Genomic DNA, 72,089 nt, shown 5'->3' with positions numbered 1-72,089 from the left:
GGAAGAAGACAACGATGCCCTCTTTCACTATTTCTATTCAATATAGCACCTGAAACTACCCAGAGCAGTTAGACAGACAAAAGAAATTAAAGGGATACGAATAGGAAAAAAGAACTTACACTGTCATAACTTGCTGATGACATGATCCTATACTTAGAGGATCCAAAAGATTCCACCAGAAAACTTCTAGAATTAATAAATGAATTCAGCAATGTAGCAGGATATAAAATCAGCATTCATAAATCAAATGCATTTCTATACATCACTAATGAATCCTCTGAAAGAGAAATTAAGAAAATTACTACATTCACAATAGCTCTCCCCCCAAAAAAGGTGGGAAATCAACAAAAGAGATAAAAGACCTCTACAATGAAAACTACAGATACTAAAGAAAAAAACTGAAGAAGACCTTAGAAAATGGAAAAATCTCTCATGCTCTTAGATAGGAAAAATAAATATTGTCAAAATGGTCATACTACCTAAATTGCAATACAGTTTTAATGCTATTCCAATTGAAATTCCATCATCATTTCTTATAGAAATAGAAAAAGAAATCATGAAATTCATTCAAAATATAAGAGACCCAGAATAGCCAAAACAATCCTTAGCAAGAAGAGTGAAGCAGGAGGCATCAGAATACTAGGTATAATAATACTTCAAATACTAGGTATAACAATATATAAAGCTATAGTAACAAAACAGCATGGTATTGGCACCAAAATAGACATGTAGACGAATGGTACAGAATAGAAGACATAGAGACAAACCCACATAAATACATTTATCTCACACTAGACAAAGACACCAAAAACATACATTGGAGACAGGATAGCCTTTTCAACAAATGGTGCTGGGAGAACTGGAAATCTATATGCAGCAAAATGAAACTAAACCCCTCTCACCAGGCACAAAACTCAACTTAAAGTGGATCAAGGACCTAAGAATTAGACCAGACACCCTGGGCCAAATAGTGGAAAAGTAGGCCCAAATCTTTATCATATCAGATTAGGCTCTGACTTCCTTAACAAGACTCCCAAATTGCAAGAAATAAAATCAAGAATTAATAAATGGGATGGACTCAAACTAAAAAGCTTCTTCTTAGCAAAGGAACCAGTCAATGAGGTGAAGAGAGAGCCTATATTTTGGAACAAATTTTTGCCATATGCATGTCAGATAGAGCAGTAATCTCCAGGATATATAAAGAACTCAAAAAACTTAACACCAAAAGATCAAATAATCCAATCAATAAATAGGTTAAGGAGCTGAACAGACAGTTCTCAGATGATACACATTGGATCAATAAATATATGAAAAAATGTTCAACATCTCTAGTAATTAGAGAAATACAAATCAAAACTACTCTAGTCAGAATGGCAGTTATCAAGAATACAGACAACAATAAATGTTGGCAAGAATGGGGGGGGGAAGGCACACTCATTCATTGCTTGTGAGACTGCAAATTGGTGCAACAATCAACAGACTATAGTACTGCATCCACATCAATGCACATAGCAGCTCAATTCATAATAACTAAACTGTGTAAGCAACCTTTATGCCCTTAAATAATAGATGAATGGATAAAAAGAATTGTGGTCTACATACACAATTGAATATTACTCAGCATTAAAAGAGAATAAGATCATGGCATTTGCAGGTAAATGGATGAAGCTGGAGAATATCATGCTAAGTGAAGTAAGCCAATGTCAAAAAAACACAGGCCAAATGTTCTCTCTCATAAGTGGATGTGGATCCATAATGGATGGGGATAGGGCATAGGAAAACTGGAGGAAATTTGAGCTAAGGACAGGGAGAGGTGGGGAAGGGGCATGTGGGCAGGAAAGATAGTTCAACACTACATTGTGTACAACCAGAGAAATGAAAATCTGTGGTGTAATTGTGTACAAGAAATAAAATTTCATTATGCTGTCATACATACCTAATTAAAATAAATTAATAAAAAAGAAGAAAACAAAGCCAAAATATTTGTTTTGGATGATATATTTTGGCACTGGAATGGGTAATTATGAAAATATTTTATTTGCTAAGTTTGTTCATTTCACTATTGGGCTTGCTTATTGCAAATAACTTATTCTAAATTCTGATTGGTATGGAATTATTTTCTTATTGTCGATGGCATAGAGCGGATGGGAGGATCAGAAATGTTCACTCCAGAAGGAAGGGATATTTTATCAATGGTAGTATTTAAAATGCCTGCACATGGTGATGATAACTAGTAGGCTGACTTCTAGTCAATTTTGCTTTTACTTAAAATTCTGTACAGAGAATTCACCACTCTTATTATGTACACCTACAAGCAGACTTCTCTCAGGATGCTTCCTCTACTTCTACTGCTAAGGTAGTTGTTTAAATGCCAAACATATATACAATCCCTCTTATATATAAAGTATACTAATTATATAAACATATATAGTATATTGTTTTAAATTTGGATGTAAATACATGTGTACTTATCAATTAATTTCTGTGTACATTTCCCACATAGAATTCCTTATATAAAGCAAGAGAAAAATACATGAGAAATAATGACCAGAAATCATTAATGATACTTTTAAATTAACTTTTCTTTATTTTTTAAAAAAATTTTAGTAATTTTCAAATTAATAAATCAAGACAAGAACTTGCCTTCGTGATTATGTAGGGGAGGCACAGTGAGTATGTCTCTGTGTTTGTGGGTGTGTACACACACAAAATTCTTTTGATATATAATTTATACCTGCATATTTATATTGCATATTACACCTTTATTTTATATTTACATAATATATTGCATCACATCATTTTTTTCATAATTCTATCAATTTATCATACTGACTTATCACATACTTTGTTTTTTATATACAAGAATATATTTTGGTACATTTTATAGTACATTTTTATTAGCTATAATGTACTTTAATATATGGATATACTATAATTTGATTTATGTTAATAGTTGCCCATAATAGAATATGGATAGTTTTCAGTCTTCTTAATTACAAAATTACTCCCAATGAATAATCCTTTACATGAGTCATTTTAGGTGTGGCAGTGTAATTCTAGAGAAAGTTCCCAGGGAAATGAATAAGGCTATGTTTATATGTTTTTTTTTTCTTTCAAAATTTAAAATCAAGATATAACATGTGAGTATAAATAAAAATCAGAAAAGTTTTAACCTTTTTATTCTTAAAATATTTTTTGTCAACATTCTTCACATGAAATACAGTTGGTCTCATTTTTTTTTGTCAGATGTCATAATCAACTATTGAGCTTGTAAAGAGTTTCCTTTATAGAATCTCCACTTTAGAAATCCTTAGATGCCTCTCATGCATTGTCTCTTTGTGTTCTACAGGTTATTATGAAGCATAGTTTTGTGGATCATTGCTCTTAAATATATGAGAATTTAAATAGTAGTAATACATAAAATCTGCATTATAGTTATTAGATAATGTTCTCATTTTTTCATTTGTCTCTTGTCCTTTATGCACAATCTTAACAAGATAATTGAAAGTCTATTTGGAATAGCTTGGAGGACATAATAACCTTAGAATGTATGTGCTGCAGCTCTAATTAACATTATCATTATCACACACAACATGCAAGGTATTATTCAAAAGTTTGAATTCTGGAATTCATACTAACTTTTTTTTCCTGATAAATCATCTCACATCTGTTACATTGCAATTAGGAAGCAAAATAGTTTGCTAGTGACGAAAAGTAAATAATACTATTCCTCAGAGTCTATGTTTGTACAGACTGAATAAGTCAAGACATGGTCTTACTCTTCTCATTTGAAGGACAGATTAGACCACAACATAATATCAAAAGGTCTGATGAATTCCTTAATTGGGTGTCCCTAGAATTGAAACAAAATAATGATAATTTCTAACAAAGATCAACAGCAAAAAGAAGTTGACAATTAACAACACAAATGTCAAGCAAAAGTCACTAAAAGAAAAATACATGAACTTCTAAATTTCCAGCTAACCTAATCATAACATCATCATCTAATGATCTCACCTCATGAGAATGAACTTCGACTTGTGATAGATTTGAACTAAATATTTATTTTATATCATCAATGTATATAAAAGATTCTGAAATAGAATTAACATTGAAAACACATCTCTAGCAGTAAAATAAAGCAGTAACATTAGAAAATAAACAACAACTTGTGAAGCTACTTTATTGTTCTCTGAGAAGAACAGGTCAATACCTTCGTTTTAATCTCTAGCTCACATTGCCAGAGGCATAGATCTAATAATTTGTTTTGAGTGGCATATTCTATAAGAAGTAAAGAGACTTGAATCACTTTCAGTGCTTGTGGATACAAGTATCGACCATCTATTCCCCAAGGTTATGTATCTTATGTCAGAAGTGATGGTAACCATGCTCTGGATGCTCTTTTCTTCCCCCCTTCTCTATCCTTTTCTCTCTTTCCCTCATCATTTTATCAACTCAAATGTTGCTAACATCTACAGAAATTCATTTTTTTGAGGATGAAATATGATAATTCAATGTTGATACTGTCTTTTTGACATTGAATTAGCCAATATTTTTATAGTTTCAAAATACTATTTCAGCTCTATCATTTTATTGACACAATGCAGGGCATAGGACTCTATGTTTAAAAAATGTAATAAAAATTTGAATATGAACAGGAGATATGATGATGTAATGACAAGAAAATTGTATAAATCAAATATGATTGAGTATTTTTAAATAATTTGGATTGGGGAACAAGTTTTAAATCACAGTAATTTCAATTTTTATATTTTCTTGAATATTTTTACTTGAAGTCACATTGATGGGGATTTTCATTGCTATCAGTATAATGATAAAATTGAAGACTTGAGTGAAACCTTGGACAATGAACACAATCTCTTATTTGGTAACTTTGAGAACTTGATCTAAACACAAAGACAACTATGAATAAAATGCTCTTGACTTTTCACAAAAGTAACTTGGCTCTCCCTTTTCTTGTCATTTACTTATCTTTTTTCGGAGCTATAAGTATTTTTAAGAAAGAAACTAGTTTCTACACACACAAAAAAAGATTAAATATTGACTAACAAGAATTTTATTTATCATGTCTAAGTCACTACAAATGTTTTAGGATGATTGAGAGAAAAAAAATCTATATGCAAATTGCTATGTTTTTAGTAAAACACTCATAAGTAAATTTTGTGCCAAATGCCTTGGGAGCATTAGTTAATAACACCCCATTAGTGTTCATTCCTCAGGGCCATTCAGTACAAGGAAAGAAAAAAAAAACAATGAACAAAAATTACATTTCTTCAAGAAAAATATGTCAACCTATTGAGTGTGAAAGGCAAGCTACTCTCTGAGATAATAATTGGTGGTAATAAAACACCTAAGCAATTGATTAGCAAAAATAATAGAATAATTGTATATACTTGGCAATTTATGAAGTATATTCTCTTGTATTAATCATTTTGAATTTTTACTTATCTTGAAATGTGCCTCTTTCTTTTCACTATTCCTTCCAGCTCAGCAAGTGATGGAAAAGTAGCCTACAATGGTGCAAGGAAGACATTTTAATCCTGGTTCTGCCACTTGGTGATGGAATTAGGCAGAGTTTACCTTTTCTATATGACTCTTAAAATAAAGCTCAAAGTGAAATCCAGTTTCCTTTATTTTGTAATGTCTTGATTCTTAAATATTAGTTATATAGTTTTAAGATAAAATTATGTGTATCTCTTGATGGCATCTTTTAGTAACCTGTATCATTAACTAGGATTTTTTATATCTTCTAGAGCAGAGGTTGACAATTTTTTCTCTGGAGGGCCAGACAGTAAATTTGTTCTACATTTTGGGCCATATAGTCTTTGTCACTAGCACCAACTGTGCTGTATTACCAGGAAAGCATTTGGGAACAGTTCCTAAACAAATGTGTGTGGCTGTACTCAAGTATCAGCTGGATAGGGGTTGCTATCTCTGTTCTGGAGGAAAATAATAAGAATAGTAGAAGATATTTTTTCAGATTATTTTTTAGAGGTTTGGTTGAAGGTTAGCAGATGTAGTTACTGATAAAAGCCATACTTTGGATAATTATTGCATATTCTTGTCACTGAATTTTGTTAAATTATTAATAATTTGTGAAACATAAAGGAAAATTATGTTATCTAATCAAATATGATATAAATTGTGTATTTGCATTAACTGAAGTTGAATAAATATAGATTTCAGACTAGCTTAATCTCTTCTTCTCTGAGCATTTTTTTTTCCATATATCTATGACCCTCCAATTCTGTGGGTGTGGGAAGGGTCCACAGTATAAGCCTCCATATTTGGGGGGGAAATGGGATAGTGGTGTCATACATGAGTTAGACAATATGACTCTGGGCTCACTGTATTCTTTCTGCTTTCACCACCACAACTAGTTTCATTGGAATTTCCAAGTGAGGCCATCTTTGAGGATCATGGCTACCATCTTCTGTGGGTGTGGGGAATGGGAGTGACCTTAGCAGATGGTGCACTTATCACCTGCAAGTGTTGGTGAGATCCACCATCTACAATGTTTTTGGCACAATGAAACCAAATGCCAGTTTCAAATCAATATTATTGAAAATTATATATATCTAAATAATCTTTTTCTCTAATAGTTATAACTTTATGCTGACTATTGATAGTTAAAATTGCTATTTTCACAAATATACATTTTTTTTCAAAGTTGTAGTTGATTTGCTTTGTGTTTCACTAATAAATAAACTCTGTTCATTTATGTCACTAAAGTATTTGTGAGTCTAGATAAAATGCAAGTATTTTAGGATTCAACTTTTATTTTTAAGATCTTTTGATGCAACTAATATAAATGATTTAACAAAATACTTTTTCTTAACTATGAATTAATTTTATTTATGAGTGATTTCTACCTTAATGTTTTTATGCCCTTTTCAGTATTTGCCAAATCTGTATAGTTTACAACCATAAAGGCTTATAAACTTATGAGTCTATTAAAAATAGTAGCTATAAAATTCTGACAATAGCATAAAAACAAGGAAAATTAACAACCTTTTGAGATGTTGCATTTTTTAAAATTTCGGTAGGAAGATTTTAACATACATATGGAGATAAATAAGAAAGTTGTTCAAAAATTATGGCAGTTATTTTGGCACCCTTGAAAAAGTCATATTAAATATAAAGGTGTATTTGAACAGATTTTGTGTTTTGTTTATCAGAGATAAAAATCAAACACTGAGAAGCAGCACAGTTTTCTGGTAAGGACCTATATTGCCCTCTATTTATTAAGTGGTAATTATCATCATTATACATTTATTGAAAATTATTTTAAAATAATATTTCATGAAATGAACATAAGCATTCAGAATTCAATGAATGCCATCTTGTAATTTCCAATAAAGCAATTTTCATAGCTTCATTTTTTAAATAGCAAACTTTGCTCTTATAATACATTACTAGTTCTGGCTGGGCACGGTGGCACAGACCTGTAATTCCAGTGGCTCTGCAGTCAGAGACAGGTGGATTGTGTGTTCAAAGCCAGCCTCAGCAAAAGTGAGGCACCAGGCAACTCAGTGAGACCCTTTGTCTAAATAAAATAAAAAATAGGGCTGAGAATGTGAAGTGTCCTAGAGTTCAATCCCTGGTACACCCGCCACCAAAAAAAATGCATTGCCAGTCTGGTAATATAAGCTATGAGAGCATTTATTATATATATTTTCCCCTCATTTTCCGCATATCATAGTTGTTTCTATACAATTTTAGCTGAATTTTTTGCCTAGATTATTTTTGATTAATTAAATTTCATAAGAAAATCTGTGTTTAATACTAAGAGAATTTTCTGCTTTTCACCATTGATTATTTCAAAGTATGTTGGCAGTTTTAGGTAAGGTAATGATAAATTAAAATTTCTAATCAACACAGACCTTTTAAAATTTTAACTTTTATGACATGCTATTAAAATATCAATTGTCAGGGCACTTGAACATCAGTCATATAAATCACATTAAAGTTGCTATTTAGTCTATCATCTATTTTAAACAGCATTAAATTAGCATTAAATCTTATCAACATTCTAGTTACATATTTTACTATTAATTATTATGTGTATTTGTGGGATACCCTGTCAACTTTAAAGTCATTAGGTGATAAATGGCACATCTTGTATCAAATGTTTCTCTGGTTGTGTAGGTTTAAAGTCTCTTTGAGAAAGGTAAAATAGAGAAACTGACATTAACTGCCCCCCCCCAAAAAAAACATTAATTGAACTTATATTAGAAGAAATCTTTTTGTTTTAGAGAGAGAGAGAGAGAGAGAGAATATGAATCTTTTAATATTTATTTTTTTTAGTTTTCGGTGGATACAACATTTTATTTTATTTTTATGTGGTGCTGATGGAACCTCAAGCAAGCGCACTACCGCTTGAGCCACATCCCCAGGCCAAGAAGAAAACTTTTTACTTAGAATTTGGTATCCAAATTTAAGTACCATATAGCTTCAGTGATGATATGGAAAAATAAATTATGCAATTACATTTTTATTTTTTGTATTATATTATTCTTAGTATATATTCACTATGATTTATTATGTGATTATATAGATTACACTTAACAAGGCAGTAACATTGTACAGCTATGAAGGTGACCTTCATATCCATGGTGTTGCTTAAGAGTTGTTTTTGAAGCACAAATGTTTAAGACTCTCATTTGTAGCATCAGAATCACTTATATTTATAAAATACATTTATAAAAACTTAAAATAGTTTTTTGTCTAAAACATTACATTTTGAAACAATTGTAAGATTAAAAGTTAGTTTCTTCCTTCTAACTATATTATATTAATGCCAATGATGTTTTGAGAATTATTTGCTGTTATTTTAGTAAAGAGAATCCAGAGGATTGTTTCTGAATATATGACCATAGCTTATTCAATTTTTCTTTAGGTAACTGTTTTTTTTTCTCATTGTTATTTCTGTTTCTCTGTATACATACATATATGTTAAACATATGCATATAAAGAAATAAGCATGCATGTATATATAAATAAGAAATAAATATAAATAAATATATATGTACATACTTATGCATATGTATATTTATTTCTCTTTATTTACCTAATACACTCCAATCTTTTAAGGAAACTATTGTAAATGTTAATCTTTCCTTTAAACTTTTGTCTTATAACATTCTCTCTGACTCTACTTCCAGGAGCCCTGTATTCTAAACCCCAAAGAATTCTAACACTGTAATAAGTATAACATGCTTCTCTGTTCCTCTGGGCCTTTGTTTATCTTGTTCTCTCTACCTGAAATAACTATATACATATATGTATTTTTATTAAAATGAGGAAATGCACTAAAGTTTCTGTATCAAAAATTCCAGCAAATTTTTCCTACTTTTCAAATTTTCTGCTGCTATTCCTCTTTCATAGAATGTCTTCTTAATCCTCTCTTCCCTTTTCTAGTTCTCACCTCCTCCATATTGTGTTTTCTATGACTATTACAGCATCCATTATAATTGCTCTGAAATATCACTTCAATTTTGTCTGCATAATTTAAAAAATTATTTAGTTATTCTAATTTATTTATACTAATTAGTTCTAAATGGCAGCAGAATGAATTTTGATTCACTGTACACAATTGCAACACAACTTTTTATTTCTCTGGTTGTCCATGATGTTTTTGTCTGCATTATTAATTTTAGCCCTTTATTTTTACAGTATTCAGCACATAATCGCTTTTAATGCATATTTGTTATATTAATTGGGATATTTCAGCATAGCTTTTGGATGGATTATAAACTCTGTAAAGAGGAAACAGATATAATACTATTTTTACATCCCTCATAATAATCCTAATTTCAAGTTCCAGTACCTGCCTTTCAGCTCTTATTTTATTTTATTCAATGTAGGGTTTTACAATTTTCAACTACCCTGTAGTCTTTGTGTTCTTTGACTTCCTGAATTTGACCATATCACCCTTTAGGCTATTTTGTTAGTGTTTCTCTGGAAGTATCTTATGTTTTGAATTCTCAGCTTCTTTAATTTGTTATTTGTTTGGGTTTCTTTTTCTACATTTTTTTTCCTGACCAGTCTTATCTTCTTCCTCTATTTAAACTACTGTCCATTCCTTGATGAGTAGTTTATAAGTAATTAGTAATTTATCAAATAATTTCCTGGTTCAAGGAAACTAATTTGTATTCTCTCCTCTAATAATCATCAGACCTAATGCTACTGGATCTCTTTTTATTTTCTTATCACAAATAAGAAAAATAAAAATCAAGTTACATGCTGGTGGTTATTGTGTTAGTGTCAGTTTACACATACAAGTTGCCAACGTGTACACCATGAGCTTCTGAGAACTTAGAATACTCTCTAATGATGTTAGATTATATCTTTCGAGTTCTCAAATTTATCCTGACCTATATTCTGACTATTAAGCATATCCATTTTGCCCACAAATAAAACAAAACTTTTGAAAAATAAACATCATTTACAGTTGCATTATGCTTGCTGGCCATTAAAAACCAGTGCTACCCATTCAGCTATCCAAGTTAGAAATATCAGAAATATATTTAATAAAACTTTTCACTTTTTTTCCTTGCAATTGTCTTTCAGGTTTTTCAGTTCTAACTCTGATTCATTAATGCTCCTGACATGACTTGTTTTCACATCGCTGATCAAAACTGCTATTGTTCCTTTCTTAATTATGCATCCACCATGATACTGATAGATGTATTTTGTGAAAATACAGATTTCTATTTATTTCTATGTCAATACTTCATTTCTTACTCTTTATTTACTAAAACACCCCAATCTTTTAAGGAAAATATTGAAAACGTTAATCTTTCCTTTAAACTTTTGTCTTATTACGTTCTCCCTGACTCTACTTCCAGGAGCCCTGTATTCTAGACCCCAAAGAATTCTAACACTGTAATAAGTATGCCATGCTTCTCTGTTCCTCTGGGCCTTTGTTCATCTTGTTCTCTCTACCTGAAATTTTATTTCCTTCTTTTCAACCCAGTGGAATTCACCTATCCTTCAAGGTACGACTCAAATTACATCTGCTCTCTGAGGCCTTTCTGTTAAAAACTCCACTCTTCCATCTTGGGCAGAATCCATTACTCTTTCCTTAGGGCTCCAAAAATCTCTTTGTACTCATCTTTACCATAGAACTTATTACAGAGTATTTCATTTGTTTTTTTGTGCTCTGAGGCATGGCGGTACTATCCCTTGACATTTAAAAAGGTTTGCTGCAATCGGTTTTCTGTTTTAATCCTGAATATGAGTACAAAAAGGTCAATATAAAATAAGGAATAAAAATGTTTTCTACATATTGCCAATAAAAATGTTGAAAATGCATACATTCATACTTCAATTTCTTATATTTCGCTTACTAAATTTAGACAATTTGGGGCAATATCATAATTGATGACAATTTAAATAAATATTAATTTTGTCTAATATTATATATACTGTTGATTATTTTTATTTGATCACTAGTTATTGGTAATCAATGTCATGAATTTTAGTTATTTTTGTGCGCGGTTTATTTATACAAAATAAAATAATTTTGGCATTTTCTTAAAGACCATGGTTTGGACAATTTCATATCCATCCCCCCGTCCCCTAATATTTGCTGTGAGTCATACAGTGTCCAATTAGATTAATAATTGTCCCTAAGAGTTTATTTGTTCAAGAGTTAAAATTTATTTACTAATTATTATTTGGAGCTATACTATGAAAGGAAGTTTGACATAGGTTAGGGAATTAAGACTATGAAAAGATAGACTTGAACTCTAATTTCAGTTTCACTAATCTTATGGTTTAGATATGAGGTATCCCCCAAAAGCTCATGTGTGACCATTCAAGAATTTTCAGAGGTGAAATGATTAGATTATGAGCATCTTAACCTATTTGGTGGATTATTCCATGGACAGGGCAGGAATTACCTGGGCAATAACTGTACGCAAATAGGGTTTGACTTCAGGAAGTAGGTCATTGGAATGTGTCTTTGTGGTTGGTATTGTTAGGTCGGTGGTGGCAACTAGGTGTTGGTCAGGAGGTCTGGCTGATTGACAGGCGTTTCCACTGGCATCTGATTGATGTTCTTTTCCTGCATGGGCTGCTTTGTTCTAAGTCGCCACCACCAACCTAACAGGTATTGTCTATGGTGAGCAGGGATTTCTCTTTGGGATTTACATTTTGTCCGTGATTAGCAGAGCTGTTGCTCCAGTTCCTGGTTGTCCTCTTCTGAGCAGCTTTCTTTCAACACACCTTTTCACCATGATATTCTGCCTTACTTTAGGTTTGGGGTTATGGAATCAGCTGCCCATGTACTGAACCTCTGAAACGTGAGTTAAACTTCTCCTCCTCTAAATTGTTCTTGTCATGTCATATCAACACAAAGCTGATAAAAACAGCTTCCCTACTTATTTGATTATACAAATATATTTAATCCCTCTAAATAGCAGTTCTCTCTTTTCTAGGATGAAATATGACTGAATTAAAAGATTAACAAAAACCTGTTCTGAACATTAAAAGTGGTACATGTAAATAGCAAATACTAGGCACTCCGTAATTGGTATTCATTATAATCATAGTAAGAATATACGTCCTATAGTCTTTCTCAAAATGTTTTTGTTATTTATAATGTTCACATGAACCCTCCAGTGTCATGATTTCCAGAAAGATTGTCTTTGGTATTTGATTGAATTATGTCTGATGTGTCAGAGTGAAAGTCACATGATGAATGTGTGAATAGAAATATCTTTCACATGGTTGATTTGTGTGTGTTCTCATTGAATCATGAGAGTAGTCTTAGTCCCTGACTTATTGGAGTTTGAGTCACCTCCCCATTCCGCTTCTCCAGTGACAAAAGATTGAACCTTGAAATGACATCTAATTTATTTTTCTAACATCTATATAATTTAGTGGCTATTGCTTACTTTTGATCTTCTACGTTGTGTTTGCTTTAAACTAGACTTCAAAATGTCCTTAAAACATTTAGTGGGGAAAAAAAAGTGTTAAAAACTATTGTGTTTCACCTCCACAATTTTATTTCTATAAAAACTGTCTAAAGTGACTCTCCTTTAAGTTCTGACACCTAAAAAAAAATGCGCTTGTGGTTCTTAATGTTTGTGACAATTACCTAATAGTACAAGAGCACATATACCATATATAATAACACACTCTATTAAAGGAAAACAGTTAATGTTCCCATTTAAATTATTGTAATTGCACCTTAAGTAAAAGATGAGGCTAGAAAAAAATATTTGAGGTGGGAATTAGCAATGGAGCAAGGAATCACCACGGTGGGAGAATATGGGATAAATTGGTACAAAGGTAAATATTAATCTCACTAGGTGAGGGAGAGTGAGGAAAAGGAAGTAGTCAAACATGAATCCAAACTTTTGAAACTTACTAATTCCAAAGAATGAGTTGCATTTTATTGATAAATGGAAGACTGCAGAAGAGATAATTTGTTAAAAGGCAGAAATTCATGATTTTAGTTCCAAATATGCTGAGTTTGGGTTATTCATTAATGAGGGAAATATCTGTGGAGATCATCAACATAAAGATGGTATTTAGTCTAGAGATGTGGTAATTCAAAGAGTTAATGTAGATAGACGGAATGCAGTCTGGGGCACTCCAATTTGGAGCTCTGAGTGTTAATGACAACTTAGAAAACCAGCCTTCTGTATATGAAATACCCAGGAAAATGGCATCACCTGAGTTATAATGAAGAAAGAAGAATGCAAGTTAACAACTCAGTCAAGTATAGGTTAAATGAAATGAGGTTTGATCATTAGAATCAGCAAGAGAGGTCACTGACGACTTTCATAAAGTAGATTTAATGGCAACTAGAGATAGACATCAGACTAGAATAGGGTAAAGAAAAAGATGAGATTTGAATATATAGCAAATATTTTATACATATGGAAAGATGTTTATGTATTTATACATTCTATATATCTTATTTATATCTATTAATCAATTAATTAATCTATTAATTAGTCTATTAATAGATAATTAATAAGTTTTAATAAAAAGGGAAACAAACATTGTAGACAAAGATAATCTTTTTGAAAAACTGGATAAGACTGAGCTGGGCATATAGCTCAGTGCCTTAATAATAATAATAATAATAATAATAATAATAATAATAAAAGGTACTTAGATTCAAAAAAGCATACGTGAAGCAGGAGGGAGAAGATGCAGGCCAGAAACTTTGGGATTCTGTGTACTATTGGGAGATTAGATTACTTATGAGGAAAGACATATTATTTCTGTATAGAGATGCTGCTGAGTTAGTGAATGCAATGGTGGGGGACTTGTGAAAGTTCTCTTTCAACTCTACTACTACATTGTATGTATAATTGAGGCATTTGATTGTTTTCCTGACTTCATCAAATTTTCTGTACTTTCAGCTCTCTGATATAGTGCTTAGAATCATTATTTTTGAATTAATTTTCAGGTACCTCCTTGATTTCTTTTCATTTTTAGCCTGTTACTATAGTTGTGTTCTTTGCAGGCATCACATTCTCTTCTCTTTTCAAGCTTCTAGTATCCTTTTGTTGATTTTGCACATCTGGAGGATGCATTGTTTCTATCCATTTTATAAGGTAGTCTCCATACTAAAAGAGTTTCTCTTGAAGATGTGTCTTATCATTTTGATTTTAGGCTAAATTGGCTATGTTTTCTTCAGTGGAGCACAGTAGAGTAGTCTCCATGTAGCTTATTCGACTGTACTTCTTGGCTCTGGGTGTGGTGTCTGTGGCAATAGGGGCAGAAAGCCCTTCAGTCTCCCTGAGCCATGTGAGAGTGCAGGTAATCCAGTGGTGCATGTGGGGATGGTGTACACAACTTCATTCTTATGGTGCCTTGAGTGGCCACTGTAAAAGGGATTCTGCTATAGTGCCCATGACAGTGGTAACAGGATGCCCTTCAGTTAGATGGTCTTGGGCAAGTCCAATTAGTGTGAGGTCTATAAGTGACGCTGCAGGGCCTTGGAGGACCTACATAACTCAGGCAAGGCTGCTTGACTCCTTCCTGAAGTGGAGGATCTGACTCCTCATTAGCTTCCCAGGGGCTTTGGTTAGGGCAAGTCACTTGAAAATGGACTGTCAAGTTGATTTTCATGGGTGTGGAAGAGTGAGCAGGGCCAGCTGGTTAGTTCACAGGTTGGATCAAATAAGATGCTGGAAGTGGTTGCCTAGATGCTTCACAGGACACTAGGTGGACAGCATGTCAAGACAGCATAGAGCAGGAGGATCCTGGGTGGGGAAGTGTACAATGTGGGCTGAGCTTTCCTAACCCTGAGTGCCCCAAAGTAGACTTAGTGCTGGGGAAGAATGCAGACTTTTCCAGAAACCAATACTTCAGGTTCCTTCTTTTTAGTGGGAACTCCTCAAGGTGTAAAGTCTCTCTTAATTCAAAGTTGATCGTGATTCAGATGATAGATCTTTTACTTCTGATTCCTTCTGAGACAATAAATTCATTTCTTTTCAAAAGCGCATGGTTATGTGTATTTATGAAACTGTGTGTGTGTGCATCATGTAGCTTTGACATATCATGGCCACTTAAGATTTTGAGATACAGCATTACAGATGAAAGTAGACATTTTGATTGACTGTCCTCTTCAGGAACATTCTGCTATCTCCCATTTAGCCTACATTTTATAATTTAAGGGAATTTGTCCTGTAAATTATAAATTTTGGCATTTTTTTGAACAAGTGGAAACAGAATATGAAAAGAAATCAACTAAAGTTAGAATTTACTTACCAACTTTTTATTTGTTTCATGAGTATAAAATGTCTATTTATTGGTAATTAAATTTAATAGGAAGAAGAAATATTACAACTAAATGTGCCTTAAGGAAGCCTGACTCTACCCACCTTTTGTTGAAAAACCCTCTGAAGGAAAAATGTACATTTTATGTCTTTGAATTAATCATTTGGTTTTGAATTTAAATAGAACAAAATAAATAAATTAAAGAATGGGACTTCTGTTTAATAGTATACTTCCTGTAAGCAACTGCTAGTGTCAATTGGACAAGTATTCTGCAGGCTAGTGATATATTTTTAAAATATATTTTTAAAATATATTTTCACTATTTCTTTTGGAAAATACATTTATGACCATATTAATGAAATGCTACTATCAGAGGATTTTTTTATAGTTTTGAAATTAATTTCAATATTTTTGAAGATGTGAATATAATAATGATAAATTTAATAAATGTTCTTTTCAGGCATGTTAATCTTTACCTACAATCAATTGGCAACTATTTTTTATAAAGATGTTGACTAATGCATCAAAGATCTCAAAGTCTTATTACAAACTTGTCTCACTTGTTTCTGAATCCAATTATCTATAAAATAAAAATATTTACTGTCATATTTATTGTATAAGTTTTTAAATTGATAATGGTAAACTAATTTCACTGCAAGAACTTTTTAACAGAATTATTATACAAGGACTAACAGATAATATTGACTAACTTTGCACCAATTTTATGGTAGAATGTACTGAAGATATTATTTACCGCCATTTCTCAGAGCTTAGCACTGCAACTTCTTCAAAATTTATTTACTTTTCTTTAAAAGCTTCATAAAACTCATCTGTTCAGATATTTTATTTGCTCCCACTCAGAATCTCAACAAATATTGGCTTCTTTGTAAGTGTCCTTTTCTATATATAGGTTTAGGAATTTAGGACAATTTTATCCAATTTGCACAGTACTTTTATAAGCAATTCTCTTCCGATTTGTGCAAAACCTTTGAAAACTTTTCTTTTTTCTTGATACATTTTTAATGCCACTGCTTGCTTAAATTTTCTGTCCCACAGACTTTGGACATTACCATTCAATACATTATCTGATTATTTTAAAATATTGAGGAAACAAATTTTCAAAGTTTTCTATATAATTTTATTCAAAATGGTCTATTTTGGAAATTTAAATATAAAGTGGACTTATATATAATATATATGTGATATATAATATGTTATATATGATATATATATTAAATGGGTGTATTATATGTGTGTGTATGTGTGTTTGAGTGTGTGTGTATGTATGTTTGAGTGATATATACACACACACACACACACACACACACACATATATATATATATATATATATATATTCAAATTCCAATGTTTGAAAATATTTACACATATTCATGACATAGTCTACATTTCAGAATAGGATTGCTATAAATAAATAGATGCTTCTCATGTTTTTCTAAGTGAATAATAAAATTACATATTAAGAACAATCAATTTGATAATGGTGCTGTATAAATAAAGAGTGAATTTTTGAAAAATCTTGAACCTTATATGCTGTTATGGTTTAGAAATGTGGTGTTCCCCCAAAAGTTTATATGTGAGACAATGCAGGAATTACTTTTTTAAAAAAAAATCTTTATTTTGTTTATTTACTTTTATGTGCTGAGGATTGAACCCAGTGCCTCAACATGTGCAAGGCAAGTGCTCTGCCACTGAGCCACAACTACAGCCTAATGCAGGAATTTTTGAAAGTTAGATATTTGATTAATTCACTGATGCGGATTAACTGGGCAGTAGCCATAGACAGATAGGATATGATTGGAAGAATTAGGTCACTGAAATTGTGCCTTTGAGGGTTAAGATTTGTCCCTGGTGAGTGGAACTCTCACTGATTCCTGGTTACCATTCATGAGCTGCTTTACTCTGCCATGCCCTTCTACCTTAAATGTTCTGCCTCATTTCAGGCCCAGAGCTGTGGAGTTGGAAGTCTAAGACCTGAGATCTCTGAAACCGTGAGCCAAAGTAAACTTATCCTCTTCTTGTTCTTGTCAAGTCTTTTGGGCACAGCAACAAAAAGCTGTCTAAAACAACATTTGTGTTGAGAGCTAATCAAATACATATATTTATTAATTTGTTTCAAGTATTTTTATGCTCAGTTAGAAATTTGATCAGCTACAACTTGCAGATTTTCAATGAACCATGGAATAGGAAGAAGTATCTAAACAAATTTCAATTACACAAGAATGCATTGTTAGCCTGATACCACAGGCCTTACCTGATTATCTTCTAGCAATCCTCATGAATTGTTTTGCAGTACTTTTACTTAATCCCTAATGAGTTTGACATAATATTCTGCAAAATGTTGCAGTTTTTTTTTTTTTTTTTTTTTTTTATTGTTGGTCGTTCAAAACATTACACAGTTCTTAATACATCATCTTTCACAGTTTGATTCAAGTGGGTTATGAACTCCCAACTTTACCCCGTATACAGATTGCTGTTTCACATCAGTTACCCTTCCATTGATTGACATATTGCCTTTCTAGTGTCTGATGTATTCTGCTGTCTGTCCTATTCTCTACTATCCCCCCTCCCCTCCCCTCCCCTCCCCTCCCCTTTTCTCATCCCTGTTTAATGTAAATCTTCTTCTCAAGCTCTTCGTCCTTACCCTGTCCTTGTTTACTCCCCTTATATCAAAGGGGTCATTTGGTATTTGTTTTTTAACGATTGACTAGCTTCACTTAGCATAATCTGCTCTAATGCCATCCATTTCCCTCCAAATTCTATGATTTTGTCGTTCCTTAATGCAGAGTAATACTCCATTGTGTATAAATGCCACATTTTTTTTATCCATTCATCTATTGAAGGGCATCTAGGCTGATTCCATAATCTTGCTATAGTGAATTGTGCTGCTATGAACATCGTTGTAGCAGTGTCTCTGTAACATGCTCTTATTAGGTCTTTAGGGAATAGACCGAGAAGGGGAATAGCTGGGACAAATGGTGGTTCCATTCCCAGCTTTCCAAGAAATCTCCATACTGCTTTCCAAATTGGCTGCACCAATTTGCAGTCCCACCAGCAATGAACAAGAGTGCCCTTTTCCCCGCATCCTCTCCAGCACTTATTGTTGTTTGACTTCCTAATGGCTGCCAATCTTACTGGAGTGAGGTGGTATCTTAGGGTAGTTTTGATTTGCATTTCTCTAACTGCTAGCGATGGTGAGCATTTTTTCATGTACTTATTGATTGATTGTATGTCCTCCTCTGAGAACTGTCTGTTCAGGTCCTTGGCCCATTTATTGATTGGGTTATTTGTTATCTTATTGTCTAATTTTTTGAGTTCTTTGTATATTCTGGTTATTAGGGCTCTATCTGAAGTGTGTGGATTAAAGATTTGTTCCCAGGATGTAGGCTCCCTGTTTATCTCTCTTATTGTTTCTTTTGCTGAGAAAAAACTTTTTAGTTTGAGTAAGTCCCATTTGTTGATTCTAGTTATTAACTCTTGCGCTATGGGTGTCCTATTGAGGAATTGGGGGCCCGATCCCACAGTATGTAGATCATAACCAACTTTTTCTTCTATCAGATGCCATGTCTCTGATTTAATATCAAGCTCCTTAATCCATTTTGAGTTAACTTTTGTGCATGGTGAGAGATAGGGGTTCAGATTCATTTTGATGCAAATGGATTTCCAGTTTTCCCAGCACCATTTGTTGAAGATGCTATCCTTCCTCCATTGCATGCTTTTAGCCCCTTTATCAAATATAAGATAGTTGTAGTTTTGTGGATTGGTTTCTGTGTCCTCTATTCTGTACCATTGGTCCACCCGCCTGTTTTGGTACCAGTACCATGCTGTTTTTGTTACTATTGCTCTGTAGTATAGTTTGAAGTCTGGTATCGCTATACCGCCTGATTCACTCTTCCTGCTTAGCATTGTTTTTGCTATTCTGGGTCTTTTATTATTCCATATGAATTTCATGATTCTTTTATCTATTTCTACAAGAAGTTCCATTGGGATTTTGATTGGCATTGCATTGAACTTATAGAGGACTTTTGGTAATATCGCCATTTTGATGATGTTAGTTCTACCTATCCATGAGCAGGGTATATTTTTCCATCTTCTAAGGTCTTCTTCTATATCTTTCTTTAGGGTTCTATAATTTTCATTATATAAATCTTTCACCTCTTTTGTTAGGTTGATTCCCAAGTATTTTATTTTTTTGGGGGATATTGTGAATGGAGTAGTTGTCCTCATTTCCGTTTCAGAGGATTTGTCACTGATATACAGGAATGCCTTTGATTTATGCGTGTTGATCTTATATCCTGCCACTTTGCTGAATTCATTTATTAGCTCTAATAGCTTCTTTGTAGACCCTTTTGGGTCTGCTAGGTATAGGATCATATCATCTGCAAATAGTGATAATTTAAGTTCTTCTTTTCCTATTTTTATGCCTTTAATTTCTTTTGTCTGTCTAATTGCTCTGGCCAGTGTTTCGAGGACTATGTTGAACAGAAGTGGTGAGAGAGGGCATCCCTGTCTTGTACCAGATCTTAGAGGGAATGCCTTCAATTTTTCTCCATTCAGAATGATGCTGGCCTGTGGCTTATCGTAGATTGCTTTTACAATGTTGAGGTATGTTCCAGTTATCCCTAATTTTTCTAGAGTTTTGAACATAAAGGGATGCTGTACTTTGTCGAATGCTTTTTCTGCATCTATCGAGATGATCATATGGTTCTTATTTTTAAGTCTATTGATGTGGTGAATAACATTTATTGATTTCCGTATATTGAACCAGCCTTGCATCCCAGGGATGAATCCTACTTGATCATGATGTATAATTTTTTTGATATGTATTTGAATCCGATTCGCCAGAATTTTATTGAGGATTTTTGCGTCAAGGTTCATTAGAGATATTGGTCTGTAGTTTTCTTTCTTTGAAGTGTCTTTGTCTGGTTTCGGAATCAGGGTGATGTTGGCCTCATAGAATGAATTTGGAAGTTCTCCCTCTTTTTCTATTTCCTGAAATAGCTTGAAAAGTATTGGTGTTAGTTCCTCTTTAAAGGTTTTGTAAAACTCTGCTGTATACCCATCCGGTCCTGGGCTTTTCTTAGTTGGTAATCTTTTGATGGTTTCTTCTATTTCCTCTATTGTTATTGGTCTGTTTAGGTTGTCTATATCCTCCTGACTCAATCTGGGCAGGTCATAAGACTTAAGGAATTTATCTATGCCTTCACTATCTTCTATTTTATTGGAGTATAAGGATTCAAAATAATTTCTGATTATCTTCTGTATTTCTGAAGTGTCTGTTGTGATATTACCTTTTTCATCCCGTATGTTAGTAATTTGAGTTCTCTCTCTTCTTCTCTTCGTTAGCATGGCTAAGGGTCTGTCAATTTTATTTATTTTTTCAAAGAACCAACTTTTAGTCCTGTCAATTTTTTCAATTGTTTCTTTTGTTTCAATTTCATTTATTTCAGCTCTGATTTTAATTATTTCTTGCCTTCTACTTCTTTTGCTGTTGTTTTGCTCTTCTTTTTCTAGGATTTTGAGATGAAGTATGAGATCATTTATTTGATGGTTTTTTCTTTTTTTGAGGAATGAACTCCAAGCAATGAATTTTCCTCTTAGAACTGCTTTCAATGTGTCCCATAGATTCCGATATGTTGTGTCTGTGTTTTCATTTGACTCTAGGAATTTTTTAATTTCCTCCTTGATGTCTTCTAAAACCCATTGATCATTCAGCAACCTATTGTTCATTCTCCAAGTGATGCTTGATTTTTCCTTCATTCTTTTATCGTTGATTTTCAGTTTTATTCCATTATGATCAGATAAGATGCATGGTATTATCTCTACCCCTTTATATTGTCTAAGAGTTGCCCTGTGACATAATATATGGTCTATTTTTGAGAAGGTTCCATGTGCTGCTGAGAAAAAAGTGTAACTACTTGATTTGGGGTGGTATAGTCTATATATGTCAATTAAGTCTAGGTTGTTAATTGTGTTATTGAGTTCTATAGTTTCTTTATTTAACTTTTGTTTGTAAGATCTGTCCAGTGGTGAGAGAGGTGTGTTGAAGTCTCCCATGATTATTGTATGGTGGTCTATTAGACTCTTGAACTTGAGGAGAGTTTGCTTGATAAACACAGCCGCACCATTATTTGGGGCATATATATTTATGATTGTTATGTCTTGTTGGTGTATGGTTCCCTTGAGCAGTATGAAGTGTCCTTCTTTATCCCTTTTGATTAACTTTGGTTTGAAATCTATTTTATTAGATATGAGTATGGACACTCCTGCTTGTTTCCGCATTCCATATGAGTGGTATGATTTTTCCCAACCTTTCACCTTCAGTCTATGAATATCTTTTTCTATCAGATGCAGTTTTATATGACTCTTTTAGTTAATGAGATGTCCTGGGCTTACTAAATGAAAGCATCAATAAAATGACTCCTATTTCTCTCTGTTTTGGCAGAGAAACAATTCACCTAAGTTAACTGCTGAATTTGAGGAATAAGTTTTAAATCATATAACTTCTAACCATGAGAGAAATCTAGTATTTACTAACATGATATATGTTTTATGTATAACTCAGGTAGGCACATCCATCTTTTGAAAAGTCTATTTTGCTAAAAGAATGGTAAACACTTGTATTTCTGCCTCTATTGTATTTAAAAGGAATGTAACAAAAGGGGCACAATTGGTTCTTTTTTTTTTTCTGGCTTAATTCAATGTGGCTGTCATGGCTATCAACCAGCCATGCTACTGTTGCACTTTTACTACATAGACTACTTCTTGATTTATTAGCTTTCAGACTCGAGCTCTGCTGTGCTGTTAGATTCTTTGGCTTACACAGCACCTGTGTAAGCCTCTAGTGATATAGTTTTATTTATTATTTATGCAACATTAAGGGAAAAATAGGAGACAAGTAGGTTCAGAGGTCACCAGCACTCTTTAAGGTCAAGCTATTTGCCCTTTGAAGTTCCTTTGTTAATGTTCTTTCTCATTTCCTTACAAATAGGGTGGTCTAATAAGCCAAAATGTAATGTGAAATGTCATGGCCTTTGGAAAGTAGATAACTTAAATGAAAAGAAATTTACTTAACATATGGCATTCCTGTTCCTTTTAACTCATCATCTCACAGGTATTATACTTTTTGTAGAACAGGTAGGACATGGAAACCAAGTATCATCAATCTTCAGAAAGAATACTCTGCAAAGAAGGGGTTTTGCCAAGTTGAACTTGACCATTTGTTATCATTAGAGAACTGTTCATAAAACACAGAATTTTCTTTTCAGCTGACAATGCAGAAACCTCAAAGACCTAAATAATCAAGACTCAGGAAAGAATTTTGAACTCATCCATCATTTTGAACACAAAGCTCCCTCAAACTCAGCAACACATGTGTTTCATATATCACACCCCAACCACTCTGCACACTTAGAGACATACAGTTTGAGTGGGAAGTGACTCTGGAAATAAGTAGTCACAATCCTTTCATTTTTAGAGTTGAGATAATTGGGGAAGCTATTATGAAGCAATGAATTATGTTTAACTTTATGAAAGAATAAGTAATTAAATATCCCTAAACTCCTTTAAGCAATTTTCAAATTTAAATTTTTTTCTCTAATATATTCATTAATGTCAGTGATGATGTTGACAGAATTTCTTATTGTAAAAATACTTAATGTCCCTTTTCATTAACAAGTTTTAAGCAAAAGTCTGGACAATTTTATGGCAGAATAGTTATTTCTTTTTAACCTTCATCTCTATAAATTGTACAATGACAGAGCTAAGCTGTGATTCTTTACTGTCTCACTCTATCCTTGACCTCTCAATTCCATGTTTTCCCAAATTATCCAGTTTCTATCCACAAATATGTATCAATAATTTTCTCTATGATGTCACCAGCTTAGTTTATCCCACTGACTCTTTTTACCAGATTACTTTTATAGTCTCAATTGGCCTTGCTGATTTTACCATTGCCTCCTTACCAAGCAGCCAAAGGCATCATTTTAAAAATCTAAATAACACAGCCATTTCTGTGATTAAAATCATTTTATGCCTACTTGCTTCAATTACAGATGATTTCAAACTCTTTATAGCCTTGAGTGGTTCCCATTTCCTCATATCCTCCAGTGGTATCTGAGATCTGGTCCTATTGACATCATCTCCTATAAATCCTGCCTCACTCCCTTAGCAGTCTATATTTATATAATAAAGAGTCTGACTCCAATTTTGATATTTGAATGATGATGGATTTTTAAGCTGTACCTCCTCTTCTTCCTCCTTAACATCACAGCCAAGAGCTGTTTGTGACATTAATGTGATTCCAGTAAAACCCAAGCCAGTCTTCATTCCATTTTCTCCCCCATTCTAGTTTTGAAACTGATTGGCAGCCACACTATCCAGAAAGCTTCATTAAATAAATAATAAACACATCCAATGCACATGTGTTGAGTGTGTGGTCTTGTCAGTTTCAACATAAGAACCAAATTTTGGCTCTGTAGAGTGGCAAAATAATTCTTTATAATGTTTTGGAAAGATCCTGTCATCAGAAGATATATTCTAGATACCCAACACTAATGTGTACAAAGTTTTTGATTCTTTGACTTAAGGAGAAATCTCATAATTAAGACTGGTTCAATTCAATTAGTTACTTTAATTGCTCAATTAATTTAAAGTAATGTATATTCCCTGTTGAAAAGAAAACCTTAGTATTGTAACAAATAATATAATTATATGATGATGTCGATCAAACAATTATTCCATCTAATTCTTCATTTATGGAAAAAGAATGATTTTGAATTTAAAGCATTCAAATCTGACTTGTTCTAATTTTTTAGTCATTATCCCAAGATTTGTTATTTTAAATTACTTTTCCTCCCCTGAATAACAATTGGAATAAATGTAAGTACTTCCATTTTAAAGATAATAAAATATAAAGCACTGATGTTACTACCTGAATTTTAATTATTTAGCACATACATATTCTGTGTTTTTTATTCAATAACCTTCCTTTTGAGCTGAGACTATGCATAACAACATTTTAAAAGTCTATCAAAAATAAATATTGAATCCCTGTTTTAAATGGTAATGAACGTGGACATATACTAGAAGCTGGCAGAGTTTATTAAATACAGCATTTAGTTAGATACTGTCAAATCAGATTGTTATTAGAACACACAGTAGATCTGTAGAACTAAAAGAAAGTTTTAAGTTTCATTCTTTAAGGGCTGGGGTCATGGCTCAGTAGTAGAGCACTTTTGTAGTTAGCAGGTCTAAGGCACTGGGTTTGATCCTCAGCACAATATAAAAATAGATAAACAATTCAAAGTTACTGTGTCCATCTTTAAGCTTCACATTACAGACTTTGGTACTAGTAAAGTCCTTAGTTTTCCTCCCTAGATTGGGAATTGTCATGCCAATGTCATGGGAAGTGAGGTTATCAGATAATCTTAATCAGATCCACATCCCAGGTTTGTAAGAAAAGATAACTTTTCTCCTGTGGTATAAAGTGATATCTGCAGAATAATTTAAAGCAAATATTACACAAGAAATCAGAATACATTAGGCTCTGGAATCCCACAGTAGCCATCTTCACATCAAGTTCTTACTTTTGAGTTTAGGAGAGGAGAGGAGTCATGATATATGCCAAAATGAGTAGGCTTAATAGATTGGAAGCCTTTAATAAAATAGATGAATTTAATAGAGAAAAATATATGCTTACTTGCTGCAGTCCAGCTGGACAAAATAACCGGGAGGTGACAAGCAACTTGAAGGTTGAAGCGGGGAACTGCTTTACTGCGGGAGAACTAAGCAGGAACTGAGCGGAAACTCAAGGTAGAGGGCACCCAAAGTAGTGGGAGCCACTTTATTGCAAAACAACAGAGGTATATATACCTAACTGATTACACACAGCTTGACTCAATTAGCATCATCTAGATACAGCAGTCAGCCAATAAGGAATCCCCACCAACTTAATGGCTCGGTGGCGTTGCCTCACAAACCACTCCTCCTGGCAAACTGCCAGGCGCCATCTTGCCTTAATTTGCAATACCCAACACTTACTTAGTTTACAGTGTACTGTAGGAAGAGGAGGCAGAGTGTTTGGATGAATATATTTTGAATTCTCCTCAAATGTCACCTCTTTTAAAACATCTCCAGATTGGTCACATCTTCTTTGTTGGGTCTGAAACACCACATCTATCAGAGAGCAGATTTTATGGTATTTTTATGGTTCAAGTGTTGGACTGTCAAAGTTCTCGTTTCAAATGCTGTCTCTGTAATAGCTGTGGGTAAATAGGCATGCTAAGTTACATTCCTTCTTTTTGCCTTCAGTTTTTCCTCTGTAAAATATAATATGTATTTTATATAAGACAGCATATATCTCCTAGCTTAGTAAGAAATATAAATGACCTCATATTTTTGAAACACAAAAGTACTTGGCATATAGCAGTATCTTGATAAAAGCTGGTTTAACAACTTTAAAATAAGTTAGTTTTGATATATTACTTGATTTGCGCATTTTCCAATGTTTTTCTCTTCTCTAAGACTGAATATCTTGCAAAGATGATATTTTATAGATAACTGACTTTTCAGGTCCTATCAATTAGTCTGTGAATTAATGTGAATTTGTTGAAAAGAATATTCTTAGATTTAATTACCTAAGAAAACACCAATCTAACCTCTTCGTCATAATACTAATAGGTGACATTAGACCTGATATGAAGAAGATAGAAATTGCCTGCATGAACCACCCTCTACAGAGGCATTCTCACAAATAGAAATGTTCTTTGCAATGGCTCCAGAAGCTGATGGCCATAGTTACTTTCCCTAAGACATTTCACATTTTTAAAGCTGGATTTACTTCCTATTAGGATTTTCCTTGAACCAACCAGAAAACATTAGAGAATTTTAGAAAGTACTGTTCTTCCCCTGACAATACATATGATACTGAGTTAGAGCCAGGATATGTTAGCCAGCCCTTGCACTTTCAGTGACTTCAACAACCTTGTTTATGTTACAAGACTGCCATTATGTTCATTTACTCAAAAACTGACAACCACACCACTTAGACACCATATTTAATGCTGAAAGGGTTATAAAGACAATGTCTTCAAAAATAATAACCTGAAATATACTAAGTTCTTCCAAGGGAAAATTTTCATCTTAAAATGTCAACTTTGCTATACTGCAATTGTCAAGAGTATGGATCAGAGCCAGATTACTTCATGTGAACTAAAGAGAGATGAGCTTGTACAGGGCACCTAGATAAAGCTATTCAAGGGCACACCAAAAAAAAAAAATGTATACATCTGTTGGTTTGCTTTAGGGAAATGCCACCACCAACAACATCAAATACTGGGAAAGAGTTTTTTCTTTTTCTTTTTTTTTTCCCTTAGAGCTTAGAATTGAGCTACTACTCTATATGGGTTGATTCAATTTGCAGGTCTGTAATTTGTTCTCAGGAAGTTAAAAATACAGATTGGATAGCACCATGGTGTTCTCCTAGAGGAGAAATAGGAGGGTGATATAAAGCCAGTCCTCATGGACAAATGCTTGCAGAGAAGGATGTGTGTATCATGGGTTGCTTTGCTGGTTGGATTGCAACACCACGTTCATAATCTTTGGGCAAGAGGGACTCCTGCTCCTGATCAGCACATTATTCATCCATGTGGCCTGATAGGAAAAACCAGGTCACGTCTGTTTTCTGAAATTGGTAACTAGGTCTACCACTGCCTTAACGAGAAAACTGGAAAAAAAAATACATAAAATCAGACTTGTCTAAGTACTGTTAAACTTATTTTGCCAACTCAAATTTAAACTCAGGAGATTAAAAAAAGAGAATTATATCAAAACAAATGGTTTAGGTATATCTTGAACTCCTGTGGTAATCTATGCAGGGTTTCAGAAAATGGTGTAGCACAAAACATCAACAGTGATTAAATGCCTAAATATTAACAAAGCAGGTCTGTAATCCATTCCTCAGGGGCTTTGATTGCTGTTTAACAACCTGATCCAATCTTCTATCCAGGGCTGTTACTGTGGAGTGGAGTTAGTTGGCAGGCCTGTTAGACGCCACTTTGCTTTTTCATAGACATCTCATTATTTATCATCCCTTCAGTCCTTTTAATTGCTCAGAGCAAAGATTTCTTTATCCATTTAGCAATGGGGACCAAACCCATCAATACCCAATTTAAACAAGACGCTCATAAAGAAAACGGTGAAATTATCGCTCTGCTTCATTGACTACTGGCTCACAGAAATTTGAGGAGGATTAGTAGAAAGGACGGTGGTTGGATCTAGACTCTATATTAAAAAAAAAAAAAAAAAAAACGAGCCCAGGCCAGAGAGCAGGAATAAGGACTGATAACCCACAGCAGGACCTTAGGGATCATGAGATAAGTTACTAAGCAGAAGTAGGTAGAATGAACATGAAATAGAAAAACAGCACAAGGAAGCTCTTACCAGTCCCCTTTGAGAGAGGATTTATATTTACACTCTATAGATAAGGGGACTCAATTCAGAGAAGTGACGTGACCTTCCCAGGGAATCCTAGTAAAAAATGAATATGAGCTCAACCCTCAGACACCTGACTACAGAACCAAGCTTGTTTTTAATTGCCAAGTACAGTAATTCATGCTATACCACACTGAAAGGGCTCAGGAGATGCAAAGAGGATTATCAGGAGTTATTATGAGTGTTTTAGTCAGCTCCCTGCTGTGTCCAAAAGACCTGACAAGAACAGCTAGAAGAATAAAAGTTCATTTATGGACTCATAGAGGTCTCGGTCCATAGATAACAGACTCCATTCCTTGGGGCTGGAGGTAAGGCAGGACATCATGGTGGAAGAGTGTGGTGGAGAAAAGCAGATCAGGACACAATGATCAAGAGAGAGAAGGGGGGGAGGAGAGAGAGAGAGAGAGAGAGAGAGAGAGAGAGAGAGAGAGAGAGAGAGAGAGAGAGAGAGAGAAAACACAAAAGAGAGAAAGAAAGAGTACTGCTCAATAAGGACAAATATATATCCCCAAAATCACAACCCCAGGGATCCACCTCTTTTAACTACATCCTACCTACCTATAGTTTATAGTTACCTCCCAGTTAGTCTTTATCAGGGGATTAATACACTGATTGGTTTAAGACTCTCAAACCCAATCATTTCTCTTCTAAACCTTCTTGCATTGTCTCACACATGAGCTTTTGGGGAATAACTCACATCCAAATCATAACAGTAGGAATCTGTGAGGGAAGAGGGGAGGAACAAAGACAGGACATGTGTGGACAGAGAATAGTGATGCTGTTCATGGTGTGTTCTTTTACATGAACATTCCTATTTTATAGTTTGAATAATCTCTTGAGCATAGAGATAGCCAGGGGAATAATGGGATACGGACAGAACAAAGATAAAGTACTCCTAATTGCAGAGTTTGTTATGAATCTGAACCTTCATAATGAAAGCACATTGCATGTGTATTGGGAATCAAAGGTTCAAGCATAAAGACTGCTCAAGCAAATTGACTGTTTAAGAGAAACTGGCTACTCAAGACTCACTGATCAGTCCACCTTCAAGAACCACACTTGACTTGAATGGGGTGGCACTAACTGTAATCCCAGCAACTTGGGAAGCCGAGGCAGGAGGCTCCCAGTTTTGAGGCCAACATCAGCAGCTTAATGAGACCCTAAGTAACTTTGCAAGACCCTATCTCAAAATAAATAAATAAATACATAAATACATAAAAAAATAAAAGGTCTAGGGATGTTGCTCAGTAGTTAAGCACCCCTGAGTTCAATCCCTGGTAACAAAAAATAACAAAAACCCCAAGACAAAACAAAAACAAAACAACCACTCTTGAAACACTAATAGCCTGGGCAGAGTGACAAGCTCAGGTCCAGAAATGATAACTCTTCAAACCCACCAAGCAGCTCAGATTTACCATTCAGAACAGATGACTGGATTATCCTAGAGCAATGACCATTTCAAAGGAGGTGCTCACAATTCATTACTTACTCTGAGATTTTCCTATAAACCCCAAATTACTCCATGTGTGTATAGGGGTGAGGTGGGGGAATATTGTCCTGTGATCACTTCCATATTTCCACTTGCTATCTTCTATCATCTACCCTTACAAAATACTTGTGTATGTATTTCAATTCTGTTCAGGACAGAGTTTTCATTTTGTATTCACTGTATCAATTAATGTATGAGCTGTGAATTTATAAATATTAACATTGACAGGTGACAGACAAGTAATGTCTTTATACAAGAAATGTCTGCATGTTTAGTAGCTATTTTTTATACTGATAAGAAACTGATTGGAGTCTTTGTAAAATATGGAATGTAATTTTTTAAACCTATAATTTGTTTTAAACTTTATACATTTATGCCTAAATGTGGTAAAAGTTTTATTTGTTGCCAAATCTATCATGGGTGATAGATTCAGAGAGAATATATTTATAGACATTGGTTAGCAAAATAAAAAAGTAGTAAATATGTAACAAAAACCCAAATGTTCTTTCTGAACTTAAACATCGGTGATAGTCTATATTATATCTGAACACAGCAAGTTGTTTAAATGTGGTTACAATAAAACTGATAAACCTGAAAACAGAAAGAAGGAAAGAAGAAATAAAGGAAGAGACAATGAGACACAGGTGCAGAGTGAAGAAGAGAAAGAGGAACAATGATGATCTGTAAAGATGTTGGATGTTATGTTAAAAGTATATAGTTTATGCTCATTTCTTGCATAAAATACTAGAGGACATTATAAATTTTCATAATTAATGTTACTGAAAATTTATATTAATCTTGAGTAAAAATGAAGATACTAAGAGACTATAAAAAAGAAACTTTAACTTCCAGGGATCAGAGCCTAGTCCACTCAGGTTTATTCTGTGGTTAGAATTAGAAAACATATTATCTGAAGTGTCAAGTTTAAGTGTGGAATTTTAGACTTTCACTTTAACAAAACATTTATATTTTTGTTTCGGAATGAATTTTATTATACTCATGGAAACATTTGATTTTTCTACAAAAAATATTTCTTAATATAAAGAAATAATGTTACTAATTTAAAATTCAGGCTACATTTTTCATGATGTTAACATTTAAAAATAGATGATCTGAACCAGTCTCAGAAATTGTGCAGAGAAAATGTTAACATTCAATAAATAAATTTCTATTGAGCTATAGAACTGACATTAGAATTACTCACTGCCAGATATTTAACATATTTGAAATTTATGTCTAGGTCACTATCTTTATACTTGGCCACATTATTTTGAAGCTATTGTAAGCCCCAAATTATAGCATTGGCTGAGACCACTGGATCTCTTTCCCTCTCTGAATTAAATAATATATTACACACACACACACACACACACACACACACACACACTTCAAATACTTTATGAATTGAAGATGAACCACTAAAAATGAAAAATCTTTTATTTTAGATATCTTTATGAATAGAAGGAACAACAATCAACCTCAATTCTTTTAGATATAATTCTAAATCAAGAAATTGAAGTTAAAATCAGAAAACTCAGGGATTTGTTTTATTCTATAACTAAAATGGTAACAGATGCATTTTGAATTAAATATTTCCCCCTGAGAGTATCTTAACTGTTATATAAATCAATGTGTTATTCAAACTTTCCTTAACTGTAATTTCACAATAACCATGATGAAATTTACCCTTTCTTTTTCCCCTGAAGAGAAAGAAAAGTCAACCTCTTAGAAAGAGGAGTAGAGTAAATATAATTCTATGTTGCTAAATGAGTTTTAGAAATAATCGAAAAATACAATGTTCCACAGTAATAATTTCTTTCCCCAAAACCTTTAGTTTGGCCCAATAGTGTTGATTCCTCAGGGCCTCTGAAAAACTCACTTATGCTAATAATTTACTTAATGTCCTCAAAGCTAAGCAGTTGCTCCTGTCTAGTAGTTATTATTTCTTCAAACAAAATATTGGAATACATATTAATAAAAATTTACATCCATCTTATAGTAAATGAAAAAATAAACAATGAGAAGAACCTATGGGTTTAATTCTGTCACTGTAGTGGGGGACTACATAGCTCCCCTAAGCTAACATTCATTTATACATTTACTCAATTATTCAACAAATATTTATTGAGTGTCTAATATTTTTTATAATTTTTCTCTTGGACTTTATATATTAGGGCATGTTGAGAAGAGGTTTAGCATCCCTCAATTATATGGTGTAATTTTGATAAGAAAATAAGCTCATATACATTAGTTAATGCAAAAGAAAAGAAGAATGAATGAAAAATAAACAGAATAGAAAATACAATGTGTGAGACATGGTTCCTGGTATGTAGGACATTTCACTTACTCAAACAAAGCCCTGCCCTGTGCAAATTATTTTAAAGGAAGGTAAGCAATAAAAATAAAACAAAACTAAACAAAAAGAAGTTAAAACAACTCATGAAAAGAGCACATACTTATAATGTGTTAATGATGACAGTCATAAAAAATAAATAAGTGAAATAAAAGAAAATATTGGGAGTTTTGGGAAGACTGCATTTCTAGTACTGTGGTCAAGGTAGAATTAGGCACCTTTAAGTGATGAAGTTCGTTCCAGATTTTGGCAGTAGGTGGAAGACGAAGAGCCAAAACTGAACAGAACTTTGATATGCAGAATGAGGAGAGAAGGCTTTCCTGAATGTGAGCTGTAGAACGTATTGTAAATAAGAATCATTCTAATTTTTCCCTTGAATCCTTAATAAAGCAGAGATTGTCAAATAAATTTTTAAAGTACAGTTACTTGTAATAGAGCTCATGATTTACAAACAAGATAAAGTAGAAATGTGTTGAGTTTAATTTAGCACATTTCTTAGGATATGCTTACATCAATCTGATTCTGAGAGGTTAGGGAAGCCCATGCCTCTCCAAGGATATCACTTTAGGAATGTGGATGCTGATATGCACTAAGACTCCAGAGTGAAATATTATATATATGACAGACCATAGTTATGCATCATATCCCATCATTGAATGTATGTATAGGCATTTATGAATAATCTTAAAGTGAAAGAATATGCAGGTGATTTTGAGGAATAGAACTCATGCTTTCTTTAAGATGTTCAATATTAGGTTCCTGTTTCCAAATAAGAAGAGTAAGCTCAGTTGAATAACTTGATTGAAACCAAAACTATTAATGCATTTGGATCTGGCTTCAAGACCTTCCAAGTTCAAAACCCTCTTCATTCATTTGTTCATTCAAAAAACATTTATGGTGGGCTTCCACTATATAAAGTACCTTGGCAGGATCAGGCAATTAAGCAATGAATCAGGAACACCATTTCTGATCCCACAAAGCTTTATTCAAGCAGAGGAAGTGAAAAAGGTAATAGCTGAATAAAAACCAGCTAAATATTAGGTAATAGTAAGAGTGAAGTAATATGAAGAAATGCAGAGTGATGGACCGGAGCTTTTTAAGGAGCACTTATTTTGTGCCATTCATTGTCACAAGCGTTTGATGTGTAGCATTTCATTTGAATGTAAACATAACCTTGTGAAGATGATGTTATTATAATATGCATTTTGGAAGTAAGTCATAGGAAACCTAAAGTGACTCAGACCACAAGTATCAGAAGTAGAAGAGACACTTGGAACAGGTAGATTCCAAAGTGAGCCTCCTAATTAACTTGCTATACAAGTGCTCCTCTACCTATGATGGGGTTACGTCCCAGTAAACCCCCATATAATCTGAACACATCATCAGTTGAAAATGCATTTAATACACCTAACCACCCCAAGATCATAGCTTAGCAGCACCATCCACTGTATAGTGTGGGTTATTTGTCCTCCTGATCACATGACTGTGTGGCTCACTGCCACTCACCAGCATTGGGTATCAAACAGCATATCACTAGGCAAGGAGAAGATCAAAATTCAAATGTGAATGTGGTTTCACTGAATGTGCGTAGCTTTCACACCATCTTAATTAAAAAAAATTAAGTCAAATCATAGCTAAGTCAGGGACCATCTGTACTGCTTTCAGAGGAAGCCACATTTGAGCCAAGATTTGACTAAAATAGTGGTCAGTAAACTATTGCCCATAGTCCAAATCCAGCCAACTGTTCTTGTAAATAAATTTCTATAGGAAAGCATCCATACTTACACATTCATATAGTGTCTTTTGCTGCTTTGGGGCTACAGGGTCCAATCTAATTGTGACAAAGACCCATATGATACACAACCTTAAATATTTGTATCTGGGATTTTATAGGGAAAAAAATAGACAATACTGGACTTAAAGAGGAGCCAAGTCGTGTAAAATATAGATTAAGAAAAATTCTGGGTAGAGGAAAAATCCTGTGGAAAAGCCCAGTTGGGATACTTTGATTGGCATACCTAAGGAAGAGCAATAGCCCAGCAGGGATGATGTGAAATGAATGAGGCTGGTATTATGGAAAAATGATACGAAAATAGTCAGTAGCCAGATCACTAAGGGACCTGAAATGACTTTGAACTTGGTCCTGAGAGAAACAGGAAGATGATGAAATATTTTCATCACAGAAGTGACATGATTTGATGTATTGGACAGTGTGATTGCCATCCAGATCTCCTTTAGTCTTGAGCTAAAGGTCTTATTCCCTGAGGAGATGAAAATGCTGGCAGTAGAAAATCCTCAGCCATCCGTCTTTTAGAATTGCCTTAACTGAGGAGAGTTGCTTTGCTGAAAGGGATGCCTCATTCCTGGGGCAGACTGCAGCAATGACTGGTTGATGTGAGAGTAAAAATCCTCAGTCCTTCCAACCAAAATTGGAACTACTATGCAAGGTCATGGCCAACCTGAGAGTTCCCTGAGGGGTTAGCAGAGCCTCCATTGATATCGCATTATGACCCACCTTCTCTACATGCCATATCCGCTTTCTTCTTGTATACAGGTGATAGATAATCCCCAGGGCACTCTCTAATAGTCTAATTCATATTTACATCTGTAACAGAGTCTGCTTCCCTGGGAAACTGACTAGCAGTATCTAATTTGCTTATTAGAAATATCACTAAAAATAAAGAAGAGAAATGAAATGCAAGGAATATTATAGTTGTGCAAGTGTGGAAGCAGCAAAGATGAAGAGAAAAACATCAGAGTAGTTCAGAAAAAAATGATGATAGATAGATCAAGTTATGTGCTGTGATACTCAGAATGTGAATTTATTTTGAAGGTTGGTCCAGTAGGATTGGTAGGTAAATTTGAGATAAAATGTGTGAGAGAGAAGAGTACAGGAAAGTTATAAAATTCTAGCCTTGGCAACTGCCAGAAGATCAGAATTTCTGTTTTCTTGGGGGTAGGATTAGGAAGCAATTTGTTTTATGAACCTCTATTAGAGCCTAGTGATTAGGATGTTTTTGTTAACATTGTTAACAAATTTCTGAATTATGTTCTATTTCTTGATAGAATAAAATAAGTATTTTGTTTTCACTTATATACAATCCAATATAAAAATTCAGGTTGGAAATTCTGACTACCTCTACTTTAAGTGTTAACTGAGAGTTGGTTATGTCTTCCTCCCCTGCTCTCTCCTCCTTTTATCATCCTGTGGCTTCAAAATCACCCTGGTGCCCTCCACCAGCAGACAGAATAGGAAAATAGGTGCTATATCTATTCTCAGCCAACAGCAGAAACACAGTGTTTCCTTCTACATTCTGTCACCCAGGTATTGTGACATGAGTAATGTTAGGGAGGATCATAGGTTCCTGACTGAGCACCTCTTTCTTATGAGCTCTGCATTGCAGAATGAAGCACCTATCCTTGCCAATCACCAAGTCTTCTTTACTTCATCTATGTAAAGTCTGGATTCCTGTTGCATATTAGAGACATATAAAATCAGTTAGGAACATAGATTTAGAATCCAGGAGAAATATCTGGGATGAAGAAAGAAATTCAAGAGTCTCAGATGACATTTAAAGCTATGTTTTGACATCACCTTTCCTAGGGCTTGGGTGTAGGTGAAAAGAGATTGCTTCCAGGTCCTAAAACCTGAGTTGTGTTCAGTGGGTGAAGCAAAACTACAAGACTGAAAGTAGATGTTTGGGGCAGGGTTGCGTGGGTGGATGATAAGAGTGTTTTTGGAGGCCGAGTAAATAACCGTATCAAACACTGGGGCAAAGTAGAATAGAGTAAAATCAGAGATGTGATAATTAATTCTGCAATGTGACCCCGAATAAGTATAGTTCTGTGGGGTAGTGAGTCAGACACCTATTTCAGAGCAAGTTCATGAGTCAGACACCTATTTCAGGGTAAGTTCAAGAGATAATGGGCAGATGTGAAGAAGATGCAGCAAATATAGCAATTCTTTTGAGTAGTTTTATAGAAATGGTACAGAAATCCTCTCATAAGGCATGGATTATATAGTTCATATATGAAACACTTAGAAAAAAATACACACTGAGATTCCTGACATTACTGTAGTGCTAGTGTTCATTAATATGCTAGTGTTGCATTATTTTAGCAACGTCAGGAGACTGAACTTCAAGAAAACAAAAATACAGACGTGGAGGAATATACATTATTATTTATTCCTACCTCTACACTTTCTGTTGCTACTGGTGTTAGGCTCATCCATTATCATTTGGAGATTTTTGTGTGTGTGTTTAAAAATTTTTTGAACATGGTAGCTCCGATGTCTTTCTTCTCTAAATTATCCAGACTTGGATAAAGAGTAGTTTCATTTCTACACTGAAATATCTTGACAAAAAAATTTTTACTTCTATAGTAAGAGAACAACAGAAAAAGTATGAAAAGAAATAAAGAAACAACTCTTATTTCTGCTGCTCAGATTCTGTAGCTGAGAAGGTGTCTGATCCTAGTCTGATTAGCACGGAAGCTTAGTGGACTGCTGCTTTCTTCTTCTCAGTCCTGTATAGTTGAGCTCAGGGGAAAATCAATTGGCTCTCCTCTCAAAATGTCCCAATAGCTGTGATTAGAACTGAGTGACCCAGAGATATAGGAGAGAGACAACAGACAAATATCTACAGACTAATAAAAATGCCGTTTTAATTTTTAAACTTGGAAATGGAAATGTCACTTTAACAACTTGCACAACTTAATGATTTTCCCTTTTTTTTTGGATTTCTATTATATCAAATAATCAAAGCACCTTAAGCAGAGAGAAATAGGAGTCTTCCTCTTAAAATTAAGGATTGGCTATCTCCAGTAGGAAAATAAGTCAGCTTCAGAGTTCTAAAGAGACTACCAAGAAAAAAGAAAATCCCATGTCAGCGATGATTCTAATAAAGTCCAGGGGTGGGGGGGTGGGGGGAAGACACTAGGGAGATCCTGCTAAGAAAGATTTGCTCAGAGGCTTCTAGAAAGTTGAGAATTTATTTTTATTTTACCAGAAATTCTTTGTCTCCCTTTTATCATTATATTGTCTTCTCCTCTCCCTAAGAAAAAAATTCCTATAATTTATTTCAAGATCAGGAATATACTTGGCTGCTGTTGCAGAATTACTTCTAAAGAGCTTGGTCTAAATGAAAATAATCAGATTTTGGAAAGGATAAAGAAAGACACAAATTGATGGTGAAGGGAACATTTTTATTCTTGCTTCATTTCATTACAAGTCATGTAGGCAACTGAAATAGAGTAGGGAAAAAAGATATTTAGGAACAAATAACCCCCTACACTTGAAAACTGAAGCGTCTGAACGAGGGAAGTGTTTTTAGATTGAAAACTGTGCCTGGCACTGTTTCTTTGATGGGCTGTGACAGTGTGAGCTCTTGGGTAAAAATTATGGCAGAAAAATCTTGGCTCATTAGCACTCAGGCTAGATGAAGTGTCAATATGATGATTACTAGAGATTTCTCTGAAACAGGGCTTATTTGAACTAGATGAAGAAGGAATTACAACAAATTGAAAGTGGCATAGATTTTTATGTTGTAAATCCTTGTGCTTTCCAATTGTTAGAATGGAAGGATGATATTCTTGTGACACTTCTTTATTGCCCTTTATTCTTCCTTTCATTTGCTAACTTTTCAGGATACCTTCTCTGCATTCTGAGTGACTACCATACAGATTTATACTTTTTTGCTTCATTTCTTCTTTCAATACAGTTACAAGTGCTTACAGATGGAATTATTTACCGTAGGAGGTGGATATTGTGATCAGATTTTCAAAGATGCATGACCCTATGTATTGACTACACCATCTGTCCTTTTGGCATGAAATTTAGAAAAAAAAAAAAAAACGGATAATTTAAAAGCTTCTCTCCATGCACAAGATTTTTTGTTTTTTCCTATTTGGGTGATTTCCAACATCAAGAACAGTGGGGACCAAGTTTCAAAAAGGCCTGATAATTCAAAGCTGCAAAGTTGAATCAGGTTTTTTGGATTTTAAAAAGAACTTATTGAGACTTCCTAATTGAAAGCACATTCAGGAAGTAGTCCTGTGAATGGAAGGTAGTGGGTAACGGCAAGTGTTCTGCTCAAAATCCTCATTCACACAGCATCATTCCGAAGAAAATGGAATTTTTAACTGCAGATTTTCTGAAATAAAATCACATCTGAACAGCAGGATTTCTAAACAGAAGGTACCTTATAACTATGTTCTAAAATTAAACCTCATTTAAACTACATTCATTCTAAATGAAAAATATACCCTGGTTGTTTTCTACATTAAAGTCAAATTCAAATCATTGTTATCCTAAGAGCTAAGTAGCTTAAATAACTTCTGCCATGTAATGAAGATTAGTGTGTACTCATATGAGATTTGCAGAGTAATTTGGGGAAAAATATTTTCTTTTTGCCTTTGTTTCAAAAACAGTATAATAGGAAAATTTCATTATTTGAGGAAGAGTGCTTATACATAAAATGTGTTACTTGTATCAAATTTTAATCTGGTAGAAGACTAAACTATATGTAACATGTTATTGATCAACTTGATTCAGAGAAAAAGGGCATTGGAATTTGTTGGCTTTACCTTATATAGGAACTCATAGAGATCAATATTGAACATAATACAAACTTTGCTCTGTGGGAAAAAATCAAGATCATTTAGAAGAGACAAATATCTCTAATATATGGCTGCTGTCTCAGTCCATTTTCTGCTGCTGTAACAGAATATCACAGACTGGGTAAATTATAAACAGTGGAAAGAGTAGCAGTGTATCTGACTCATGGTTGTGAAGACTGGAAATTCAAAACCTTGCTGCTGGTGATATCCTTTGCAATACACAGTAATGTGGCAGAAGAGCAAGCAAGGACATGAGACACAGAGAAAGAGAACTGGTCTGAACTCATCTTTTTCATGAGGAATCCACTCTCTTGATCACCAACCCACTCCAGCAATAATGGCATCAATCCTTTCATGAGGGCTGAAATCTCACGAACTAATCACCTCTGAAAGGCCCACCTAATTAATAATGGCAGTTACATCTCAAAATGGAGTAGGACATTCAAGCCCATAACATTGTGCTTCTGGCTCTCAAATCTCACACCCTTACACATAAAGTATACTCATTTCAGTCTTCATCTGTTACAGCACCAACGAGAAAATCCAAAGTCCAAATTCTTATTTAGATCAGATATGGATGAGAATCAAGGAATGATTCATCCGGATGCAAATTCTCTCCAGTTGTAAATCTGTGAAATAATTAAAAAGGGGAGGGGATGAGTAATCTATTTTTCTCTTTAAGATTTCTATCTTAAATGGAAAAATAGACAAGGAAAGAATTACTGTTTCCAAGTAACTCCCAGACCAAAAAGAATGGTACAGGGGATTGAACCAATGGGCACTCAACCACTGAGCCACATCCTCAACAATTTATTATATTTTTTGTAGAGACAGAACCTTACTGAGTTACTTAGAGCTTTACTAAGTTGCTCAGGCTGACTTTCAACCTGTGACCCACCTGCCTAAACCTCCCAATCCACTGGGATTACAAGTGTCCTTCACCATGCCCCGGTCAAGCAGACATTAAATTTTGAGGCATCAGAATAATCTTCCTTGATCCCATGTCCCAATTCCTGGATATGCTTGTGTAAGGGAGGAGGGAAATGTGAAGACCTAGGAGGCTTTACTCCTATAGTTTTACTGTTCCTCCCAAGCAGCTATTATCATGTGTTGTATCCCAGGCCTACAGTTCTCCCAGGCTGACTTTGAATGCTGGTAGCTCTACAGTTCCATAGTCTTAAGAGCGGTAACTACACTGTGGCTCCAACATGTATTACCCTAGTTAGGACTCTTTGCTGGGGCTTCAACCCTATAGTTGTGCTCAGCATGGCCTTAGTAGAGGCTCTGAATTGTTTTGCATTTATGACAAGCTTCTGCCTGGGCCTGTAGCTAGTCTATATAGGAATAAGAAGACATGTTTCCATAGGTCTTGCATTCTGTGCACCTACGGAGTTAGTCACATCTAGATGCCATGAAGGCTTATTGCTGGTGTCCACTTGAGCCAATGTAGGAGAGGCCAAGGAGCATTGCAGCAGGATTCAAGACTTGATGTAACTCTGGGCAGTGAAACCCTGGAGGGTAACCTGAGTCCATGCCCCTGGAATAATAAGATTCTGCCCTCATAGAATTTTATAATGCAAAGGGAAGCCTCAAAGATCACTAAAATATCTTTGGGGACATTCTCACGTGTCTCACTGATTAGAACCTGTCTGTCCTCTATCCATATTAATTGCTTAAGCAGTCATGTGGTCACACCCCTAATAATTTATCTCAGATATAGTTTTTGACTCTGAGCTGCAAATTTTCAAAAATTTTCCACTCCACTTCTCATTTTTAATGTCTTTATTAGTATATTACAACTATAAATAACCCTGGGGTTCATTGTGACATATTCATTTGTGAAAATAACACAATTACTCCAATTCATTCCCAAGTAACTATTCATTTCTCTCACCTCCACACTTCCCATTTCCCTTCCTCTATTTTTCTTGTCTTTATTCCATGTACTTACATGCATTTTTGTTTACATGTATGTATGTCATGGTTTAGATGTTGTGTCCCCTAAAAGCTCAAGTGTGAGACAAGGCAAGAATGTCCAGAGGAGAAATGATTGGGTTGTGAGAGTCTTAACCCAATTAGTGAATTAATCCCTGATAGGGATTATCTGAGTGGTAACTGAAATGGTAGCCTGTGGCTGGAGGAGGTAGGTACTGGAGGAATGCCTTTTGGGTATATATTTGGTGAGCTTAGTCTCTCTCTGCTTCCTAATCATCATGTGAGTTGCTTCCTTCTGCTACACTCTCCCATCATAATGGTGAGCCTCACCTCGAACCCTGAGGAATGGAGCTGGCATTCGATGGATTAAGACCTCTGAAACTGAGAGCCCTCAAACAAACCTTTCCCCCTCTATGACTGTTCTGGTTGAGTCATTTACTCACAGCAGTCAAAAAGCTGAACAAAACATTGTAATTATACATAAAAGTGTGATTCATTATGGCAGACTCATATATGCAATTTGATCCATTTTATTCTACAGTTCTTCCTCTTTCCTTCTCTTCCTCCCTCCTCCTTGATACTCACTCCCTCCTCTACTTTTCTCCCTTTTATTTTAGTAAGGTCACTTTTTTATTCCTTTTTTCTTTTAGCTTCTTTATAAGAGGAAAAACATACTTCCCTTATAATTATAAATAAGTCATCATTTTCCTCACTCATTTTACATGAAGCAGTTTAAAGTAGTCACACAGTTGACTGAATGCTTTGTTGCTATTTCTTCCACCAGATATCCTAGTTCCAGATATTTGGGTTCCATAAAATACAAGCAAATGGGCATAATTCCACCATAATTCCACAATTCTTTGCAATTGTAAAATAGAATGGCCTTTAATACAGTTTCCAATTTCTTATTCCTCATTTCCTTCTGTGACCTCATTAGAATGACTTTACTATGGACGTTTCTGATCACAATTCCTTTTATTAGAATAGATCTAAGAAGATTTGAACTTTCTCTGCAGCTCTCCTCTTCTGGATGCTCAGAAAAAACAATCCTAATGTTCAATTTATAGCAATATAGGCTTTTTCTAACTCATTCCTCCAAATTCTTTTAGCCTCTGCCTATTAGTTACAAATTCACTGCCACATTTTCATGTATTTGTTAGAGTAACAACCTCACTTCTCCATACCAATTTTCTGTGTTAGTTCTCTTTTAGTTTCTAGGACAGAGTGTCTGAGATTGAGTAAATTACAAATAATTGCAGTTTATTTGGATCATGGTTAAGACATTGGAACCAGTAACTGGTGAGGGCCTTTGTGCTGTTCATAACATGGCAGAAGGCATATATAACACAAAAAAATCCAAGCTGAATAATCTTTTTACCAGGAACACACTCTCTTAATAATTAACTTTATCCTGTAAAAATGACACAAACACACTACTGAGTGCATAGTCCTCATAACCTTTGTTTTTGGGAAACAAAACCAAAAATACACAATACTAATAATATCATCAAGAATACTTATTTTAACATATGATTCAACTTCAAGGACAAAGAGAATACTTATATGAGATAGTGAAAAATGCCTAAGTTGTTCTTCTAGTGTATATTCAAGTATATGATCGTAAATAAGGACCTCTTAAAGGTCCTACCTCTTAGTTATGTCAATCAAATTTCAACATTATTTTTGGTGGGAAAATTTAAATCACAGCAACTACCCACAAAAATGATAGTTTGTTGGTAAATTATGCACCAGGAGTCAGAAGGAGTACAAAGCTATTTTAGCATTATAACTCTTGTTTTCATATACATGAAGACGATTTGACAACATTTATAGACATAGCCCTTGTCAGAGACCCTTATATGTCCATTGTGGCATATAAAATGTAAAAATGAGCAGAATGAAGTTCTTTATTCCCTTTTCCATACTTAAAGTAAAACCAATAACATACTAATATTAATATCTTACATATATTCGCACATACATATAAAGAGAGCACATTTAAATTTTTTAACATTCACATTAGCTCACATTCCAAGCACGAACAACAATTTTTTTCTTTTTCAAGGTGCTTTTAATCTAGGTGTCTGAATAAAGAGAATAAAAAAGGATCCCAAATGACATGTTCTGTTTATATCATTTTTGTTCCCTAAAGTGGTGTGTATTCAACACGTTCATTATATATCTGCATGTGCACTGAGACTCTAATTGATAACCAGTAGCTCCTTTGCACATTTCCTACATAGAAATACTGGCCTTTGATGTATCATTGATGTATCATTGCAGCTGCTGTGAGCAGTACCTGAGGTGTCTTCAGATGTAGCATTTTATGTTTGTGTTCTGTATGAAATTGGAGTGAAGAAAAAAAAATCAACCAGCTTTACCTCTCCTGGATTATTTATATAAAGTTAGTGTGACCAGTGAAATTAATTGCAAGAGAGCTATCACTAAGTGGAAGTGTATACTGTTTTAAAAGATGCCTTTGACTCTTTATTTACAATCTTAGTACTTGAATATAACCTAGAAGCACAGTTTAGACATTTTTAAAAAAAATGTATCATTTAAGTATGCTCTTTTCTCTAAAACTGAACAATGTGTTGAAAAGAGAATTATTTTGATGTTATTACTAGTATTAAGAGTAAAATTTTTCTTCTAAAATAAATTAAAGCACATATTGCATGAAAGTGCCAATATGCTGATAAAAGTTAAAGGGGTTTAAATCACCTAAATAATGTACTTTAAAATATGTGGTCAATTCATTGTACAAGATTTTAGGGAGAATGAAAAATGAATTATTTTATTATTTGAAGAGAGAACACAAAATGTAAACATTTATTTATTTATAACTAATTTAGCACTGGCACTTATCATATGAATAGTAATATGAATAACAGAATTAAAGACTGATTTTTTAGGAAAGATATGGAGACTATATTTTTTTGGCCTGTATTTTTACTTACTATTTCCTTGGATCATGAAGTTACGAGGGATCTCTCCAAAAACAATTCCATTTGCAGCTGCCCTATTTTAAAAGACACTTGTGCCATTTTTGCTTTTCTCTGATCTTGATATTGTGGTTTAACCATTGCCAACCTTAGTTAAGTATAAGTGTTAAGGGGTAATTCTAAAATTCCAAATAAAACACTGGGTCTTTTTAAATAAAAAGACAAAGGATTTATTCTGGCCAGGGCCAAGAGAACAGAAAGCAGACAGTTCTATATCCCAGGACAATGAATACATGTGGAGGGACCATTTAAACAGAAAAGCCACAAAGAAGGGAGAGGGTGAGACAAGTACAATCATAAGTCATAAAAATGGAAAGTATCAATTAACAGAACATTCTTAGAATTTACACTTCTTGTTTCTACTCAGAACAGCTCCATAGTTCAAAGACATTGTGGTCAGGATGCAAATTGGTGAGGGTGTCAGCTTCAATGAAAGTGGGCTCTAACAGGAAGGGAAAGCCAACTCCTTGCACAGGGTAAGATGTCTGAGCAGGATGGGTTCAGCATGACTTAACTTTCAAATAAGCCCATAACATAAGTTACCTAGAAGAAGATATACAGATTTTAAGTGTACAGATCAATGAATTTTGTCTAAATGCATATTTAAACACAACCACAGCTGAAAACAAGATTTAAGGTCAGCCCTCTGTACTTACGGGTTCCACAACAAGGGATTTAACCAATCATGTATTGAAAATATTTGGGAACATACTGCATTTGTATTGAAATTTTTTATAGTCTTTCTTTTTATTTTCCTTAAACAATACAATATAGCAACTATTTATGTAAATTTTATATCATATTAGGCATTGTAAGTAAGAAATCTGGAGAATATTTAATGCATATAGGGGATTTGCATAGCTTAGATGTAAATGCAATACCATTTTATATAAGGGACTTGAGCATTCAGATTTTGGTATTCACATGAGGTTCTAGTGTTATGGAGAGCCACTTCAGAAAACACTCTAAGTCTGGATGCACATCAAAGAGAGCTTTGTTTACCTGGTCAGGGACTGTCACCCATCCATAGAAGCTGAAACTCTGTGGGAGAACAGCAGTTTCCTGGCCTATATCCTGGGAACTTAAAAGACAAAAACCACAACCCAGGGGCTTTCCTTAGCATCATGCAAGCAAGTCAATCATAGAAATTAAAGCAATAGTAAGCAGGATCTGCGAGCCCTAAGCAGGACTGGAATTTTCCAGTTAGCAAGCAAGCAAGCAAGTACAGAAGCTAGAAAGAAGCAATTAGCTTTGCAATTCACTTATAACCACATCTTGGGTCCAAGGAGGTGTTAGACAACCATATCCTGAGTTGGAGCAGGTGGTTACCAAGGGCAAAGATCTACTTCAAAGTCTTGGATCACCAAGACAACCATATCCTGAGTTGAGTACATTGTGGGGTACAAATACAGAAAACAATATATTATAAGAAAACAGCTTTCATTTAGTTTTTCAGAAACAGCTCTTCTACTAACAGTTTTTTAATATAGGAGGCTGCAAAATGGAGTCTTAGGTCTGTCTATGACAGTTCTTGCTTTAAAATTGACTTATTTCATTTATCAAAATCTTATATCTATATATTTTTTTTACTAATCTATAACATATAACTTACACTTATTGATTGTATTTATTGATTGTATTTATCAGTTCACACCACAACATTAGAACCAACCTGCCATGGAAATAAAGAGATGACTTATTCCAAGTTCCAAGTTAAAATTCCTGTTGTCACAGGAGAGAACCAATAACGTAATTTCTATCAATCTAACTTTGATCCAAGACTTTATATAAATGGAATATTATAGAATGTCCACTTGTTTTCCATCCTTTTTCATTCAGTGTGATTTCTAGATTCATCTGGATGGTTGCATATATAAGTAAACTGCACATTTTATTTCTGAGTACTTCCTTATACAATCATGACTGATTTCTTCTCCTTTCCCTTGGATGGATATTTGTGTCTTATGCACTTATTGGTTATTATGAATGAATTTGCTTTGTGTGATCTTACACATGTATTATTCTTTCTTTACTTTTTGTTTCTTTCTTGTCTTCCTCCTCCTTTTACTTTTTTCTTACTCCTTTTCTTTTCCTTCTGTGTACATATATTTTCACTTCTTTAAAGCAAATAACAGGAGTAAAAATGATAAATCATATAGTTAAGTTTCATTAAAAAACAATTTGTTTTCTTCCTTTTCTAAAATAGCAAGTTTTATTTTATTTATTTATTTTTATGTGGTGTTGAGGATCGAACCCCGTGCCTTGCTTGTACTAGGCCAGCGCTCTACCACTGAGCCAAAACCCCAGACCAAACAATTTGTTTTCATGCAAGTATTTTTTCTTGTTTATTATTTTATTAATACATTTATTTATCTTTTGAAATTTCTTCTCTTTATGGTTTTTTACTTGATCTTGTCTTTATGGCTTTTTCTAGGTTGACATGTAGATCATTATTTTAATTTTAATTTTTTTTTTATAATAGATGAATTTCAAGTTGGAAATTTCCTTCGATCACTAATTTAGCTGAATCTCACGCAACTTGCTATTTTGTATTTTTATATTTAGTGTGCAATTTAAAAACCTCCATTGTAATTTCTTTCTTCAATTCATAGTGATTTAGAACTGTTGCTTAATTTCCAATTACTAGAATGTTTTATTATTATTGTTTTTTAATTGATTATGTTTCAAAATGTGACAAGCACTTCAAATGCTTTTGAGATGAAAGTATATTCTGTATTCACTTTATGCAATATTCTTTTTTAATTATTTTTTTGCAGTGATAAGAATCATGTGTAGCATTCTCTGCCAATTACACCAGTCAGTAGATATTATAAGTCATCTGTATCTTTAATATTTTTGTCTTTTTATCTTAGAAAGACGAAGATATTAAAAGTTTCTGACTAAGATTATAGATTCATATTTCTCTTTTATTTCTGCCAGTATTTGCTTCATGCATATTTAGGCCCTGTCATTACTTATTACACAATTAGGATACTTAAGTCTTCCTGATGAATTAACCATTATCTTTACAACAAAAAGCAAACTTTATTTTTCCACGGAGACTCTTTGTCTTGAAATCTATTTTTTAAGATGTGAACAGTGCTTCCCCATCATTCCATACTCAATGTTGTCTTTTTCAATCTTCTTGTTTTCAATCTCTTTGAGAAATATTTAACATAGGACTCTCATACAGAGCATAGACTTAAGGCTATGTAGTCTGCTGATTTATTTTTCATGTGAACCTGAGTGGTTAGACTATTTGCACATAATGTAATGATTAATATGCTGGGTACAAGTCTAATTTCACTTATTTTGTTTCATTAGAACAGCATAATTCCATTCAGATTTCCTTCCTTATTTTGTGGTATAATAATATACTGTATTTATACAATGATATAAGTAACATGTTGTTACTATTTTGGCTTCATATAGCAAGTGGATGCCATATTCTCAACTCAAGTTGAGCTCTGCCTAGGATCCCCTTCCCTGTGCCATGTCCTGGAGATCTTTGGGTCCATGAGCTGGGGAAGGCATAAAGCTCATTTCATTTCCTGTATCTTGGAGGTCACAGTCCCTCTATTTCTCATGTCCAGTGTCTTGATACTCATTATGTCATATATCTTTTTTTTTAATACATACATTTTTTTAGATATAGTTGGACACAATACCTTTGCTTTTATTTATTTATTTTTATGTGGTGCTGAGGATTAAACCCAGAGACTCACATGCTCTAGGTGAGCGCTCTACCGCTGAGCCACAACTCCAGCCCCTCATATATCTTAAAGGAGAAACATTAATTTCATTCAGTGTTTTAGATATTTCAGGTAGGTGGAGAAATCTAATTCTTGAAATTACTTCTTGGTCAGATACAAAACTACCTTCCCTCTTTTTTTCTTGACATATTCTTACTGAATCTAAAATTCCAAGTTCATAGGTTTTTGCTTTATTGTATTTTCCTTTTTAGCACTTTAAAATATTCCATTTTCTTCTGGGTCAGTTTCTGTTAAATTTGAAATTTATTTTCTTGCTCACTATTTTTCTCCATACTTTTTATTGGTGCTTTATAGTTCTACATAACGGAGAGAGATTTTGTTACATAATCATACATTCACAAAATACAACGATATAATTTGACCAATAGCATTCCCTAGTATTTCTCTTTCCCCTCCCTTCCTCCCTCTCCCTTGTCTCTTTCCTCTTTCCCTCTACTGAGCTCCTTTTGATTTTCATGTGATTCCCCCACCAACTTTGTTTCCCTTTTTACTCTCTTGCTTCCACACATGAGAGAAATAGAACCTTTTCCCTGAGTGGCTTATTTCACTTAACATAATTTTCTTAAGTTCTGTTCCTTTTCCTGAAAATGGCATAATTTAATTATTCTTTATGATTGAATGAAACTTCATTGTCTATATATACCACATTTTCTTTATCCATTCTATTGACGGGCACATGGGATGGTTCCATCGTTTGGCTATTGTGAATTGTGCTGTGTAAATGTGGATATGCATGTATAACTATAGTATGCTGATATGCTGACTTTAATTCTTTAGGATAAACACTAGGAATGGTCTAGCTGGATCATGTGGTGGTTCCATTCCTAGTCTTTTGAGGAACCTCCATATTGATTTCCATAGAGGTTGTAATAATTTACAATCCCACTGACAGTGTAAAAGTGTTCCTTTTTCTCCATGCGCTCTCCAGTTTTTCTTATTATTGTATTCTTGACACCTGCCTTTCTAAGTGAAATAAAATCTCATAATAGTTTTGTTTTATTTTGTTTGTTTATTTGTTTGTGGTCCAGGGATATTTGACCACTGACTCATTCCCAGCCCCAACCCTTTTCTCCTTCTTTCTCTCCCTCCCTCCCTCTTCCTTCCTTCCTTCCTTCCTTCCTACCTCCCTCCCTCCCTTTCTTCCTTTCAAGTTGTTTAGCCCCTCCCCCCAAGTTGCTGAGGCTGACTTCAGTCCTCCTGTGTTAGCCTCCCAAGTCATTGGGATTACAAGCATGTAATACTGCCCTGAGGGCAATATAGTTTTATTTTGCACTTCCCTAATTGCTAACAATTTTGAGCATTTTTCATGTTTGTTGGCCACTTGCAATCTTCTTTTGAGAAGTGCCTTTTTTTGTTCATTTACACATTTATTAATTAGGTCACTAGCTTTTTAGGGGGGTCTAGTTTGTATGTTTTTTTTTCCTTTGTTATTTAAGATTTTTTTTCTTTATCTTTGGTTTCAGCAGTTTGACTATGATTCTCTAAGGCATTATATTTATTCTGCTCAAGTTTGTTTAGCTTCTTGGTTTAACTGGTTGTTATTATTTCATCATATTTGAAAAAAATAGTAAATAGTCCATCAAATATATTTTGTCCCATTCTCTCTTATCTATTTACCACTCTACACACTTGACCGTTGGATTCTGTTAAACAATTCATAGACTCTATTCTCTGAGTTTTTCCCCCTCTGTTCTTCAGTCTCTACCTCCTTATACATTGATCTTATATTATATTTTCTCTGCTATTATTTTCTTGCTTTGCAGTTTTATATTTAGCTATAATTTTTCTCAATTCCAAGGTTTCAATTTGGTTCTTTTCATACACTTTCCAAATCTCTTCTAAAATTCATCTCTTAACTTATTTTACAGTGGGATCACATTGTTTGATTTTCTTTGCTTTGTGACAATTTTAGAGCCATGATAAATGGCCAACTGATCCAATCAGAAAATTAGATGTTGAGCTGTTTTGGAGTGGATATATGGTTTTAGTTCTTCTATGTGTTTAGGCACAAAAAGTCTAAGATCTGTCCTTGCTTTCCAACTTGGCTCAACTTCTTTCACTGCCAAACAGCTTATAGTCTCATTTATATTAAAAGTTTAAGTGGAAAGTAATTTATTTGCAGCTTTAGTTAAATTCTGCTCATCTCCATTTTAAAATGCTTTAGCTATAAACTCAGGCTTCTCTCTGAAAGAAAGAATATCTTATATGATTAGATCTCACAATTGTAATTAGTTAAAACACTGGAACCTCAAGAGACTCGTTCTTTAAATGTGGGAGTCTGGGACATTAAGAGAACGTAAAACCATGAAGCCTTCAGCTTTCAAGACTCTGAGACTTTGAGACTGCAGGCCCTGGGTCCCTCATGACCAAGATGGTTGAAAATCACAGAAAATCAAACCTGAGAGATTGCTAGACTAAATGCCTACAGGATTGTTTGGAACAACTCTCTGTGCATCTGGATCTCCTTCAGACTTAAATTTGATAATCCAACCTATTTGTTCATCACAGGCCTGCCTGATTTTACCACGTTTGAAAAACATTCATATTCTTTTGCATCCCCTTCCCCCACCTTCAATTACAATCTTCCAGTATGAAAGCCTGCTCATCCTAGAAGAGTACTTTCATCAAGAGTTTTATTTTTCAAAGTTCCTTATCCACGATTTTTAGATGTCCTTAAATCAGTATGATAGTTCATTCAGTGTAACAGATAATTTCTTGTTTTAGGAAGAATAAATATCTTTCACATCCCTTCTATTTCTTAGAGGAGAACTGTTGTGTTCAATTCTTGACTACTCCCTCTCTTTTGCTTTTAGTCTCTTATCAGTATTTCTTTCATTGTTTCTTTGTTATTGATTATTTCTTTTCCAGTGACCCTGTTGAAATCCTTATCCTATTCTTGTTAGCAGGCCTATTATTTTCAGGTTAATTTTTCTAAATTGGTGATTTCTTCATAAGATGCCAAATATTACATATGCTTTAGAATGAAATTATTTCCTTTAAGAAATCTTTGGACTGTTACATAAAATGCTACATACAATCCAGCCAAACCATTTGTACTGTGTTGTATAATGAGAACTGATTTCTGTTACAAATCTACATCTATAATTTAACATTTTGGTGTTTGCTATCCTCAACAACTCAAGGGTGGAATATGCTAATATTTTTTGAAAAAAATATGTGTTATCTAATACTATGTTGCACTGATGATAAATCAGTTGAACAAACAGCTCTAAGTACCTATAGTACTACTCACTTTATGTTGATTATGCAAATATTTAGCAACATAAAAATAAGTGTGTATAAAACTTTGCATATTTGGTTTAAGTTTAAATCAGTTCCACTATTAGTGGTCAATGATGAGCTTATTTATAAACACACGTGCACACACACACACACACACATTCACTATTGTTGAAATTCATGAATGCCTCTGTTTCTGAAGGAAGTTATATTTAATAAAAGGATATTTTAGGGTGACCTTTTATATAGCACACATTAAATATAGTGGCTATAGAGTATTGAAAAATTACAATATAAACTGGAACAATTATAGTTTATGAGCATTATTCTACCCATTAAGTTTGCTTATGATATTAGATAATAAAGGAGGTCAATACTGCAAAAGATATTCCACACCCATAGTACAGAATGTCCATACACTAAAACAATAAATAATGTTATAGCAATAAGCCTTTTTTTTTTCAAAATTTCAGTTAGTTAGTATGGGAATCTGTGAATAAGTCAGCTGATAATGTCTGCTTATCAGTGTGGTACAAGTTTTGTATTTCCAGGCTATAGATTGATAAAAGTGATGTATTAATTTGAAATGTAGCAACATCAAGTAGCATGGAAGACTAAATAATGATTGTTGTCAATGTAAAGAAGATGAATTTTACATGTAAAAATTTTGATTTAGAGCTAAAGACATTCTAGATGATATTAGTAAAAATTTTTGCTGCCTTGACATGCTAAAATTTTTAAGAAAGTTCCTCAAATTAGAATATTAATGTCCACCTGTAGGTGTATTGTTAATAGAGTCATTTTCCTGTTGACTCTCATACACTTTAGATATACATAGCTGTTTAGGTCTATGGGAGGGTGAACTAGCATGTGTCTGGGTCTATCTCCCCTTCTGAGCTATGTGACATCAGGTGGCCATGCTGCTGGATAGCCAGGTCTTCTAGCGTTCGAGTGATTGTGTCTCTTGCATTGACATGCCTTTCTACAGCCCCATGGGTGGAGCTATGCTCACCTGTTCCTTTGTAATATTACCCCTTACCCTGTTTGGAATAGAATGTTCCATTGAAGTGCTTTTTGTCTGTCCTCTTCTCTTACTTTGCCCTTGGGTGTGGCCTACCTAAATGTCAGTCAACCTGCTGACAGCAGACATCCTGAAGCTAGATTCAGCCCCTTGAAACCTGACCCCTTGCCTTACTTGAATAGCTTCTCTTCTTTAAATGGGACCAGCAAGGGCTCCAGTGCTCGCTATCTCTCTCTCTTTCTCTCTCTCTCTCTCTCTCCCCTGTCCCCCCCCCCCTTAAGGTCAGAGGAGCCATCATAGCACCTCCAAAGAAAAAGGTATTTTTCTGTCTCTTGTGTGTTATTTCATGCAGCTCAATTAGCCCAGTTCCCCTGGAATGAACCCTGAGTGTTTTAGTTGCATGCAATCCGGCAAGGTCTAAGATTACATTTTGTTGTTGTTGTTGTTGTTGTTTTTCTGTGATCATGGTATATTTGTTTTTCAATTGCACAAATATTTCTATAATTGTACACACATTGTGAGAGAAAAAACTAAAAATTTTTGTGCATTCACCTGTTATCAAATGAAAATATTACTAACGGAGACATCAGAGAGAGTTTATTGACTATGCAAATTATTTACAGAAGGAAATCACAAAATGATCTCATGATTAGAATCATTGTTAAAACATTTCATCAAGATATTAACTTGATATTTAAAGGTTATTTGTTTTAGTCCCATGAAAATGACTTGTGCTAGATGAAATTAGTAATTACAAGGTACATATTAGTAGGACTTATTAATATAATAAAAATATGTTTAGGATTATTTGTCTATCATTAGATCATAAGAAAACAAAATTTTCAACAAATTTACAAGTGCATTTTCAACTAATTTTAGAGCATAAGAGAAGCATATGAAATTCATTTGGGGAAACATAAAAGAGTGATTCTCTAAAGCTTCTAATAAGCAAAAATAATCACTCATTTGACTTTCATTCATGAGACACATTTTTCATTATGAGTTCATGATGAGGAAAATAAACAATTGTTTCAAACTCATAAAGTAAAAACTCACGAGAACAAATATTCTGAATCTCAGATATTTTTACTTGATCCGATTGCAGCCCCATGAGTGACTCTACAGAGGATGCTTCAGAGTGAGGAGCAACACACAAGAAATTATTTAACACATATTAATAAATCTCTACATCAACAAAGGCAAAGCCAGGCAGCAAATAATTAACATTAAATTAAGATAAAAATAGCAGAGTGCAATGTCATGGGCATTTGAGCCAGCTACTCACAAGGTTGAGGCAGGAGGATCATAATTCAATGACATCCTGGGCAACTGTCTCAAGATAAAAGTTAAAAACAGCTAGATGTGTAGCTCAGTGGTAGGGCAACTCTGGATTCAATATCCAATATTAAAAAAAAATCATATATTAAGAAGGAGACATTTTCAATGGGCCAATTAATATAGTCCAAACAAGACTTGTTATTGAGAATCAAGAGAATAACTTAAGTGTTTGGAATCTTTGTAGGCCTTCAAAAGATGAGAAATCCTAAGAAATTATATTAATAATAATAGCAAAGATTTTTTTGGAGTATTACAGGACAGGATTGGATATCTAGTGATAACTGACTTTCCACTGCCTTTTGGGCCCTTGACAAAACTATTCAAACATAGAAGTAGTGCAATTATCAGAGTGTGATTTTAACACTTTGAAAAAGGGAAACAAAATGCACAAAAACCTATTCTATGTGAATTGTATTTCACTCCTATTTCTAAGCAGAAAAAAAATGTTGTTTGGCAAAACTGGAAGCATATGATGATGAACTAGGTGACAAGTGACCTTGTGAGCTAGTGCCAGGTAAATGAGCCAGGCAGGTGATGCGTGTATTAAGTCATAGCATCAAACCAGTCACTCTTCTAAATGATAAATACTCACAACATTGTGGAGCTCACTGACTGCAACAGAAACTCAGTGTTTGGTTTTGTTTGAATGTATTCAGTTGATGGAATGAAAATATCTGAAAAGAGGAAGTTGTTTTAGTTTGCTTACTTGTTTTATCTTTCATAAAAATAATCTTGTGTGCATAGTGCATACTACATCCTAAAAAATGATGCAAACCTGTATTGAAATGTTTATTTTTATGGACAAACTTTTTGTACTTTTAGATAATTGTTTCCTTCCTCTTCCTTTGAACAATTGTTTTAGTTAACAATTTTATTGAATGCCTTTAGTATAAAATGCTCTTAAATTTTTTATTAGTTATCAAATAGAATTAAATGGGGGTAGATATTTAATTGATAAGTAAAAATCTTCATAAGTAAAACTCTCCAAAAGTAAAAATTTCTACATTTAATATTATTGGTTAGTGGTGTTCAAATACTAAGAAATGGATTCTGTCCTTAAAACAATAAATGCAAATTAAAACTACGCAGAGATTTCCATCTCACTCCACTCAAAATGGCAATTATCAAGAATATAAATAAAATGTTGGTGAAGATGTGGGGAAAAGTTACTTATACATTGCTGGTGGGATTTCAATTTGTACAACCACTCTGGAAAGCAGTATGGAGATTCCTCAGAAAATTTGGAATGGGACAACAATTTGATCCAGTTATCCCACTCTAGGGTATATATCCAAAGGACTTAAAATCAGCATGCTGGAGTGACATAACCACATTAATGTTTATAGCAGCTCAATTCACAATAGATAAGCTATGTAAACAACATAGGTGCCCTTCAACACATGAATGAAAATGTGCCATAAATACACAATGGAATATCACTCAGCCATAAATCGGAATAAAATTATGGCATTTGCCAGTAAATGGATGGAACTGGAGAGTGTCATGCTAAGTAAAATTAACCAATCCCACAAAACCAAAGGCTGACTATTCCAATATGAAAATTCTAACACACAATGGAAGGGAAAATAGTGTACTTTGGATAAGACAAAGGGGAATGAAGGCAAGGGACGAGGGATGAGAAGAGAAAAGACAGTAGAATGAATTGGACATAACTTTCCTATGTTCATACATGAACATATGACCAGCATAGCTCCATATCATGTTCAATCACCAGGATAGGTTTCTAATTAAGTTATACTCTGTGTACGTACAATGTGTCAAAATATACTCTATTGTCATGTTTACCTAAAAAGAACAGCAACAACCCAAAAACAGGGGGAACTGCACTCACCATACACACACACACAAACACACACAAAAGCAACTAAAAATATTTTAGTGAAGAGTCATCTAAATATATATACTTTTTAGATTCTACTTTTCTCTAATATGTGAATAATTTAATCCAATTCTGAAAAAGATTGAGATATAAAAAACTACCTCAACACCAGGTCTTCATTTTATTATTTTAGGTATCAACTACCCATGGTGAATGGTGTGCTGGCACTAAACTTGAAAATGATACACAAATTTTTCTTGGTTCTATCATAATTGCCATTTTAAAATATTTTCATATACTTATGAAATCTATATAACTACAGGTGTCTGGAATATCAAAGACTTGTTTAGTATGACAGGCCATCAACATATTTTGTATCAGAGTAAGCTTTGGACATGGCTGAGAACACAAGATAAAATCAGACTTTTGTGTGGTGAGAAAGGACACTGTACTTAGCTCCCTCCATCATTCCTCTGTCTCCCCAACTGCTTCTGTAAACATCCCCTCTTCACACACACACAGAAACCTAATGAGCCAAGCTTGTAACCTAATGAATTCTTCTCAGCCTCATTTTTAAAATTTGATATAGAAGTGTGGCTGACCTCGCTTTTGTCCATTCCAAAGACCTGAGTGTTCAAATTTCAAGAATTTTAAGAGCCTCTTGACATCAGCTTGGTAGACAGAAATCAATTGAATTGATAATATTTACAATACTTACAATAAAGAGATCAGCAAATGCTACAAAATTTTTTCTCCTCTCGCTCCCTCACAGGTTGCTTAATACCTCGCAGGTTGCTCAATACAAATTTTTTCGTTTTCTCTCTCACAAAGATTCACTGGTTGTCGTTGCAGAACATAATTTCTTCTTTTTAAATCTTTGAGAGACCATTTTTTCCTAGCTATGCTTTATCCTTCAGCTTATTTATTTATTTATTTATTTATTTATTTATTTTGTGATGGCTCATGGGATGGAGTTCTATGGGCCTCCACATTACTTTGGATGTGTCTGTTTCTAAGGGTTTGTCCTAAGCCCTTTCTGTTCATACTCTGTGCATTCTCTATATGTGACCCTTTCCATTCCACTGTCTTTAACCAGCCCCCGATACTTTCTTGAGCCTTAAAACAACATAGTCAATGTTTTTCTAAGGTGTTTTTTCACCTATCTGTCTACCTATTAGCTGTCCTACATCATTAATTGCAGAGGGGTCCTATTGTGTGAGCACAACCTGTAAACACATTAGCTCACTATACCTGGCCATTCATGGAGAAGTTTCACCACATATCTTTAGTCAAATCATCTCTACTCCCCTCATATGTCCACAAGAAGGACCAGAGAAGTGTGTTAAGTGTTTTTAGCACAGAAAGAAAAAACTACACTGGGAAATATTTGTTATTGGAGCAAAACATATAACTTTTGTTGGATCATCTAGTAACTTGTCTCCAGAAGGCTCTATAAACCAGGTAGTTTGAAACTTGTGTTTCTGTAGCAATGCAGAATGCCAGTCAGAATGTTCTTTACCTTATATGATGGCATGGGAGCTACAAGACTTTGATGGTTTGTGATCATCCTTTTATGAGGTATGTGATTAGGATGTAGTTATTACTATGCTTTCCACATGTTCCAAAAATATAATTGGATGGAAAGTAATCAGTCCTTAAACTCTCATGTATTATACTCTATTGTTACCAAAATTCCTACAGTGCCTGAAACTTGTCTCACCACTCTGTGGTTCCTATCTCTCATGGTCTCACAGTTTGGTTTTCTCCCGGATTCTGCATTCTTGGAATAAGGATCTTTCACTTACACTGAAGACTTTGTAACTTGACTGAGATTGCTTGATCCATAGATACAGTCTCAGAACACTATGCCTCCGAATGCAGTTAGCCAAGTGCACTGAGATTTGTCAACTGGGACTTGATCTGTCAGACTTAGAATACTACAGACTGAGATTTTAACCACTTGTTGCCTCTTTATATCATCCCGTCTCAAAACATTTTTCATTCTTCTTTATTTCCCCTTTCTCCCTTTGTATCTCCTTCTTTCTTCCCCATTCTTCCCCTTTCCTGCCTTTCTTCCTCCCTTCCATTTTAAATTGAAAATTTATAAAATTTAACTGGAACTAGCCAAATTAAATAAAATATTTACTCCAAATCCCTAACCTCTGGAGTTCAGATTGTTTTTTTTTTTTCCCAAATCAAAATCTGATTTGATTTACAGTATTTATGCTTAGATTCTTCCAAAAACTTTTTGGCTGGGAGAGAAATTTGCCCTCCACAATAATAGCGGTTGTATTTCTGCTGGACATTGGTAATGTATCAATTTAGCTTCTACAATCTTCCCTGAGTCCCTCTAACTCAGCTCTGTGACCTCTTTGCTGTTCTTTGAATACCACAAGTATGCTTCTTTCTCAAGAACTATGCTGCTTTGTGTCTCTCTTCCTGTAATAATCTGGTTCATGTTGGGTCCATTTGACTTGCTCTTTCAACTACATCCATATTCTGTGCAGGAACTGGGGATGTGGCTCAAGCAGTAGGGTGCTTGCCTGGCATGCGGGGCACTGGGTTGGATCCTCAGCACCACATAAAAATAAAATAAAGATGTTGTGTCTGCCGAGAACTAAAAAATAAATATTGAAAAATTCTCTCTCTCTCTCTCTCTCTCTCTCTCTCTCTCTCAAAAATAAAAGATTCTGTGCAAATATCAAACTCTAGTTGAACTCTTTGGGGAGTACTTTATTTTAGCTAGGATTCCTCTCCCACATTTCTTATCCTTACTTCCTACTTCATTTTTGTTATTTTCATGTCTATGTGCTGATATTTGTGCATCTGATGCCTTTACTAATTTAATACACTGGCTTTCATAATGAAAGACTTTCTCCTAGTAATGTGTTTTAGGGTTGTATAGAGTGTGTTGACTTAGGTTCCTAGTTGGTGTTTTAGTATATTGCTGGGGTAGCTTCTTCAGTTATAATTAATGTTGTTGATGTCCAAGTGTTTCTCATTGCCTTAGGCTACAGGGGTTGTTGTACTGCCATTACAGGAGTTCTATTAAGAAAAGTTTACTGGTAACACCAGGAAAACTGGGTGGAGAAGTAGATGTGGGATACGCATTAGTTTCTGTGGGTCATATGTGATTAAGGCCATCCCATCCCTATATCCCTAGATAGATGTGATGAAGGGTGTTTATTAAGGGATAGGATCAGTGTCAAAAACTACACCAGGATCAGGCTACACCAGTAGCCTCAGATGGAGCTACTCAGTGCTTTTGAGTCAGCGAGAATTTGAATGTGTTGGGTGTGTGGGAGACTCCTGGCTAAAGTTAAGTTTCCATCTGGCGAGAACATCACAGAATCCCTTATCCGAAGGGCACCAAGCTGAAGAGGGCCAAATTCAAAAGTTTTCTTCACCATTCACCATGGGACACAGTGTCCTCTTGCTGTTCCTGGGTCACCCTGGCAATCAGCACCTGCCACATGGCCTACACAACCCTTCTGAAGCCAAAGCTTGCAAGGTCATGCTCTCTGCCCTCTTTCTCTCTTCCTCTTCTTTCTCTCCTCTCTCTACTCTTCCTGCTTTCTTCCCCTGCTCTCTGCTCTCCTTCTCTCTGCTCCCGCCCTCTACTCTCTGCCTCTTCTTTTCTTCCCCTTTGGGAAGCCTCCCAGTAAAATCTCTTGGTTGAATCTCCGACTCGGGTGAGTCACTCACCTTTCAGAATGAAATTTCAAGGGTCCTCTTCATGCCAAGTCAGTCAAAGCAGGCTGCCCAGTGCTTTCCAAAGCCTTGGGAAAATAGACAAGGCACTTGACTGCTTCCCAGAACTGGTTTGGTCAGGCTGCTGGGGGCAGCTGCGTTATAGGTACCCGGGCGGGCAGGGTCAAAAAATGGCACTGTGCCAACAGAAGCATGATTGAGTGAGGGTACAACATGGGCTGAGATATTTCTTTGAGGCAATGCATAACTGTGGTAATCCAGCAACATCCCAAACTGGGATCAGGGTCCATGAAGGCTGAGGCTTTGGTGGTGTGAGTGGGGACTGCTCATTGACAGTATATACTATGTATTTAGGTCTCACCTTTGTGAGTCCATCATATATTTGTGCTCCCCAACATCTCTGGCACTCTGCCTGCCACACTTCAGTGAATTAGCTATTGTTTTGTTCTTTTTCATTCTTTTTTGAGAAGGAAAGTGCATCAGGCACCTCTAGTAAGCCATTTTGCTAGTTCTCTGAAAAACGAACTTGTATTAGTATGTATTTTAATAATTTCTAACTGTGAATAAGTTTTGGTCAAAAACTCTTTCTTGTGACATATTCTTAATATACTCAACTTAGGGCCTTGCATATAAAAGTGACTCTACAAATGACCAAGGGCTTCATCAAAGCCTCTGATACCTAATCTTAATTTGACATATTTGGAAGCAACAAAATTCATGAGCTAAACATCAATTACATTATAACAATGTAGACTTGTTTTATGTTGTAGAAGAATATACTATTTCCAGATAATTACACTATATTATCTTTAATCCAACTTACATGTGCTGATGTACTCATAGAACTCATTTGATAAATTATATAATTGTTTTATAAGATACAGATCAAGTGCTTGAAAATATTTGATTACTTGAAATCATATAAATAATACATATTCCCTATAAAAAGTATTGAAGGCATAAACAAGTTTCCAAAAGGCAACTATAATCTTATCACTCTCAGATTCCAAATGTCAATAACTGCATTTTAAAATTTCCCATGGTATTACTATGCACATTTTATTTTTCCCAACAAAACAATTATAAAGTAGAATATACTGTGAGCTACTCTAAAAGGCAACATCTCAAATATTACTTGATGTGATTAAGTGTTCTTTTGTAAAATATTTTTAAGGCCTATTTAGACTACAAATATCAACATCAAGTACTTGTAAGAACCCTCAGGATACGAACAAAAACAGTATAATTTTTATGCATGTCTTTTAAATTGTTTTTTTTTGCCTTTGGAATGATGCAAATGCTATTATATTTCATATTAGTTGGTAATATTGGTACAGATGGAAAAATTTCCATTTTTAGTTTCCCAATAATTTAGTTGTTTGTATGTATGTATTTTGCTTCTATTTTCATTTAATTCTCATATAAGGAATTAGAAGAATAACAATGGAGTATCATATATATGTATGTATGTATATGTTTTAGTGTGTGTGTGTGTATATATATATATATATATATATATATATATATATATATACACTTAGATCTCACCTTTATAAGTCCATCATGTATCTGTGCCCCACAACATCTCTGGCTCATATGTATACATATGTATGTGTGTGTTTATATATATATATATATTATATGATATATCATTGTGATTCTTCTAAATATCTATATTATAGAGTCTCTAACTCATATGAGATTTTCCTTTTGGAAACATGAGCAAGACATATTTACAATCTGAAACGCACACATGGTAAAGTTCCAAATATGTGAGACAAGAGTAAGTGATGTGTATGTTCAGAATTGATATATTATCATGTACTACGGTGGTCAAGATCAATTTAGGGAAGATCTTAAGACGTGAAATGAATTTTAAAGAATAATCAGCCATGAATAAATGAAGATGTAAGGAGAGTACATCAGATAGAGTTATTTGGCATTTCCACATATTTGGTATATTATGTTCAGAGGTATGGAAAGTTATCACTGAAACCTGAGTTATACAACAATTCTAATGATACTTATAGAATAACTTACAAGATATACTGTGGAGTATGAGATAAGAAATTAAAATTAGAAGAATTGGAGATTCAATATATAGATAATTCATTGAAATAGGCTAACTCACTGATTAAGCTTTATTGATAATTACACCTGGGAATCAGATGAGAACTGAGAATGATTCGGGAAAACCAGACATGTGGTCATCCTACCTGCAATTCGTCACTGTCTCCATTAAGAAGCCTGCTCTCTTGGTTCTATAGTGCTTCTGATTGTGACACAATATTCCCAGAAATCATGGTATTTATTTCATTATATATAATTATTTTTTTCTTTTGCAAAGTAAATGAATTTTCTTCTTTTCCCAAATGTATTGCCTCTACCTTGTCAGGGCCCCATTATCTTAAACACAAAATACAATAGTGGTCTCTTGTATGGTGTATAGCCTCAAGTGTCCTATCCTTGATGGCTCTTGCTGACATTGCCCTATTATTTTTTTTTAATCTGGAAGGAGAGGAGCTAAATTTTTTCCCCTCAAAATTTGCAATTTTTCTTTCTTCGGTTGACTAAAACTATCTGACAATTCAGCCTAGATTCACCTCTTTTGGCCTTGGTCTTTGCTGTCTCATTTCATGGCACACAGGCAAGCAATTATCTCTCTAACCAGGAATGGAGAGAGCTGTGTGAAACTAGGCTTTCTCCTATTGTTGCAATTCTCATATGAAAGCTCAAGGAGTTGCACAGGAACTACCTTCCAAGGTCATGCCTCCAATAATCTAAGGACCTCTCACCAGGTTCTTCCTCTTAAATATCCCACTGTTTCTCCAATAATGCCAACCTGGGACCACACTTCCAGTCACATGATCCTTGAGGAGACAAACTATATCCAAAACACATAGATGCCAATCAGAATTGTACACAACAGAATGGTCTCTCTGTTACTGCTACTGATCTCATAGAGAATGATGTTTAATTCAGAAATTATAGCTAGAATAGCATAAACTGAAAATCAGTAGGAAATACTGCTGAAAGGCAATCACATGTTCTGTCAATAAAAGATGAATATTTTATATAGCAAAAACAACGGTATCCCAAAATAAAGACAACTGTATTTTGGTATAACTATTTCTAATCATTATGTGCTTTAGTTTTGAAGCAACATGTTTTGGCAGCAGAAGATCAGTAATGGGATTCTAGCAACTAAACTGAGAGAACCAAATCTAATTTTAGAGCTAGAATTTCATTTGCCTATTAGTTCATGTACAGATGAGTTGATATGTTGTAAGAAAAATCAATGATGCATTTGGAAACTGCATTTCAACTGAAAAAAAAGAAGGTCATAACCTGGAAGGCAAGATTTATAGGAACAAAGATTAAGTGCTGAGCTTAATCTTCAGCTTTCCCTTTGGCTTAGTGGATAACAATATAAATAGTAGTAGGATATTGTTCCTTGGTAGGGATATTACATCTGATTACATATGCTCCTATGAACAAGTAAATCATGAAATATAATGCTTCAGTTGATGCAAATTATAGTAGCTGCACATTCTTTTTTTCTTGCTAAGTCCTAAAAATATAAGAGTGAAATTATTTTCCTAAAGGGAATTTTCTAAGTTACTACTGCTATTTGGCTTATAGAAAGTCAGTCAGTTTTGGTTGGCGGGCCTTTCCTCTAACTTTATTTGGTGATACTTTCCAGCAAGTGACCTCTTTGACCTCACTTCTCAAGATATTGTGTTCAGTACAAAGCAGGCAGAGTTACACAGTAACTAGGCAACAATTGAGACTATTTATGGATATTTGAAGAATCTAAGATCAAAATATGGTTTTCAAAAAGTTATTTTTTTCTTGTTACAGAAATATATATATCAAAATTTAAAATAAAGTTGGCATATAATAAAGTGTTAATACTATTTCAAGTTTTTAACTTTGATAGATTGTTCTAATTAATATAATTATATACCTTAATAGTTCTTTAAGTTTTTACAAAGTACAGTGCAGCTGTGGGTGTCTAAAATTGTTCCTTTTGATCTCTAGATTTTGGAGCACTACTTTGAAACAAGTGTGGTGAAATACACATAAGAGTCACTACTTTAAATTGTTATTTTAAAGTAGTACTTGATGCAATCTTAATATCCTGGATCTACCCCCTCTGCCTTATTCCAAAATGTTTACATCATTCTGAAAGAAAACCCCATACTCACTAAAAAGTCACTGCTCATCCCCTCACTCCCTCACTTTAAGTAACCACCAATATGCTTTTGGTCTTGGTGACTTTACTTCTTCTGGATATTTCATACAGCTGAGATCATATAACATAAGGACTTCGGGTATGGCTTCATTCATTCACTTGGTACGTTTATCAGGTTGATCTATGTTATAGCATATATTATCACTTTATAACTTTTAATGACCAAATAACATCCCATTTTATGTATATGCCACATATTATTTATTCATGCATTCGTCTTTTAATGGACATTTGGAAAGTTCTTTTCCCCATTTTTCAGCTATTTGTGTAGTGCTGTGATGAACATTCATGTTCATATATTTGCCTGAGTGTCTGTTTTCAAGTCTTTAGGGATGAATCTTGCTTTTGCCAGGCCATACTATGATGACCAATTATCCTGAATTTCTGGGGGCTGAGAGTTTTTAAGGACACAGATGATTCAGCAATAAAACTAGGATGGCTCCTGTACAAACCTGCTCAATTAAGCTGGGGGCATATTTCTGAGTATGCTTAGGTGCAATTATTTATAATACTCAGAAGTAAGGACCTACTCTCTGCTACTTTTTAAAAAAATTGTTCTAATTAGTTACACTTGAAAGTAGAATGCATTTTGACACATTGTACATAAAGGAGTGCAACTCTCATTCCTCTGGCTGTACAGAGGTGCAGAGTCATACCAGTCGTGTAATCATACATGTATATAGGGTAATAATGTCCATCTCATTCCACCATCATTTTCATTGGCACATCCCCTGCTCTGCACAATCCAAAGATCCTTCATTCTTCCCTATGCCCCCCACCCCCACTATGGATCAGCATCCGTTTACCAGAGAAAACATTTGGCCTTTGGATTTGGGGGATTGGCTTATTTCACTTAGTGTGCTATTCTCCTGCTTTATCCACTTATCTACAAATGTCATAATTTCATTCTTCTTTAAGGCTGAGTGAGATTCCATTGTATATATGTACCACATTTTCTTCATCCATTCATGTGTTGCAGGGCATCTAGGTTGTTTCCATAGTTAAGCTATTGTGAATTGAGCTGCTATAAACATTCGTATAGTTAGTTCACTGCATTTCAGCAGTCTTGTACTAGAATGTGAACTTCTATAGTCCATTCAAATTTTTGAGGCTCTAAAGCACCTAGAACACTGCTTAGTAATCATGCTCAATGATTTCTGTGTTAAATTGCAGTAGATTGTATGTAATTTCTTGAAAAGTATTGGTGAAGGACATTGTTGGTTAAAACACTGACTTTGGAGCCAGAATGCCTGGGTTCAAATTTTAGTTTTGTAAGTTATTGACCCAGAATAAGTGTATTGTAATATTTTTAACATTAAGGATTAGAGTGCTTGTATTCACAGAGAGGAATCAGCATGAATAAGTGAATCCACTTTTCACATATAATGTACAACTTTTCCTTTTTCACAACTAAAACAATAACCAGAAAATTTTACTTCAAAGAATTTTTTTAAAGCTACATGAAGTAGAGTAAAAGTTGCAGTTTTTTTTTACAATTTATGATTACTTACTTGGTATGTTTGTGGATGCTAGGAAGTAGTGAGTTTAAGTGTAGAAAGAAACGGACTTAAAACCTTGAACATAATGCTTAAAACCAATCATGTGATGTGCACTTAGAAGCCTAATTAAGAAAAAATAAAGAAAGAAAGAAAGAAAAGAAAAGATAAAAACCAGTAACCTAGATATGATAGGTATTTGATGTGTTTAATGATTCTTTGAGATCACCAATCCTTACAGTTACTAATGAAGACAATTTACTCAACTTTTAATTGATCTTCCTCATGTAGGTTTAGCTCCCCAAAGAGATGACATGTCTTATAACAAGCTTAAAAAGTGATATCTAAGTTAGTCTCCTCATTTGGACACCCACTGCCCCCATTAAAAGACCATGTAAGATAGCAGAATCAATGGTGTGACTTGTGGTTTTGAACATATCACAAAAGAGTCCAGAATGATGACAGTCTCACTTACAAGTAAGAGGCACTGTTGAAATTTCTGTGTCTTTATCTAAAATTAAAATACAGGCTGTGGTTGTATCTCAATGGCAAAGTGCTTGGAAAGCATGTGTGATGCCCCGAGTTTCAACCCAGCACTGCAATACATAAATACATACGCAAAACAGAATTTGAAAACATAGGGTGATAGTCCATAAATTTCCATACATTGTGTTTGTGTATTGTGTGTGTGTGTGTGTGTGTGTGTGTGTGTGTTTAGTATGCAAACACTGATGAAACTGTAACACTGCCTTCACCCACGGGTTGCAGGATACCACCTAAATCTTTGAGTCAGGTCTGCTTTTGCAATGTGTGTGTATGTATAGGCCTTAATGCATTCCACACAATAAGCCTTAAATAACTTGAGGTTGGAGATTAGGATTATATATTTGATTTGTATGGAGTATGTTGTGAATAGCTGCTAACCCATAGCCAGCTAAAAGGCACTCAAGACCAATATCCAGTTCTTTTTTTTTTTATTCTTTATATCCCAGAATAAAAAAGTAAGTTCTCTTGGCATCGGCCTTTATTTAATTTTAATCTTGCTGTTGCACAACATATTGCAGAACTATTAATCTTCAAAGGGACTTACAACATGTTTTATTTGTGGATGACTAGAAAAGTCCTAGCAACTACATAAAAAAATGACGTGGCTTGAGCACCTTGCACTAATTCTTATAAGGAAGTATTCATCTCAGTTTACAATTTGAGTGCCAGGTTTCAGGACATTACATCCTGAGTTACTGGTACAGAAGTACTCAAAAACCAGTATTTTGAAAGGAAGCAAAAGGACTTTAAACCGCAGCACTATGATGCATGACGCTGCAATCAAGAAACAATTCTTGATACACACTTTCAGTAAGAATCTTTTATATTATATGGTTCCCTTAGGAGGACACAAAAGACGTTTCTCGCAGAGAAAATGCCATGGCTAGTGAAGGAAATGTGTTTTACATGACTTGTAATTGCTAATATGATTCAGGTGCTTGCCCCAGATGAATCTGTGAGATAAAACTAGTTTTCTATAACACTCGGTTCGAGTGTTTTATATCAGATTAGCATGTAGCAAAGGAAGGTTATGGAAATTTAAACAATAATGACTATTTTATGATAAAAAACTATTCGTCATATTGATGTTTTCAATTTGCTTTTGTCCTAAAATTCAATAATATATGGAATCTGCAGAAATTTTAATCATATTACTATGTGTGGCCAAAGAGTGATTTTCATGTGAATTACTTTACCAATTTGTCTTGTTCTAATTTGGTTATAACATGATGTTTCAGCACAGCTTATGAAAAATCCTCACCCTGAAGTCTACTCTCACATATCTCTGTATAATAAGCTTAAGTGAATAGAGAAATGTACTCGTTTATTTTTAAGGTTGAATTTCTGAATATGTTTAATAAAAATTTTTCTGCCTGTAGGATATAATTTATAGGAGGGCAATATCTTTGTCTTACCCTTTTTTCTATTTGAAAGCTTAGAACAGATTGTTAACACCATAGACCTTTTAAAAATACAGAGAGAATAGTTGACTTAATCTTGATTTATCAAGTCTAATGATTCTGATGCAAATGTCACACTTTGTAACATTTTTCTAGTAATTTTTTGCTCTTCCATATTACTGAAAGACTATATCATAGCATTACTCTACACTCAAGTGATGAACTTCCCATTTGTTCTCTAAGCTTGCTGACAATGACATTTCATCATATTCCACAGAGAAAATAAAAACTATTAAAAGTGAATTCCATTATTTTCCTGCTACCAAATGAATAAATTCCTTTCAAATACATCCTTCCTTTTCCTTTCTCAGGGTGTAATTTAAGGGCACATCATCTCTGAAATGTCAGCCCCTCTCTGTGTCTACATGAGTCTCTTACAAAATAAATTCTCAGGGATCTCAATTCTGTCAGAAATGTTTTATCTCTACCCACAATATTGAGCCACCTCTTTATTAAGATAGCCAGTATCACTTTTTAAAATATGTTTGGTAGCTCTCCTATAGAAAACTAAACAATAAAAAACAAACCGTTGTAAACAAATTCCTCTCCATTTAGCACCCAAATTTTCAATAATGACCCAGGTATTCAAAAAGGTTGAAAATCAAATTTTTTTCTTTTTATTTTTTTACTTCACTTGAATGGTGAAAAACCTTATCAGTGTTTTTATTGTTATTGTGTTATTTTATTTTAATTTGTCACATGATAATTTTATATCTTCACAGTGTACAATGTGGTATTTTGATAAATGTATACATTGTAGAGTGACCAACTCAGGCTCATATATCTATCATCATTATTTCATTTCTTTTTGGTGAGAAAATTAAAAAAATACTCTCCTCTATCTATTTTGATAAATACTCCCTTCTAGCTATTTTGTATATTTTAAAATACATCATTATATACTGTAGTCACTCTGTGGCAAAATAGAACACAGCAACATTGTACTCATTGACCAATCTCTCCCTATTTTCACTCCCTTCCCAACCTCTGGTAACCACCATTGTATTCTCAAAATCTATGAGGTTTTTTTTTAAGATACTACATATAAATAAGATCATGCAGCATTTGTCTTTCTGTGCCTGGCTTATCTATACATACTGCCAATAATGACATAATTTCAGAATTTCTAGTAGTTGAATTCCAGTGTGTATATAAACCACATTTCTCTTTATCTCTACATCCATTGATGGACATTTAAATTGATTGTGTATCTTGGCCATTATCAATGATGCTGCAGTGAACTTGGTACAGGTACAGCTTTGAGTTATTGATTTAGTTTCCTTTGATTAAATACCCTGATATGGGACTATTGGGTCATATGGTAGCTCTACTTTTCTTTTTTAAGGGCCAACATGCTGTTTTACATTATGATTGTGCCAATTTACATTCCTACCAGGAGTGCATAATGAGTCCCTTTTCTCCATGACCTCACTAATATTTCTTATGTTTTATCTTTTTGAAAATCATCATCCTAACAGGTTAGAGGTTATATTTCCTTGTGGTTTTGATTAGCATTTTCCTTTAAATGTTTCTTCATGATTTTGAATAGGAATGTTGAGCACATTTTCCTATACCTCCTGGTCAATTTTTATGACATTTGGCCATTTGAGTGACTTCTTTTGAAAATGTCTATTAGATTCATTTCCATTTTTAAAGTGGGGTTTTGAGTTTTTTCATTGATGATATGAGTTCCTTATATATTTGGATATCAACACTTTTTCAGATATTTGGTTTCCAAATGTTTTCTTTGAATCCGTAGGTTCTCTTTGCATGTTCTTATATTGTCTGCTGTGCCAAAGCTTGATATGATCCTTCTTGTCTGCTTTTGCTTTGTATTGCCTGTGCTTTTGGCTCGTGAGAAAAAAAATCATTTCCTATGACTATATTAAGAAGTTATTTTTTAATTTTTTTCCTGGTTAGTTTTGATTTCAGATTGTTATGGTTTAGATATGAGGTGTCCCCCAAAAGTTCATGTCTGAAACAATGCAATAAAGTTTAGAGATGAAATGATTGGGTTATAATAGGATTAACCCAATCAGTTGATTAACCCTCAGATGGGATTAACTGAGTGGTAACTGAAAGCAGGTAGGGCTGGAGCAGGTAGTTCTCTGGGAGCGAGCCTTTGAGGTATACTTTTTGTCATTGTTGAACAAAGCTTGCTCTCTGTCTTTCTGCTTCTTGGTGGTCATGTTCTAACCGCTTTATTCTGCCACATCCTTTTGCTATGATGTCTGTCTCATCTTGGGTCCCAAGGAATGGAGTCAACCATCTGTGGACTGAGACTTCTGAAATGTGACCCCCAAATAAACCTTTTACTCCTTAAAATTGTTCTTGTCAGTCTTTTAGTCATAACAGCAGATAAGCTGACTAAACCACAGGTCTTATGCATAAATTGTAATCCATTTTGTATTTTATTATTTAGATTATCCTTATTTTAGTTATGCATAGTTAGTTGTATAATGATCACATCAGGATAACTAGCACATCCCTCTCTTTATCATTGCTTCTTGATTAAAGATTCTCAGTTATTCTCTTCCAGTTATTCATAAGATGTATAATAGGCTCTTGTGAACTATATTCACCTCTCTGTTCTAACACAGGAGAACTTTTTACTGCTATCTAATTCTCTTTTGGTGTATGTTACCCAATATACCTCCACCTCCCCTCCCACTGCTCTCCCTAGCCTTTAGTTAATCTGAGGTTCAGTTTAATTTTCAACATCACTATATGAGAGAGAACATAAAGTATTTTGATTTTTGTGTTTTACTTTTTTCACTTCACATAAAGTCCCCCAGTCCTATCCATTTCAATGCAAATTATAATAGCATTATTTGTTATGGCTGAATAATATCCTGTTCTGCATATGAACCACCTTTTCCTCATTCATCCATTCATTGAGGAACAGCTAGGTCTAATTTATATATTAGCTGTTCTGCATGGTACATCAAAAATACGCAAGTGCTGGTATCTCTTTGTATAATGATATAATTTTATTTGGCTGTATACCCACAAGTTGGACATATAGATCACATGGTAGATTTCATGTAAGGGAACATTGATGCATGGGCTCTCTCTCGTTCAGTGAGGAGGTCCATGGAACAGGGTAGAGGAGAGTGTGGCTGCGGAGTCACTAATCAAGACCTCTGGAGACTAAGCAGAAAGCAGGTCTGATTTTATTGTGCAGTTATCATGTGTATATATGCAGGCATCAGCTAAGCAGATTTCAGGCAGCCAGCAATACAATTCTGCTAATTGCCCTTGCAGCGACCAATGGAGGAGTGGGCCGTGGAGCAAGCACAGGGACTGCCACACATGGCCTCACTCACAGGGCTGTGCCTACAGGGTAAGTGGCCTCTCACATGCCTAGTCCAAGGGGAGTGGCCTGCCACTTAGACTCCCTTAACACATGCCATGTATGCAGTACTGCATGCACTTGTCCCCACACATTGATACTGTTTTCCATAATGACTATACTAAATTACATTCCCATCGACAGTATGAAAGGGTTTTCTTTTCTCTTCATCCTTACTAGCATTATTTTTTTCCTATTTGATAATAGCCATCCTGGCTATGATGAGATGATATCTCTTTGTTATTTTAATTTGCATTTCCCTGGTGACCATTGAGTTAATTCTTATGTACAGTGTGAGATAAAAATTGAATTTCATTTTATGCATCTGGACATACAATATTTATTGAACTGAATACCAATATCCTGTTGTGTGCTATTGGCACTCTTGTTAAAAATCAATTGACTGAAAGTGAGTGACTCTACATACGGGATCTTTGTTTGGTTTCATTGGCTTATGTATTCATTTTTCTACCAATAGCATACTGTTCTCATTAATGTGAATATGTAATTTATTGTAAAATCAGGATATGAAAATCTGCAACTTTGTTCTTGCTCAAAATTGAATTGGCAATTCAGGGTCTTTTGTGGCTCTTTATCATTTTCAATATTTTTCTATTTCTGTTATCAATGTCATTAGAATATTGATAAACATTGCACTGAATTTTTACATGACTTTTGTTTGTGTAAACATTTTAATAATATTAATTCTTTCAATTCATGAACACAGAATGCATCTTCATTTATTTATATATCAAATTCTCTCCATATCAATGTTTTATTATTTTCAGTATAAAAGTCTTCCACCTCTTTAGTTGAGTTTACTCCTAAATATTTAATTCTTTTGATTCTACTATAAATGAAGCTAATTTCTTAATTTTTGATTTTTTTTGTTTGTGTCTATAAATATCACTGACTTTTGTAGATTTATTTTGTGTATTGAAAATTTACCAAAAAATTTTTTGTTCTAACAGTTTTTTATGGAGTCTTTAGCGCTTTCCTTATATTTGATCATATCATCTGCAAAAAGTTATATGGATTCCTTTTATTTCTTCTGTGTGTATAAGCATGTGTGTTTCCATGTTTAGAACTTCCAGTACTATGATTAAAAGTGTCAAAGAGAACATCGATGCCCTAAACCAAATATTAAGGAGAAACTTTCTGATTTACTCCATTGATCATGATACTAACAGTGATGTTTTGAAATGCCTTTAATGCATTGAGATAATTTTCTTTTTTACAGATTTTCTTGAGAGATTTTATCATTAATAATTATTGTTGATTTTTGTCATATTCCTTTTATTCATGTGTTAATATGAGCATCTGGATTTTATATTTCATTTTGTTAACATGATATATCACATTGGTTTATTCATGTATTTATTTCTTTATATCCTGAATTATCCTTTAATCCAAGGCAAAAATTCCACTTTATGATGTTGCACAATGATATAAATGTAATGTTTAATATGCTCCAAATCTGAGGCATGGGTGTCCCCAAGGCTGGGCAGGTGGGTGCAATCACTCTAGCAGCTCCCGTTTTAGGGGATATCCAGGAGTATGGGCTCTGAGAAGCTCTGTCAGCTGGGATTTGTGTAGGCTAAGATTGTGGAACTCCTCATTAGCAAAGGATGTGAGCATCCTCCTTCTCTCTTTTCCCCTAGAGTATGATGAGAAGTCACCTCTCAGATGATACCTCTTGGTGCCAAATTGTGCTTAGAGGTTGGGGTAAATTGTTCTTAAGACATTTTTATGTGGCCATATTTGTTTTTTATGATCCAGTGGATTTCTGAGCTTCTTAATTTACTCAACGAGTTTCTCAGAGATAGTTTTGCCATTGGGTAGTTGTTAATACATTAGCTTTGTGGGAGCACCAGGGTTGGGACCTTCTCATCCACCGTCTTGCTGACATTACTCTGGGTCAATATTTCTATTTGGGGGTGCTGATGAAACGATATGAATGTTGAATTCTGAAGAGTGAGACAGATTTAGCGACAATAATGATGAGATTTAAGACAAAAGAAAAAAGGTCCCCAGGATGACACAAAAGAGGACACTGGCAAAAATAAGCTCTAGCTAATTAACATAGGTAAATACAATTTTGCAGTTCTGCTTTGTAATGGATATCATCTTTTAAAATCATTTGATGCTATGTGAAATTTACAGTCAGGCACTTTTTTGAAAATAACTCAGTAGTGAATTTATTTAAGAAATATTTCCCATTTGCACCCTTTGTGTTCTTAATTCCATGATTTTCTATTTGTCTATAATTTTATATAAAGGAGTCTTCTTAGCATTTGAAAAGTAATTAAAAAGTGACTAAGCATTTTTGTGAACAGTATGTATTTTTCTAACACCATTTTTTAAATGTTAAAGCATTGTAT

This window comes from Ictidomys tridecemlineatus, chromosome 9, assembly GCF_052094955.1.
Source record: "Ictidomys tridecemlineatus isolate mIctTri1 chromosome 9, mIctTri1.hap1, whole genome shotgun sequence".
Taxonomy (NCBI): domain Eukaryota; kingdom Metazoa; phylum Chordata; class Mammalia; order Rodentia; family Sciuridae; genus Ictidomys; species Ictidomys tridecemlineatus.
The sequence above is the reverse complement of the archived record's forward strand: the minus strand, read 5'-3'. Positions refer to the sequence as shown.